Source organism: Vanellus vanellus (assembly GCF_965231255.1).
Source record: "Vanellus vanellus genome assembly, chromosome: 1".
In the NCBI taxonomy this organism is placed as follows: Eukaryota; Metazoa; Chordata; class Aves; order Charadriiformes; family Charadriidae; genus Vanellus; species Vanellus vanellus.
In genome coordinates, this window is record NC_138905.1 from 47754747 (window position 1) to 47826835 (window position 72089).

A 72089-nucleotide genomic window follows, 5' to 3' on the forward strand; every position below is an offset into this window, starting at 1 on the left:
TTAAAGTGATGGCTGAAGATCTGTTCTGGAATGCCAAAATAATGTAGCTATACAGAGTTGTATATTACCCTCTTCTACTGATTCCATCGTGATTTTTCCATTAGTGAGCCAAAGAAAAACCTTTGTTAATTAATCTAATGGGGGAGACACTCCTTCCTAAACTTAACTGTTAATTATCTTCTGTTCTGAAGTACGAGATTAGATTATATTGCTTTTAGGTTATTGCAACAAGCAATTAGACAGATCCTTGATCCCTTATATGAACACAAATTCAGTGATAGAAACGTGATAATGAAAAATTGAATGTGAGCAAGGAGTGAGATTTTAACACTATCACAGAATTTTGCAGGGCTGATAATCCATGCACACAGACACAGAGCTGGTGTTTCCCCTCATAAGAAAGAAGTACACTTTAAAACAGAGCAGAAAGATCAGACTAGCACTACAGGTACCGTAACTGATGAAAATTGATCCTCAGTTGTCATTTCACTACTTTTCCCCCACAGAAAGAAGCCTCCAACATTTAATATATAAAAGCCTGACATAAAAGACACACAGGTTGGGATCATTTTTGGATAGCTACACTTCTAAGGGTGACTAGGAGCTGATTCAAGTAGTCTTGGCTGTTGGGTACAGCTCAAACAGCGGTTTAAAGAATTGTAAACGCAGCTGTTGGTTTGGATTTGATTGAGAGGAAACAGGATGGAGAAGGTGAGTTGTTAATAGCATCTCAGTCAAACTCACGGGGGAGCTTGACTCTGTCGGTTTAAATGTTTAGTCTGTGCTCAGCAAAGAAATAGGTGCCAAGAGGATGGTAAACATAACAGTTAATTTATTGCCTGAAACAACACCAGCTTTAATTGATTGACAAATGAATAGACGCACAGAATAAGAAAAGTGAATGAAAACACTGCAACAATGGACAGCGTTGTAATTGGAAATTGTAAAGGTCACTGAACATGGCTTATTGCTATCTGTTTGAATGGAATCATTACCTTGCGGAAATCCTTAGCTGGAGCCTGGATATGAGGAACTCTCATGAAATAACCGTTTTATTATGAATACTTTAAGCATGAATGGACACAGCAAATGGGGAGTCGTGCTACTTCTGTAAAAAGCGACAAGACAATTATACACCATTATAAATGTGCCCTTTTGACCCAGTCTGAGATTATCCAATACATTGTATTTCTGGGCAACATTGTTAATCTGGGCAACGAGAGATAAAAAATATTAAAATATTTAGGACATCAAGAATCAGGCTAATGTTAATTTAATTTAAAAAATATTTTTTAAACAAATGAAATAAGCATTTATAATATAAAAATGAAAAAAATAGATGATTTGCCTAAATTCATAACCTAAATATAAACTAGAAATTAGATATATCTTTCAGTGCTTCTGATATTATTAAAATGCTGCTATAAATATCCCAAACACCACTGTTTAGAACATTATTGACCCAAAGCTGACATCAACACATGAAATTATTTCCATTAGAAATGTACACAAGTTCTTCAATCTCCCTCTTAAATGGAAATACCATTCTCCATGATATTTTCCTTTATATATATACACACATTTCCTTTTGCAACTTTCACAACAGAAAGTTGCTATGAATTACCTTTAGCTTGCCTCCTGAGGGATAATTGTTTCATATCACTTCAGCGTCAAAGATAGGAGGTTTCAAATCAATTCTGAAATTGTCTGTTCCTCCGAATGAAGTAACATTTGCAGACTTCATTGCTGTGTTATGCGTTTCCTCTAGCCCACAGTGAAGGTTTAAAAGAATAGCCCCACAAGCAATTTGCTATTGTACTACATTAAATACTTTCTGCCATTTTAATACATTGTGATGTTGTTCCCTTTGTGTGCTGTCCTACAGACAGTTTTCACTCCACTGGAGTGGAAGTGAAGTGGGCATTCTGAAAATAAGTTTTCCACAAAGAGTATTGAGAATCATTTCACCAGGCTTCTCAGTGTAGATGTTTATGTTGGACCTAGTTTTCCAGACTTGCTTTAGTGTTACCGGAGAAGATGGCACATCTGGACTATTTCCAATATCTACATGAGAATCTGATAAATCACTCTCAAGAAGCGCCTATTTCTCCCACTTACCTATAAAGGCAGTTTAGATGTTCGATATGCTGGCTCACACACAGCTGACCAATGCCACGGAGTACTCTGAATAGCCCAGCTCTTCCCCCTCCAGAAGACCACAGGCTCAGTGTCCAACCTGTCAGGCCTGTCCCAGATAACCTAGGGCATCCCAGGTACTTTTGTGCTGTCACGATTAGGCAAAGGACTTGTGATCCAACTAGCTAGCTCCAAGGTAGGTGTCTAGGTACCTGGAGTGGGATGCAGTTCAAGATTAGTATCTTTCAATGTAGATTTACTGTGTATACGTGAGCTCTTTTGTAGCCACCCATTAATAGTCAGGGGTGATCTATGGCTTCATATACCTCCGAAGCAGAGACAGCTAGTGCCTTTTGACATATCCTAAGGTATTTGAAAGCTCTGCAAAGGGCTGCCAGAGAGGATAAATGACTCTTTTATATTCCTCTGGACTGGCAGGTAAAGGCCAGCTGGCCAGAGATAGTCCAGGACATCTCAGGCATCCTTGCACACCCAACCGACTTCTACTGTTATTTAGTAAAAGCAATGCGTTCTTGCAGAGAACCTACTCAAACTACAGCAGACACCTGGTGTCTGTTCAGCTGAATGACTTCCTAAGCTTAATTGAATAAAGGCTCATTATTTTGTCTAAACATAGCTGTATACTGCCATTTGAGATGCCCTAGTAGTAATCCTTGTCCAAGGGTACCCATAATATTCCCATTCTCTACCACCCTCCAACGAACGTCAACATGAAAATTTTCCTTTTTGTGAAATATTAAAATTTCTTTTCTGAACTGTGAAGGTAAAAAGTAATTGTAAAAGTCCCTTAACAGTTCTTTGCCATTAATTTAATCTACTTTATGTATTTATTTTTCTCTAATACTTCTTTTATCATTGCACATTCATAAGAAACTTTTAGATTTATTTATAAGGCACACTTATTTATTTTCCTGTAAATGAACTGACTGCATACTCGTTAATAGCCTAGTTTTCGATTCCTGTTATATTCCCTTTCCTCTTCCCTTCAGTCTCTCAGCAGTCCTTTCTGATGTTATATTTGCCAACATTCTTCCCTACTTAAATTTCAGTATGTGAAAGTATAATATTGGTCTCAAATAGCTATTTCTGGTTTTATTTCTTAACTTCAAGTTTTACAGCTGTTTGATATATTTTCAGCTGAATCCTGTTTCAGACAATCTAACAGACTCCTTACACAATGAAGTCTTTTTTTTTTCCTTCCTTTGACACTTAATTAACATGATAAAATATTTATACTGCTGTCGCAGCCTATGTCCCTATCAAGATTGAGGTCCTATTGTGTTAACTGCTAGGTACAGTATAAACACAAAAGTCCGTCATATTAATTACTCATGAAAAATGTTGTTAGCTTTCTATGAAGAATTACTTGCTATATGAAATATTCTTCAATTTTCTGAATAGAAAATAACCTTGCTTAATATAAATGGCTTTAATTTGCAGGAAAAATTATATAGATTTTCACACTTAAGGATTAAGATGGTTGTCTGACTATGGCAGCAGTCATATATTACTTAAATTATAATTATGAATATTATTATTACGTTCAGTCAATGTGACCATCAGTATTTAACACTGCAAGGTATGCAAAATGAGAACTACAAATAGCTTTATAACAAATAGCCATTCATATGCATTGTTAGTGGCAAAATAGACCATAAAGCATAAGTTTGCATTCACAGGAAGAAAGAGTGAATGTGTTTCTAAAGGAGCTCATACATTACGTATCTTACATAATCTATCTTAGAAGCAAAAGAGCAAAAAAAAAAAAAAGTTATCTAAGAACATACCCAAGAGAAAATTCTAATCCTTATGCATATTTCACTACATATACTAAGCTTATATTATTTCTGGGTAAGTTACTGAGATAGAAAACAAAATGAACAAGTACACAGTAGGGACTGGTAGGGCAGTCTAAGCATGGCAAAATTCTCAGTTCTGCCAAATTGACAGAAACAGTAGTAATCTTGATTTAATCCAAACTTAAGGTTGCACAGCTTTGTTTTAGAATTGCAAGAGAGAAAGACAGAGTTTGATAGTTACTTACTAGTAATTACAGATCCTGTAATATTTCAGAAAATAAAAACATGGTTGCGTTCAGACAATTTAAATCCCAGTTTAGATGAGGCACCAAAGAATTATGGTTACTCTGACCGTCTCCTTCAAAGCAGCATATACTCATAAAATCACTTCATGCCACAGGTTTTGGTCACAAACCTCCTCAGATGCCTATACTCATAATTACCTCAGATTAAGGAACCTATTATGATTTGCACATAGAATCATAGGGTTGGAAGGGACCTCTGGAGATTATCTAGTCCAACCCCCCTGCCAGAGCAGGGACACCTTAGAGCAGGTTGCACAGGAACACATCCAGGTGGGTTTTGAATGTCTCCAGAGATGGAGACTCCACCACCTCTCTGGGCAGTCTGTTCCAGCGCTCTACCACCCTCAAGGTAAAGAAGTTCCTCCTCATGTTTAGGTGGAACTTCCTATACTCAAGTTTGTGCCCATTACCTCTTGTCCTGTCACTGGGAACCACCGAAAAGAGCCTGGCCCCATCCTCCTGGCACCCACCCTTTAAGCATTTATAAGCATGGATCAGGTCCCCCCTCAACTATCTTTTTTCCAGACTAAAGAGACCCAATTCCCTCAGTCTTTCTTCATAAGAGAGGTGTTCCAGTCCCCTAATCATCGTGGTAGCCCTATGCTGCACCCTCTCCAGCAGTTCCCTGTCCTTCTTGAGCTGGGGAGCCCAGAACTGGACACAGTACTCCAGGTGTGGCCTCACCAAGGCAGAGTAGAGGGGGAGGATGACCTCCCTCGAACTGCTGGCCACACTCTTCTTGATGCACCCCAGGATGCCATTGGCCTTCTTGGCCACAAGGGCACATTGCTGGCTCATGGTCATCCTGTTGTCCAGCAGGACTCCCAGGTCTCTTTCTACAGAGCTGCCCTCCAGCAGGTCAGCCCCCAACCTGTACTGCTGCATGGGGTTATTCCTCCCCAAGTGAAGCACCCTACACTTGCCCTTATTGACTTTCATAAGATTCCTCTCCGCCCAACTCTCCAGCCTGTCCAGGTCTCTCTGTATGGCGGCACAGCCTTCTGGTGTGTCAGCCACCCCTCCCAGCTTTGTACCATCAGCAAATTTGCTGAGGGTGCACTCTATCGCCTCATCCAAGTCGTTGAAGAATGTATTGAACAGGACATGTGTTCTTAAATTCTGCCTATGTACCTGGATGCACTCAACCCATAAAGCATACTCATCCTATTTTAAAACAAGCCCAGTGCACAAATATCTGAGAGAGAATGGACTCAGGAACTGTAATGGAATATGTTTAGGATTAAACCCAACTAATGTAGCCTGAGCACAATTAACAGATTGGGCTCCTGTAGGGATTAGGTGAGCATGATCAAATTCATGTATACGATCCTTTAAAGCAGAATTTGTGTAACCAGACAATACCAAGGTTAAAGCAGAGATTACAGGCATTTTCACTCAAAACCAACAAATGGATGGAAAAGGTCCTTCCCATAACGTAATTGCTGATTTTTTTAGACTGCCTCCATAAAGGAAAAAGCTTCAGAGTCAAGTGATGAGGGTCTAGAAAAGGAAAAGCTTCTGGTCAAAGATATCTGAACCTTAACATGCAAAAGCAAGATTAGAAAGATACGATTTCCCAGCTGAGTGATGTCAATGTCACCTGTTTCAGAGGAATTAGCAGCAACAGGGAACAGGGTTTACCTGATGCCTTTTTCAGTATCTACTTTGGGGGAAAAAAAGTTTAAATTTCTTACTTCAAAATTATTGGATTTAGAATCCTTAAAAGCCCTCCAGCTCAATAACTCAGCTAAAAATTTATATTTTCCAGCAGAACAATCTGCATTAGTGACATAATGGAGTATGTTTTAATTTTTAATTAATGGAGTATTGTTTACCTGAACAGCTGACATCACTTCCTTGAATATGAGCTAAAATGCCTTCTTAGAGATGATGCTATTTGATCTTCACTTAGTTGATGATATCTCATCTTAGTTTCATCAGGTACTGTACAGAAGTCCACTTTTTGCAGTGGTGTTTAGCTTTTGTTTCTAGCGAACAACTATGTTCTGTACCATTACATTTTTTCTCCCATTGAAACACCATTTCTCAATGGACAAGTGTTTAAAGACTTTTTCCTCATCAGTTAGGGAATCTGTGGATTCCATCTGACTCCACTCAACTATGGTACTAGTTCACCTTATATAGGCTTAGCTGTGTGATGCTGTGAACATTTCAACATACCCCTAAAAAAGTGTCTCATAGTGTCTACCACTGGCCAAGCAGCAAAATTACAGAAGGAAGAATTAAGTATACATTACTTTCACCTACAATTATAAATCTGGAGAATGATTTATTGCCCATCTCTGGAAATTTTTGAAATGTCAGATAATATTTCCTGTCTCTTAAAAATATTTCGAAGAAGAAAATTAGTATGTACCTAGTTTTTCTTTGGAGTTTGTCATTAACTATTTGTCATTAAGACTACAAGATTTCTGTGAAAATACAATAAAAAGAACCGTGGAAGGTGAAAAATTTTACTTAATTGAAATAATCAGGACTTAATTACTTCGAATAGCTCATTCACTGCTGCACATTTTTTACTCAGAAATTAATGTCTAAATATACGCATTCTATGTATTCATGAGTAATGAATTCATTCCTATATGCAAAGGTCTCTTCTTGCAGCCACATTTCTATGTTGAACATCCAAAGTTTCTCTAATATTTACCTTCATTAAGTCTTCCCAGGAATCACACAAGGGGAGATCTGCAGAATCTCACCCGCAACGGCACACTAACATGTCAATCTCTCTCCTTTCCTTTAGCTTTCTGCAATGTTTTCCACCCCTGTCTCCCCTTGTCCCCTTGATCAAACCTTCTTGTTCATGTAGAGTGTTTCATTAGTTGCCAGCTCTTCTCCTAATCACTATATAAGGAGTTTTCCACTACATTTAGCCCTGACCTAAAGAACTTTGCATGGTTCATCCCCACATTTGAGAATTTTCCTGCTGCATTCCAAGTGGGAAAATGTGACCTTTGCACTCAGTCTGCTTCTCCTTTGAACAGAAAACTGAGGAGTAGAAGCAGAAGGCAGAAAAGAAGGAGTAGTGACCGAAAGCCACAGTGACCACAAATGGAGTTAAAATAGCTAACTACAGAAAGCTTGCCTGCACCATCTCCTGGAGGCAGAGACAGTAACTGCATAATGAAATTTAAGTTCATGCTCACTAAGCACAATGCTGAACTCAGTCTGATGTAGAAAATAAGGGTGAATGCAGAAACCTTTCCACAACCTTTCCTTGGGATAAGCTTCAGTTTAGCACGTTTTCATTACAGGAATGAAAGATTAATGATAATCAAATTTCATGTCACAGTTAAGATATCTGACTTATCACTGTGACTCTTCACTAAGAGGATATTTATGGTTACAGGAAATACTAAAAACTTGGTGCTATGTATTGCGCGATCTTATTGGCACAGCTCATCTTCTATGTTAACACCATTGTTCAAATTTAATCATTTTTTATATTAATTCTTCTGTATACAGACATTTAACTCCTAACTGAAATTACGCTGCTTTAATGTAAAAGCAATTTAAATATTAATTGTCTTTTTAAAGGGGGAGGAGGAACCCAAAACAACAACGCTCTCTTCCTAAAATGTTCTGGAGAAGAATAATTAAAGTAATTGAACTTTATGATTTTCCATCAGTAATGCCTTTTAAGTCATTCTTCTATTAATATTTATGAGATGTATTAAAAATTTGGGGGTGGGTTTGCAGGAAAATACAGATTAAAATGCACCTGACCAACCTGTGTGCCTGATACTGTGTCAATGTAAGAACTGATTTACCCGAACATGAATCCGATTACGTAAACACTGCAGAAGTTTATGAACCTGCAATGAATAAAAACTTTAGGTTTGCTTCAATTTCAGATGCATGTGTAAGTGACATTTGAAACCCAGCATATTTAAACAAGTACCTTCAGCTCATCACAGAAATTTCATCCAAGATGAAATTAGGTAACCTATTTAACATCCATATTCCTCTTTCTTCTTCTGCATAATCTCTCAATTACGTATATTTATAAAAAGAGGTAACAAAGTAGAAGGACTTTTTTAGGTCAAATGATTTATAGGATTTAGGAAGGAATAACTAGCAGTGTTGTGCATTATGGGTATTGTGATACTCTCCTAACAAATTTTGAAATGTAGAAGTGTTCTCATTTCAGTGTCTTTAACACAACATCCAAGCTGAAAAGGAAGAAGCAGAATGATTTGAAACATAGGATGACTTTTGAAGTAATAAGAGAATTGGCTTCCTTAGAAACTAAGATGCTAAGTTCAGAGATGGTGTCACATAATAGCTGTGCTAACACCACTGGGACTTTTGCTATTGACTTCATGGAAGCATGTGAAAATTAGGCCCTTTTCCACTCACACGGGCTACTCACCTCACACCTAGTTTCAGACATTTTTCAAAATGTGAAGAACGAACAGCACAATTTAACAAAAAGAGATGAAAGAAGGTGTAAAATAAAGTATTTTAAGGTGGAATAGGTAACAAGACCTACTTCCTTTAAAGTAAGGTACGCAAATGAAAACAAAAATAGCAGTCACATAAAAGACATCAGCGTGAGCAGTGTGGGAAACCGAATGGCTTTAAACAGTGCAGAGAGAAAACCCCACAAAGTGACCTCAATCTACATATTATTTTATAACAGCTACCACAATTTATAGACTAATTTGGATTTCTCTCTGAATTAACTATCAGGGATAGATTGAGATTAGAAAAGCTGTCTCTATTACAAAAGTTTCCCAAAGCTAGGATAATCATTATTTCAACATTATCCTCACATGAAAAGAGGGTGGAAAAAAAAGAAAAAGGTGACGAAACAATAGAGCTTAAAGAGAAGAATATGTTTTATGAAGTTTTTGTGCATGTGAGTATCAAATGGTATGTAACCAGTAGTGAAACAATGGCACGCAGTATCTTGGCATCAGTCCCAAATAAGTAATATTTAGCATTCATTTAAAGGTCAAAGTTTCCAAAGTGCTGTATCCACATTAACCGATTTATCTTTACTGCACCTCTGTTTCGTAAGTAAATATCTACTGTATCTGTTGGAAAGTAGTGTGAGAGACGGAGCTATCAAGACTTCCAAGCTGTGATGCGACTATAAATAGCGCATATCCCCAATGTAGTGACAGGGTTAAATAAATGTATGTTCCCTTAGCTCTTCTGAGATCTGGATGAAATTAAACACCTCATTCAAGATGGTTAGTAAATAGAATTACTTTTGAAATTGTCTGCATTCAATGAATTCCCTGTTTAAGTAAGTTAAAACAAAACACATTTAATGATTAGAATTCAGTCTTCAAATGAAGAGCTTAAAACAGAAGGTTACTTTGGGGAGAAAAAAGTCTTGTTAGTTACAAAATACTGCTTTGCAAATATTTCTTAATGGCCTGGTTATTTTATTTTTTTTTAAGTAAAGTATTAATGATACGAAACAAATATAACTTGAGCAAAACATCACTGGTAAAATATTCGGAAGGACTTAAAGGAATAAGAGCCCAAACTCCTCTGACTGTCAATGTTGCACAGATTCTAAAGTGTCTAAGTCAAAAGATCAACCCTTCATCTTCAGATACTAGGAAAAATTCTGTTCAGTTAATATTGCTGAAGCTTGTCACTTAGGAAAGGGAGAATTCTCCATTCAGCCTCCTTTCTGAAGAGACATATGTCTTTGGGAAAACAGGGAAAGATTCTGTTTAATTTCTGAATGAGTTCGCAGTGACTGTCTACAGATAGTGATGTCTATGAGGATGACATGCCATCTGTCTTCTCACTCGACTGCTAGGCCACCAGACTATTAGCTGTTCGTACTAGATAGGAAGATAAATTTGCAGCCGGAGGACATCTTTGTAATTTGCTTGAAATTTTCTGATAGTCTTGCCCTTCTGGTACGTAGCACGACTGATCTACATTGACAGATCAGTCAGGTTACAGAAGCACACAGTCGCATTGCCGTGGACCGCGGTGAGCCGGGGCCGCGCGCTGCCGCTCCGTAACCTGCCTGCTCCCTCCCTCGCGAAGGCGGGAGTTCCCGTTGGAGTCTGCACACCGGGCTCGGCAGCTTTTGCCTTTCGGGCATAGTAGTTATTGCAGACAGACCCGTCAAATAAGAAGTGCAGACTGGTATGGGGATGCAAGCTGTGCTTTCATAGAATCATAGAATCAGTGAGGTTGGAAGGGACCTTTAAGATCATCAAGTCCAACCATTAACCTACCCTGATAAAAACACCACCACTTCTAAACCATGTCCCTAAGCACCTCATCTACCCTTTTCTTAAACACCTCCAGGGATGGTGAATCCACCACCTCTCTGGGCAGCTTATTCCAATGTTTAATAACCCTTTCAGTGAAAAAATGCTTCCTAATATCCAATCTAAACCTGCCCTGACATAACTTGAACCCGTTTCCTCTTGTCCTATCACTTGTCACCAGGGAGAAGAGGTCAGCTCCCATCTCTCTAAAACCTCCTTTCAGGTAGTTGTAGAGGGTGATAAGGTCTCCCCTCAGCCTCCTCTTCTCCAGGCTAAGCAACCCCAGATCCCTCTTTCACGTCAAACCGAAAGATAGGAAGAAACGGCACGGTAAATGGCAGCGGCCAGTGTTACCGTGCTGTGTGCAAAATTGTATGGATTTAAATTTTCCCTTGTTTTCTGAACTACAAATAAAGGAATCTCAGAATCTAAATAATGTCCTCAGTTATTTTGAAGTACTTTCTGGTCTAGTTTATATGTTAATGATGCATTTCAGTTTAATTCATTTTCAATATTGTCGCACGGTCCAGTGCAGACTGTTCCCAGCTTTTCTTACATTCTTATTCTACTCTGGCTGTTGTTACAGCTGATTTTAAAACCCTGTGCACACTAATATTTTGGTTTTATATGAAAGATGTTCTGGTATTTACTGCAGCAAATTGACACCTCTTAATTCCTAATGTGATTTTCAATTTGCAGAGATTCTCTCCGGAATGAGAAAAGAGGGTAGAGCAAATCATATCAAATCAGAAGGTCAAGTTTCTCCATCCAAAGTAGAGAAAAAAGAATGAAGAGCATTCCACATATAATAAATACAGGTATAAAACATGTTTTAAAATAGGATTTATGCTTTACAAGTGATAAACACCACAAGAAACAGCCAAGGTTAAATAAAAATTATCTTCATTTTTTATACACTTAAACTGTTACCTCTTCTGTCTATGTATCCTGCTGGCCACCAAATAGTAGTACTGAACGTTCACGATTTGATTCTGCTAACTCCAGTTCAAAGAAGGTACCACAATGATTTGTAAAATGAAAATATCTTTCCGTTGTGTAGTGATGTTTACTATTCTTGCTTCTGTTTCTCAGAAATTGACACTCTATCTCATTGTTCAAATATATTAGGTGTATTTAAGTATTTCAGAACCAGCAGACTTTCTTGTCCCCTGGCTATACAAACAAGCCCCAGAGACAAAAAATTGACTGATCTATATGTAGCTTTCAGGTCTAAACCCTTCAAGTTTTTCAACTTAAGGGACACTTCTCAGGGCTCTTTTTCTTTAATATCATAGCCCTTACGCAAATCAGAGTCTGCAGTATATAGAGTTCTGTGATATTCACAAAAGTGTGCGCAATTATATTTTTCCTAACAACCATCTCCTCCAGACAGACACAGACTTACACATTTGTAAATAAGACTCACACTCACTCGGAAAATGAATATAAATATTTAAAAATTTTGTGCTGAACCCTTCATTGTTCTAATGCACTGCTGAAACTTACACTCCTAAAAATTTCAACTGCAGGTTTCATCGGACACAGCTGAGTAACACGCCCAAATTTTTCCATGCTTAGACTGCTATGATGAAAAGAACTGGGATTTTACTCATGAGACTTCACCAAAAGACCTATATAATGGATTATGATTTCTTTTTAAGACACATAATTGTTCTGTACAAAAATTATCTTAGTTGATGTTTGTATGCAGGATCAGATTAGACAGGCCTTAGTATTTATATATTCTCCAGTGCTAAGGGAATTCATTCTTGTTAGGATCAGCAAAGTCAGACTAGACAAACAGATCCTGTGGACTGAGCCCCCAAGGAACTGTCCCCAGACAGCAGGAGAATGCTATCAGCAATTATCAAAGACACTGTCAAGAAAACATGAGCTGTGTCTTCTTATGTCTGGAGTGATCACAAGATGCATTTGGATATGGGGGAGAAATAAATAACTGTACCTTTTTTAATCATGCATTAATACATTTGAAAATTTTCTGTGCAAACTTAAATATCCATAGTATTATTTATTGGTATTTTAACAACTAGGAAGATAAATAGGCCAGAAAATAACAGTTGTGTTACATTGCAATGCTACTACTCAGGAAAATTGGAATAAAATTTCTTATCCACTACTGTTACCTTTAAAAAGCATAATTTAACAATAAAGTGTAAAATGAAAGACTCCTGTGTCTTTAACAGAAGAAATTTTAGAAAAGTAAATATATTTCAAGTTATGAAAACCTTAATTTTCACTTTTTTACAGCTAAAAAGTATTTTTCCTTAGTTTGAAATCAGAAGTAAGTATGTGTATCATAAGTTTACATGCTTTCTTCCAACATTAATGGGACAAATGATTCAAAGAAAAAGTAAGATTACATAATCCATGTAAAAACATGGACATGGAGGAAAAAACATCTCTGACTGTGACTGTCCTGCTCTTTTAGCAATGGAACGCTAATGTGCACCATTCAATCTTTTAAATGTTTCCAGCTAAAACGTGCTTCAGAAGAATCACTAATACAATATTGATTGAATATACAATTTAATAGAAAATGAATTGGAATTAATTGCTTTCATCTGTCTTAAGACTTGAAGGAACCTTTTGGTTCATCAAGCCCTGTCTGTATTATCGAAAGAAACTACAGTGTGCAACTGCTGTTATAAATTTTTCAGGCTTTGTTTTAAAAATTGGTTTGTTCAGCATTTTGCCCAAGCTAATATTAAGAAGCTGTCTCTGAATTTCTTTTCCTTGGTACCTCAGAAAACAAACATTTCTTGCAATTTTCCACTTAAACTCTTGGCCTGTTTTGTTCATTCTTTTGTGCCACCTTGCCCTTTTCTCCATTCCCGGAGCTGATACGCTAATGTCTTTAAAGAAGAGGACTATTATACAGCATCTTATTCTTTACATTTGTGGGGTATAAAGTGCTGTTTTGTAGGCACACAAATGGTTCGGACTTGTGTTTGCAGAGTTCTGCAGGTGGGGAAAATAGAGAATGGCAGACCCCATTAGTGCACCTCAGTTACTCTGCAGTCTTGGCTTGCAAAGCATCCCTGCCATGGCTTGAGCTTAAGCATGTACACGGTGTCACTGCTACGCACCACCCAGCCGCTGCACGGATCAGCTTCGTTCAGGCAGTGACCTTAAACAACCACCAATGTGGGAGATCGGTCCTTTCCGACAGGATCCCAAAGCAAAACTTACACTGAGCAACTAAAAGGAAGAAATACGGAAGAAGAAATGTTTTCTTGCCTGGCCATCTTAGGCACACTATAAACGCAGCAAATGAACCTCCTTCCTATGATCACCCTCTTAGGTTCTCTAACAATCACACTGGGTGACACAGGCTCACCAGCCCTTCATTTCGTTTTCATTCTGGTCTTACCTAGAGATTGCAATTTAAAAGCAAAAATTAACCAACCAATCAACCAACCAAACAACAAATGAAAGTATTCCTAATAAAATTTCCTTTAGATTTTTTAAAAAAATTATTATTTGTTTGTTGTTACATAGGTTTAAAGCTGGCTCTTGTCCCAAAGTCAGTTTGGTTTTGTCTATCAGTTTGACCATTTAAGAGGGACAGTCTAGTTTTAACCACACTAATAAAACATTAAACAAAATGCAACAAACTTTTTTTAATTAACTCATATGGTAAATATGAAATAAATACTTGCTAGAGAAAGCATTGTCTCAACCAGAATGTGTTAGACTACACTGGAAACTGATAATTTTTGAAAGATTCAGTGGACTCAGAATTCTTCCTACAGATGCACCATAAACCATCATATGTTCTACGGAAGATGATGGGATAACAACAGCAGCGCTGTAGACTACTCCATCATATACACCATGATTGTTCTCAATTCTTCCCAGACAGAACAAAAAATGTTCATTATAACCACACAAAAGCCAGAACTGCTGTTGAAATATCTTTTATATTATGCAGAAAAGTAGATCACAGTTTGTCTTCTACAGTTTTACACACACTGATCAAAGTCAAGGTTTACTACTTTTCACTCAGAACAAAGTGAAAATTTTTCATAAAGAATTAAAATACAACTGAATTCTTAGATTTGCAGGTATCATAAAGGCAATCAATCGCCTTCTACTTTATCATTGTCAAGTAAAATCCAGAAACTTGGGTATCACATGCTAGTCGGCAGCCTCGTACATTAACTTTTTGAGAGCATGGTAGAAAAAGGGTCTTGTCATGTTTCTAATAACTGCATTTTTAAAAAGCTTTTGAAAATATTCTGACAGATCATTGTTTCTTTCGTTTGTTCATGAAATTTTGATAAACTAAAATAATTTTTTCTTCTTAAGTTTGCATTGATTTCTTGCCAGTTGAATGGGACATGACTGAATAATTTATTTTCATCAGTTGAAATACTGCATATTTTCATAACAAAATATAATTTTAAAGTATGACCTATCAAACCAAAATATTCCAGTAAAGTCAAAAGATTTTTGATTATACTCTATTGAATTATGTTTATTGATTTATATTCCAAACAGAAAAGTTAAAAATCATTCTTTTCAGCCTTATCGTGATGAAGTTAGATTCTAATATTTCTTAGAGCTGCATTATGAGATAAGATTTCTACTATTTGATGTTATTTATGTTCAGAAGTTAATCTGAATCCCAGAATTTCCTGTAAGTTTTCCCACTAAGCAGAGCTAAGTATTAATGAAAAATTATAGGAAGCACCACTGAGTAGAAAGTTTTTATCTCAAGATTCGGGACACGGAGTCTGTGATTTGGAAATGGCAGGTCAGAAAGATAAAAACAATCCCATTTTAAGCCATAGATATGTCCAGATATCTTAGAATGCTCTGGAAAGCAGAACTTAAAATCTTTAAAGAAAAATCAATAAATTCCTCGTGGTGTCAGGGAAATGTGTCCTGTTACAAACATCTTACTTTCTTGATCAGAAATATGTATTTCTTTTTTTTACCCATAATAGAAGCACCAACCATAAATTTCCATGGCACTTTATCCACCCCTCTGACACCTTGTAGCCTTAGAATCTCCTTTAGCAGAAGCTTCGACCAAACACGCACACTCTTAGCAGGCGTGAGAGAGAGATGGAGTGAAAAGGAGCATGGTCTTCACTTTAGCTACATTTGTAGTAAAAGGCAGCCCCTCTACTCTGATTTTTCATCCTTAATTTATGTGTGAAGTAGGGAGACGGTATTAGACTATGGAAGAGATTATTTCCTCTCTTGGATATTTTTGCACAGTGAACTCAGTCATTGTGGCTAAAGGACACCAGCGCTTCTGTTACACTGAGCACCTCTAAAGAAACAAAAGCAAATCTAATAATGTAACTTAGAGCTTTCAGTGCTTTAGGTAGCCTTATTAATTAGGTCTAATATATTAGGTATCTGGGTTGCTTATAAAGCAGATCTTTCCCCCAGAAGCATTTTAATTTATTCTCTTTGTGAATAATTTGTTCAGGAACCAGGAAGGAATTATACTTCTGACATAATGGATTAATAAGGCAATTTTCAACCAACAAAGGAAACTGAATACAAAGGTTAGCAACCAAGGATGAAATGAATTTAAAAAAATACATAACCTATTTCTCTGGATTTCTAACGTCCTTAGAAAAGTGGATAAAATTTCATTGACTCCCTGTGATGAACTAGTATTTTCTTAAATACTGCAGGAGATTTTGTGTTGAACAAATATAAACTTCTCATGTAATAATATATGCATTTATTGAATATATGCATATATACATAATCACTGAAATATAAGAGTTGCTATATGGATAACTGATTCATGCTTATAAGGTTGTTTTTGCATGTGTGTACACATGCATACACTAAAGGAAGAATTTGTAGAGGAAAAATGTTCATTTAACTTTTTATGAACATCCGGGAGCTGCAATCCTTGTTCGAGATTAATGCATGTATTTTCAGTCTAGAAATGTTGTGTGATTAGTCCCTTTTAAGTGTGTCTTTTATGTAAGTTAATTTCTTGACTCACATAGTGAGTAGGAAAAAAACTTGCTATTTAGATTCTCGGGGTTTGGACAAGCTGGGAAAAGACAGAAACATAAAGGAGCTGAATTTTAAGTTGGAAAAAAAGGTTCATGTTGTTCAGTTCATTTTGAACCTGAGAGAATTCCTGGAGAACAGGGGATCCAGATTTCATGAAACAGTTTCCCAGAAAGGAAGAATGTTTTCAGCTCTGCCCCTCTGTAAATGGGTACACAAACCAACACATATATGTTCATATAAACACAATTATCTGTCCTTCTACCTATCTAGAAAGCTGCTAGATGGCACCTTGGCTGAAAGAGATGTACTGGACAGTATGGAGAAGATGAGCCACCAGGGAGTTTGACAGCAGAGAAGGCTTTTTGTTTTAGACAGACAAAAATTGTATGCAACATATATCTAAATAAATACTTATCTTTATTTTTAATAGGTAGAAAGTGTTCCAGGGATTTTAGGAATAATGCTGTAAAATTATTTATATGAGAGTAAAACTACTAGTAGGAAAACGTGGCAGAATATTTAGACGAGATTAATTCAATAAGGTCAGATATTTTTGCACTCAGACTGTTCAGTTTCAAAAGGACCATTTTCTTACAGGAGTGAATGATGGAACTCTGTTTCTTAATTTGTCATACAGACAACAACGCTGGTAACAGCTCCTGCTTCCCGTAGGTTAGCCCAGAGCCTTTAGGAAACAGCAGCTGCAGAACTGTGAACTACATGAATCTAACGTGAAGATGATTTTCTTGACCCAGGAAACCTTTTCCCACATGTGGCATGGAAAATGGTTAGAAAACGAAATAAAACAAAACAAAACACCACAGCTTTTTACAAAAGATTGTTTAGAGGGAGGTTTATGAATAGCATCCTTTTTACATGCAAAATAAATGAAAGGAACTCAAGGTAGTTGGAGATATTTGACATTCCTTTTAGCAGGGAAGGAGTGCACCTGGTTCAACTCTGCGGAAAGAAAAGTATGTGAAATGAAAATGTTGGAGTTAGTTTGCTACATTATCTGCAGCTTTGCCCCGTTTTATTGTTTTGCTTTTTCAAGTGCTGGAGTAGAGGATGAACAGTTGTGCAGTAATGAGAGCACTGACAAATCTCTCTTTTCGATTCTGTGTTAAATGAGCTAGTGACAAAAAATCAGTGGTTTATTCCGAGATTGGAGAGGAAGATTCATTTCTAATTAGTATTGAAAAATGTCTGCTGGTTTCCAGTTCCCATGAGGTTTTGCAATAGAGTGACAGTTAATTGTCATTAATTCTAACAAAATGTTTCATCCTTAACTTACCAGCATATTGTAATAATCAGAAATAATTAAAATTGCTTTTACATTAAAACTTTTATAAATATGTAGAAACCTGTTAATCGATTCATAATGAAATAAATGAGGACAGAGAGTCTCTTTTTGTTCTGTGTAATAGAGAACGGAGCTCATCTGGAGTCTATCACTGGACTCCTGGGCACTATCACAACACAAGAAATAAATTATAACAGCAGAGCAATGTGAATTCTACAGCTACAAGCCTGTGCCGTAATTTTTAATGATGTGCATGAGCCTGCTGCACTGTTCATAACAAATATTCACACATAGTCTTATGCACATGTACTCCTCCTGTTTACAATGTTTCTTTTCCTCCTGAGATTTTTTTTTTTTTTTAAATCATTGTCAGTCTACTGCAATCCCATTCCATTTTCTGAAGTTAGGACAATCGGTTTAAAGTCATTTGTTACAGATCAATGAATCAAGAGCACTTTGTATTTGGGAAAGGGAGGGTTAGCCTTGTTTGCTTGACCAGCTTGCACATTTCAATAACTCGCAACGGGTTTCTCAGTCATTAGTCTGAATGAGTGAGGTTTTCTGGTAATAATAAAATAGCAACATGGTCTGCTAGCCAAGACAGCAATCACACTGAAGCGGAGCTCTGCTGTCTTAATATTATGAAAATGCAAGAAGGCAATAATATTTTTTTCACTCTGTGGTCTCTGGAGGACTCTGGTAAGAACTCAGAGGTCACAGATGACCTTCAAAGTCACAGAAGACAAAGAAATGTTGATGAAAACAAGGACTAAAAGGGTGGGTTTCTATTTGTTCATGCAGAATCAGTGCTCCCTCCAGTGTCTCTGGCTGATCCATTTAGAATAAAGAGAAAGTCCCACTGCATCACCTCCACATTAACACGTTGGTGTGTTCCCCTCACACAAGCTCTAGCAACAAGCCAGATAAGTTCAAAACAAATAATCTCTCCAGTGTCTAACCATTTTGGAAGTACTCATTTAAAACCTGTTTTATTTTTTTTTCCAATCAGTTGATTATCAAAATCTCTTTTATTTCCACTGATTTTTTTTTTTCAGAAAGAGAAAAAAAAACAAAACACCTCATAAACCATTTCCTAACAAGTATTAGGTAAAGGTAAATCTTAAATCCACAAATGACACACAACTGAAGTCGAAGTTTGAAAATCTGGGCTTGGTGTATCCTGCTATGATTCCGGAAATTCAGGAAAAGCAAGTAACCAAAAGTAATTTAGCTAGAATTTTGGAGACAGACTTACACGCCTACCTCCCACTTTTGTGATATTAATTTGTATATGATGCTGCCAAAGAGTAATACCAATATTTACAACTTAGAACTTTCTTCTTACACCTTTCGGAACACTATTCAGACATTTATTTAGTCCTTGAAACATTCGCATAAAACAAGAATATTATCTCCAGTTTATACAAAAAGAAACTCAGTCCTGGGTAGGACACACACACAAAGTTCACACAACTACCAAATGGTCAGACTAGAGTGGAAACTCCAGCTCTCCTGAGCAAGGCCATTGCTAATGGAAGTCGATGTTGGGAACTCATGACAGACGCAATTTTAATTCAAAGAAAACAGTACGTTCCTATAATGCTTTAATTGCAAAGATAGTTCTGACATTCTGAAAACCAGTTTCCAAAATTCTCAAGTTAAATAGCTGCCATTTTTCCATCTCAAAAGACAGAATGAAGATTCCTTCTTCCTTCCTCCCCCCTACCAAAGTCTTCATTAAAGAATCTCGTACACAGGATAGTGAGGCTGTAGAATCTGGGATGTCATCTGATCCATTCAATTAACTCTTCTCTTCTGTTACGTGCTAAGATTGAGAAACACACTAGAAGAAATTTTTAAGGCAAAAGCCAATCATATTCTGATCCAAGCTGTGATTTCTTTCATAGAGTTGCAACAGTACCAGTTGTGCTTTTATTACAACAGGTCACTCACATTCATACCTTGAATTTTTTTTTTGAGACAACACAGTAAGACTTCTGAATGTGCATTTTGGACTTAATTAATTCATTAAATGCATTACTCTTGTTTTTCAAACTATTAAGGATAATTTTAAATTTTATATAGCTCTTTGCAGTATTAATTACTGTATTATTTTTATTCTTCAGCTATATATTTATGTCTTAGAAAAAGATGAGGTTACGGAAGTCATTATCATCATGTGCTGAAATGTGAGTTCTGCACAGGATTAAGCCTCCACATAGAAATTCATTCTCTGCTGTTTGTCATATACTAGATGAATATGTCCATGTTTCCAAAACAGCTGTCTATTTTTGTTACCTAGCAGCAGAACAACAAACTTATCTTGAGATTAGTTGTATCGTTGAGTTAGATGGAAGAAAAAGGTTCTTCTATATGTCTGTGCTGATGGTGAAAGAGCACAGTCTCATTAAGCATTTCCAAGGCATTCTTTTTCTCATATGCTGTACATGACAGTAAGAACACATGGAAACCGAAACAGATACTGAAGTGATGCACAGTCAGTAGAGGGAGAGAAGCTCATAAAGGATTCCTACACTCAAACTCAATTCTATATTAAATAACTTCATAGATAATACCAACTGAACAGCCCAACTTCTCCAATTTATCTTAAGTCAACAGAAATACATTAGTTAATGAGGTACTAGCTATATGAGCTGTATAGGCAATCATTTCTATATTTCTCATTCAAGGAAAACCTCTGTTATATCTGAATTTAATTTTCTTTCAAAATGACTATACTTTCAAAAGTAGACTATATTACTAAACGGAAAATTCTTTGATGCAAGAATTTCAACTTGCAGTCAATACCCTGTAAAACACATTTTATTTCACTGCATTTAATCTATGAAAAAGGTCAGAGAAAGATGTTCTTAAACTTCTTCTGCTGATTGATGAGAAGCTCAACACGAGCCAGCAGTGTGCGACTGCAGCCCAGAAGGCCAACCGTATCCTGGGCTGCATCAGAAGTGCAGCCAGCAGGTCAAAGGAGGTGATTCTGCCACTCTACTCTACTCTCGTGAGACCCCACCTGGAGTACTGCATCCAGCTCTGGAGTCCCCAACATAAGAAGGACATAGACCTGCTGGAGCATGTCCAGAGGAGAGCCAGGAGGATGATCCGAGGGCTGGAGCACCTCTCCTATGAGGAGAGGCTGAAAGAGTTGGGGCTGTTCAGCCTGGAGAAGAGAAGGCTCCGGGGAGATCTTATTGCGGCCTTCCAGTACCTAAAGGGGGCCTACAGGAGAGCTGGGGAAGGACTTTTTACTAGGGCGTGTAGCGATAGGACGAGGGGGAATAGCTTTAAACTAGAAGAGGGCAGGTTCAGATTGAACATTAGGAAGAAGTTTTTCACTTTGAGGGTGGTAAGGCACTGGAACAGGTTGCCCAGAGAGGTTGTTGAGGCCTCATCCCTGGAGGTGTTTAAGGCCAGGCTGGATGTGGCCTTGGGCAACCTGGTCTACTGGGAGGTGTCCCTGTCTATGGCAGTGGGGTTGGAACTCAATGATCTTCAAGGTCCTTTCCAACCTAAACCATTCTATGATTCATTGGTACATACAAAAAGTGCCTTCTACAGGAAAAAATAAAAGATCCTTTAATGTGTGCTGAGGTTCATTTCCAATGGAAGTAGAATTTGGCTTCAACTGCTGAATTCTATGTTTTATTTTCCTCTTGTGGTGATAAGCAGATGAAATTTTCTTGTTCAAATAAAGAGAGTTTATAGTGTCTATTATATTTTGACATTGATTGAATACATATTCTGTCTTCATTTGGCTGACATAATGAATTTAATATTCAGTAGTCAGAAAAGAACAACTCACTTTTATATTATGTTTAAAAAAATATGTGTATTCCATTTCTTTGTTTGCACATATTTTATTCATATCTCAGTTCCTAAATCTTCAAAAGAAAAAAAGTTTACAGTTCATATTCATTGGGACACTTGGACAAATTATGCTCTTGCACACAGAATATTCAGCTTCATTAATTTTAAGAGTCACTCCAGAGTGCAGGAGATCAGATTTCCTTTCACTATTTACAATGTGTTACAAACGTCTTAAAGTTCAGTCCAGTTGGGAAATGTCATAGCAATGAATTTTGAGAGGTTTGAGGTTTCCTGAAACAGGTTTTTCAATCCCTCGTGAATTAGAGATGAGCTTTAAATTCCATTATCAAATCAAGGCAGCTGTATACTACTAGCCATGATACAGAGGTTAAAGTTTAAGAAAGAAAAAAATTTCATCTTATGTATTCAATGAAGAAAATTCTTTAGCTGCAGAATGACTGTGTTTAGGATAACAACCATGCTTGATTTCATCACTGTGCCAAGACAGCAATAGCATTATCTCATATTAATGCAATATAACATTTTGTCCCTATCCTGTGGAATACACAGAAATCATTATCTCTAATTCTTGGATCTAGACAGAATTTGACACTAGCTTTAAAAGTAATTTGCTTTGCCATTGTGTAGGACTAGGATATCAAACTGGTCAGAACCTGTCTACAGTTAACTGTAATAAAAATAACAGATGACAAAAAAATAACATATGCAGATATTCTAGAACAACAAAAAAAATTATATACTTTTTCAAATTCAAGGAATTTGCCGTAAGTTGATGAGTGACTGCATATTTTACTAACGTTCAGAACAGAGTTTTATTGCCAGTAAAAGTGAGGATAAACAAAATACATATCGGGGAGACAGGGGTTCTTTGTTCCACACATTCCTGTTACAAATATTACCACATATGAATTACAGGCAGCATTCATTTAGGTAAAATGAGTGCAATGAGTCTTTGTGTCATGAAGCACCTATGACTGCCTGCAGGAGTACGCTTAGAACAGCACTGAGAAAGGGCCTGCACTGTCTTGTTCTGGCATCCCCATCAATTTTGGGTAGGTGACTGCCATAACCAAAATCTCTTAAGTTTCTTGTAGTAAGCTTAGATGCCACAACTTTGTTTAGACAATAAAGACCAGCAGTATGTACATATGTATGTGCGTATACATGTGTGAGTATGCATGAACATATATGAAGTGGCTGTAAAGCTAGAATAAAAGAATCACAGAATTACGTAGGTTGTGAGGAACTTTTAGCAACCATTTGCTTCAATACCTTGCTGAAAGGAAGGGTCAACTACAGCAAGTTGCTCACAGCCACGAGCAGCTGAGTTTTGAATATTTGTAAGGACAGAGACTCTACAGCCTCTCTGGGTAACCCTTTCAGGCATGTGATCACCTTCATGATATATTTTTTTTTTCCTTGAATCTAGTTGGTATTCCCCATCTCCCAGATTGTCCCCATTGCTGCGTCTCACCCTTTCATTGTACCCCTCTGGGAGACGCCTGGCTCCGTCACGTAGCAGACCAGGTAGCAATATGGCCTCCCTTGAGACTTCCCTTCCTTAGGCTGAGCAGAGACACCACTCAGTCTTTTATGCCAGGTGCTCCAGTCTTCTCAGCTTCTTGGTGACCTTCTGCTGGACTCACTCTGGTCTGGTACTGGGGAGCCCAAAAGTGGTCACAGTGCTCCAAATGAGGTCTCACAAGGGCCAAAGAGAGGGGAAGGTTCACCTCCCTGGACCTGCTGGCGGGATGCTTGCCTAAACAGCCCAGGTCATGGAGGAGGTACAGCACTCAAAAAGTATTCTTTTATCAAACGTGCATCTGATACTACTTATCTTCTTACCTTAAACAAAGGTAAAATATGATAATTTAACTGCCAATGTCTACCATATGCTCCCTCTGCCCACACATTCTACATTAACCTTTTATTTTTCAGTTTGTGGTAGCATTTGCAATGGGTAAAATTATCTTGGTTAGTACTGGTAAAATGGTTTAAGGAGCTGTTCTAGACTTCCAACTTTGTAACCATTACATGAAAAAATCTGTAGCCCTGAGCTTTCCTTCTTTCATGATTGTTTATAATTACTGGACTAAAACTTCAATATATAGTGAAATATTTGATATGTGGTTAAAAGGCAAATTAAGAGTACTTCTGTGGGCTCAAAACCATACTACACAAATTTCCTGGTTCCTTGAGTAGCAGCTACATGAACCTATGTTTTCTTTAGAAGATGAAAGGAGGAACCTCGTCCTTAGCTGAAGATGTGCATTGTGTATTTAAGCAGTACTCTGTCAGACCTCATGCTGAGAATTATGTTCACGGCTTTTGGTCAGGATCTTGGGTTTTCTGCTGGGGATCCGGCTTCATGCACTGATTTTATGGTGTTGTTGCATCTCCACTATCTGCCATTCCTCAGCAGGTTTTTAATCTACTAAGAAGCTGAATTTATTAATTAACAATTCATTTCATAAATTCTCATTTTCTAAGCATGATTCTGGTTACCTAGCCTTTTACCCAGTGAAAACCTGCAATCTGCCCCCCAACTGCTCATCTGCCTAAGATCCAAGGATTAGCTTAGTGCAGCACACCTGAACTACCTTAGTTCAGTTCTGCAGAGAAAATTGTTGCTAAGCTGAGAGAGAGCACAGGGAGCAGCAGCAGCCTCACCTCTCTCGGGCTGTTGGATCTGGCACAACACATTTCCTCTTAACAAATTCAAGATTTCAGCCCTTCTGTGGTGAGCTTCCCGTTCATATCACACTGCATTACATAATGTTGCACCCCACAACCTGCTCACCAGCGAAAGACCCACTCAAAAAGTATACAAATCTCTCACTTCTGTCAGTCTATTTACCACACTCGTCTCTTTCCTTTTTGCATACTTAGATTTTATCTTCTTGACAAGGACAACGTAAATGATATAATTATCTGGACACAGATAAATAATTACATCTAATTAATAGATATTAACGTGCATAGAAAAAAAACCCACATGACAATAGAATCAGTTTAAAAGCAGAGATTCCTTGCTTTCCCAGTACCTTTAACCAGGTCACAAAAAAAAGTGTGATGAGAAGTTTTTAATTGACAAAATTCTATGCCTTCTTGCACTTATGGGAAAGAAGGTATGTAATTTGAAAATAAAAAAAAATAATAATAATTTCAGAAAGAAAAAACAAACCTCAGTTCTACAAAACAATAAAACTGACTGAAAATATATACAGCTTATATGGCACTTGTCTCAATAGAATCACATTCTTTTTTTAGAGTCTGTCAATGAGGCAGAGCTTCACTCAGAACACCTGAGCATCACTGACTCAGGTTTCTTTAACCATTGTCTTTGTAGACCAAATATTTTTCTGAAATTAGATAGGTTTTTAGTTCTCTTTTTGTCTTAGAGAAATATACACGTATTTATAATATTTAAATTTTTAAATTTTCAAATAAAAATATGATTACTTTAAAGAGAATAAGAAGCTCGGCATTATTTAGCATATTTTGTATATTCTCTAAATGTAGTAATTTCTAGTTGTAAGGCACTACCATGGATCATGCAAGTATGTTTTTTTAGAACGAGTACGAATTTCACATGCAATATCACTAAATAAACTTCACAGCAATGATTTATTTTCATGAGAAACTTTCAGTAATAAAGGATTAAGCTTTGGAAATGGACAAGGTACAATTTTGAGCATATTACAGCCAAAACTTTGTCATTTCATTTTTAAGCTACACAAAGTGCATTAATCAATGTTATCAATACACAACACCTCAACACTTACAAACTACAGGGGAAAAACCACTCAAACCAGCACATGTTTACTAAATAAGAATAAAATGACCAAAAGGAATTGCCATCAAACCAGACAAATCAGGAATACAAGGAAAGGTTATACAAGAACCTGAAGAACACATGTTCTTGAAGACATCGCTCTGTTATCTACTGCTTCTACATTGAACACTGTCTCTAACAGGTTGCACTGCAAGAAGACACAAGCTCACGTTGCTTGCAGCATTGCAAGAGAGTGGGGTGAGGATCAGCTGAATCCAAAAGCCAAATGACCGTGCTGGGATGGTTATGTCTTGACTGTTACAACTACCTTATGCCAGAAATTATTACCCAGTAGTAAGAAAGCCACATGGCTTTTGCACAGCAGAAACAGTACAAAATAGACATACCTGATTTCTCTTATGCTGTGAAGACCATAATGCAACTGAAGTACTAAAATAAAATGGATCAGATGGAATAGATCTCATTGAAGAATTTCAATCCAAATATTAAAACCTGAACCTTAGGAGCTTAAAATATAGGACCAGTATCCACAGGTGAATCTGTGTTATATTACGTTTTTTGTAGATGGAACACAGAGGGAGTATTTGAAACTCACCCTGAATGCTCTAGATCGTAACAGTATGAATGCACACAATGTTTATTTAGCGCACTGAAAAACTGTGCTAGCACCTGAGATAAAAAAATAGTGTCTGTAACTGCAAGTCAAATGGGATCCGCAGTGGGAATTCTACATGGATAAAACAAAAATCAACCAATGACAGACAATGCACACCGGCAACTAGGTTTATAATATTCTCCAGTTTGTTTCTTTACTTGAATCTGTGCATGTGAATGTGTCTGATTAAAAAGCAACTCAGCATCTCATATAACACTTTCTGGCATCTGCGAACCACCTGTGGTCCAAATGCTGCAAGCCGAGAAACACTGCAATAACTTAAAGACACAATCACCGGACAGGAGAGAAGCAACAGGGGCAAATATGACTGAGAAGGGGCAAAGGGCGGAAGGGGGAAAAGATGGTATTAAAACTTTGGTCAAGAAATGCAAGTGAAAATAAATGTGCTTAGAGTAATCACGGATTAGTGGAAACCTGTCAGCACAGGGGAAAAGCTTTATTCCCACTGCAAGGCTTAGCAGGAAAAAAATTGTTCTCTACACAGAACTGATGAATAAACTTTCCTATAGATGTGTATCTTTTCTTTCCTAAGTCATCTCCACATGAAGTGGACACTTGGGACATCATTGCTAGCCATGAGACTGACTGAAGCTTCAGGCACAGCACCTCACCAGCCAGTCCGCATGTGCTAATTGGGCAGTTGGCTTCTGCCAGGCAACCTACAACGATGGAGGTGTTCCTGCCTTTCTTTCAGAGTTTCCGCCTCCTGAAATTAGTTTTCACAAAACCTGAAGTGTTCTTATCTAAACTTTGTCTTTCTCTATCGAACTAGGTAAAATGTTCAAAAATTAATAGGAGGTACTCACATTTGTCATAAAAAGCAGCCAAGTAATACCTATTCTCTTTTGAAAACAGAGGTGCTCTTCAAGGGAGAAAATGAACTATAAGCAGCTTATTTGGAATATCTTAGATATCAATTAAATGTTTTTCACTGTTCATAACTGAATACTGACTTTTGAAAGGTAAGACGGTGTAAAGGTTGAAGTATAAAGTATGTAGAAATGACTGAGGAAAATGAGATTCATGAATGAATAACTGATTAGTTTCAGAAAGGAGTATGTAAGTCTGTGCCTCTGGGCATGTTAAATTGAATTTACCTACATTTCTGCTTTACACAGTTGGAAATCCACATTAGCACAAAAATTGGCATTATATAGGCGGTATTTTCAGATGAACAAATTATTTTTGTAAACCTGAAGCTATATTGTAATGATACTTGTGATGAAATTGGAAGTCAATCATAAGATTTCATCTAATATCTCATAAATCCTATCAAATCTTGCTGCTGCAAAAGTAGACAGTGCAGTGCTACAAAAATACATATCTATATCACTAAAGTTGGTCCTTATTGGACCACTGAAGAGCTGTCACATGTGCTATCTCACACTGAACCGGAAAGCAACATCAAAAAAACCTCTTCCAAGGCTGTCTGAATTACCTCACTAATCTTTACCAAATCAAATCAGAATGGAAAACATAAGCAACAGTAACAGCATTGTCTTTATTTTTCTTTCAGAAAGTTCTTTCAAGCAAGTTCTATCAAGGTCTTGTATTCATAATATCTCTGTATTATAAAACATGCAATAATGCATTTACACTGTGTCATTAATGTTTAAATTGAGTTGCAGTTAAGAAAATAAACTATATTTTACCAGACATTGTCATTTTCTTTTTTATTGTTTTCTGCATTTTTAATGGACTACTGCTGTTACATAGTAGTGAGGTTTTAGCAAATATGAAGAAAATGAAAAAAGGGTAGGTGAACTGTAAATTTAAGAAGTGCTGGTGTGACTGATTTGCAGCCAGTCATTGTGCAAAACAAAAGTTTGGCTTACACGGTGCTGCTACGAGCACAAGTACTGAATGAAGCAGACACCTGTCAAATTTCTAGGCTCTGAGTGACTGATCATCACAAAAAGAATGTTCAGTTGTGTATCACCAAATCTAAAATTTTATTGACTGCATTAGTCAATGTACATAATAAGCAATGCTTCCAGCTCCATATGGATGTGTCCCCTGGTGAAAACCAGACACAGGAGAACCCAGGCCATGAAAGAAGCACTGGGTGTGTGGGGGTCATGTCCCTGATCTAACTGATCAGGGAAAGAGGATCCCCTCTCACAAGTTGTTGTTGATCCGTCTAATGACTCTTATTAGATCCAATAGATCAGGTTGATCAAAGCCTCATCCAACCTCGCCTTGAACACTTCCGGGATACAGGGCATCCACAGCTTCTCTGGGCGACTTGTTTCAGCGTCTCACCATCCTTAATGTAAAGAATTTCTTCTTTACGTCCAATCTAAATCTATTCTCTTTCAGTTTAAAAATGTTACCCTGTGTTCTACCAGTAAAGGCCTTGGTTTAAAAAGTCTTTCTCCATCTTTCTCATAAGCAAGCCCCCCTTCAGATACTGGAAGGCTGCAATAAGGTCTCCTTGGAGCCTTCTGTTCTCCAGGCTAAACAAACCCAACTCTCTCAGCCTGTCTTCCAGGGCGTTCCAGCCCTCTGATCATTCTTGTGGCCTTCTTCTGGACCCGCTCTAACAGGTCCATGTTTTCCTTGTTCTGGGGACCCCAGAGCTGGATGCAGAACTCCAGGCGGGGTCTCATGAGAGTGGAGGGGCAGAATCACCTCCCTCGACCTCCTGGCCATGCTTCTTTTTATGCAGCCCAGGATACAATTGGCTTCCCAGGCTGGAAATAGGCTTTTAGTCAATACAAAACCTGTACAGTAAATCAATGAGGAGTTAAAGAAGTCAATTTGAGGTCTATAATTCTCAAGAATCTGAGATTCTAAACTGACAAAATTTGACCACAAGAGTGCAGGGCCATAGATACTCAGGAAAGGTGTGCACTGACATTGGCCAGAGCAGCATGAGTCAGAAGGCAAAAGTGGTTTCATACTGCAGACACAGGGTGTTACCTTTCATAGTCTATAACTTTAAAAAAGGTGAAGTCCGGTGAAGCAAAAGGAAAGTTATTTTCTTCCTCATACACCAGGCACCAATTTGTTTGTACCCAAAAACCTGACTACAGAGAAATATGCTTTCACTTTAGAAAGAATTCCCATTAGTATGTCCCCAGCCAATTTCTCTTTCTTAAGAGACAAATATCTTTTAGGACATCTTTGCATTTAGCTAGTACTTATAGGCTTTTCTCTGACAACAGTCAGTTAAGGAAACGTACAAGAACTAATGGTCCTTCCTATGTGCCAAAGACTTGTCCCTCTCCCAGTCTGCAGGTGATTAGCGTAATCACAAATCGTTACCAAGGGAAAGACACCACACCAAATATCTTCAAACTGTCTTCATTTACTCTGTCCTTCATAGAATAACTTTATTCATTGATTTTAAGATCTAAGGAGTAGTAAAGTATACATACAGGTAAGGAAAACAGAATAGTCTAGGACAACTTGATGCCAAATATGCTATTAAAAACATCTTTTTTTTTGATTTAAGCAAAGACTTTAAAAGTGGCATCAAAGCAATACAAGAATGAAGAGGATTAATATGCTCTCTGAGTAACATTTCTCATAGTGCATAAGGTCAAGGCCAGGCTGCTTATTTTAGACAGTAAGTTTAAGTATTAGACCACATAAAATACAGGTTATTAGTGAGCAATGACGATTACCTATATTAGATGCCCCGTCCGTATCAGTTAAGTGTCTTTGAGGGATTGTCAAGCAAGTTTATATGCTGAGCACAGACCCACATCAGGCTGTCTACAAACAGCACCATGCCCACCTGTGGGGCAGATACAGTCTGTGCTTTGCATCACTGTCCTGGTTCCCAGAATAGCTGTTGGAGTGCACAGTGGCACCTGGTCTTTCTTTCAGAGGGGAATGGGGGATGCAGAGGTCTGGGGTTCTCATCCCAGAGTGAAAGGGGGACACGGTCATGATGCAGGTACAAAGCCTACGGTTGCACCAGGGAATGCATCTATCTGCATACTACATCCGCAGTACGTTCTTCGGAAAATAATTGCCCTGGTTCTGCAGCCAACTCTCCAAATTCTCTGTATATTTTTTATTAAACAGTCACTGGATAAAATTCAAAAATAATCCAGCATTTGTCATTCATCAGAGTACTACAAAGCCACACTGCTACTTCATTTCCTACGTAGCTAGCATGCCTATATTCCCGTATTCCTGTGGTTGCACAGTATCCTGGATTCAGCTGGCTGGGTGGGAAAAGCCCTGTCTCCCCCTGTGTCTGCTGATCCTGTAAAGGCAACAACATACTTTTCAACTCCTTCAGACTGAGGACTGCCTAGAACTCAAATGTGTAACATAAAATTTAATTTCAAGATTCCCGTCATCTCTTTTAATACAGGAACAGAACTGCTTAAAAGCTTTTACTTCAAACGCAGTATGGTCCCTGGAATGTACTGTAGAACACACTATATGTGACCAAAAGAAAAAAAAAAAAACTACCCCAAAAAAAACCCACTCAATCCTTTCTTGGAAATGGAATGCTTGATAAAAAGCTGCAATAAAAGTAAGCTTGCTAATGCAACCAAATAACTGACAAAGAGTAAGGCTGTCCTGAAAGGAAGTGTGATTCTAGTGCAAAACCACAGATTTTTATGCCTCCATCTGGAGGCATAGAGCAGGTGGGACCTATTCAATTATCTCCCATTATCCGTACCATTAAGTATGGTTATTCATATCAATGGCATTATAATTGTCTGTCACAGCCCTTTGTGATTCTTGAATTTCTGAAACTCTTAGCAAAGTCAGTCTAACCATTTCTTTCAGCATAGCTCTCCTGGAGCTCAGAGATCCTCCTGCAGCGCCAATGTGAAACATTGCAAGGCCCAGGGGGGAATTCACTGCAAGTGTGCAAGAAAGTGATACCTCCTCTCTCTGTCACAGGAAGGAAGTTAACAAGCCCACTGAGGATTCGGGTCTGCTTATTTTCTTGGCTACTTCTAATTTAAAACTAACCTAAAGGTCTCTGTCAGATACCAGGAAGAAACAATTACCCAACTGGGAATGAAATATTTACCTTTTAGAAATTTTTTGTTAAACCAAACAAAGAAATTAATCTTTTTAGAGAGCTACAGCCTTCAGAATTTTTACCTGTTCTGGAAAGATTTCAATGAATTACTGTTACTTCTGAGTACCCATAGAAAGTTATTTGCTAGAGAATGTCTGCAATGTCTTATTAAATCATATTCATCCAGGCTAAATTAGTACACAGGAAAAACTAACTGTAAAATTTCGTAAGATTTAGTAGAGCTATAATTGTACATGAAATGCTTAAGTGTGTTCCTGGACATGTTTTAAGACTGTGTCCTCATAACACAGTGTCCCCATGGAAGAGGACAGATCCATTCTCCGTTGAGATCCACAACTGATGAAAGTTCTCAGAGCTCCGGTGATACAATTCTAGTGCCCATACGTTTAATCACAATCCCACAGTTTGTTTTCTTGAGAAAACAGGCTTACTCTTCACCCCCACCTGATAACTTTTGAGTGTAGTTAGAATGAAGTTGAACATCCTGGGGACAATTCTCCAGTGCCAATTAGAGCAGAACAGAGTAATCCGTCTCTTCCTCCCTGGACTCTGTGTCCAAGGAAGCTGGAAGGAGAGGCAGTGAGAAAACACAGCTCACCTGGTATGCTAGTGAAGATACTTGATTCTAACTAGTTAGCACAAGCCAGTACTTGTTCATCCTGCAGGGAGAAGAATGGCTTAATTTTACAAGCATACGGAGAGATAACAAGAAATCTTAGCATAAATCACTTAAAAAGGTAATTAATTAAGGGACATAAACCCATAGGAAATCAAGCATTGTTTCCAGGGATCGTTAATATACTTAGCTGTTGCTGTTGTTTTTACCCCCATGGTTCTGTGAGAACTGTAAGATGAAATAATGAAGCAAGGTACTATAATTCCTACTGTTCTTTACACATTGATTACAGCAGCAGTCATGAACACAGTGGCATTAAATAGGCTTCTTCATAATTTTCGGGATATTGGGCATGGTGAGATCCAGATATGTTTTCAGAGAGGGAGAAAAATCAGGGAATCTTCTAAGAATTCTAATGTTACTAACTTGAGAAGAATCCTTCCCAAATATTGTTTTTCAAAGTACATAATCTTTTTTAGGTTCAAAAATTAGAAAAATCTAGACACTACACCTTTTTGGAATAGGGTTTGGAAAAAGAAATGAGGTCTTGGAAGTAAACCACTCCTTCTGAGAAGTAAGGCAGGGTTTCTAAAATATTCTGATAAACATTTAAAATTGCATTTTGCTAACCTAATAACACATGGTAACTTGAATTCCATTGTTTTAAACCCACGTCCAGCTATTTCCTCTTTAGTTCAACTTTACTTTCTTCAGATGTCACTAAAGCTCCTTTTGTTTTGCCATGTGACTGCAACTGACTTTCTAGTAACCAAATCAAAAATAATTTCCCCCCTTTTCTCAGAAAGAATAAAAAAAAAAAAATCAAACCTATTAAAATCTTTCACCAGTGGAAGTCAGGACCTCTTTGTGCTGTTTTCCGTCTAGTTACTGATATGTAGAATCCAGCTCTCTGTTCTGCCTTTACAACTGAAAACAAGGGTAACTGAGAGAACGACTTCAACACAACCTTTGTCAGTGCTACAGACCATTAGCAATACTATAAATAGCAGGATCAAATCCCAGATTGCAGATTCAGTCATAAAAGTGTCTACATTTCATGCTGATTCAGAGGGGCAGTAGCATTAACTGCAATCATCAAGGAATGTGACATCTCCACAGTATTTTCTACAGCTCACTGGTCCGATGACAGGACGATTGTTAAAAATTAATGGGGACCATCAGATGTGGATAAGTACAACTTGGCAACTATGAAAGCCATACTTTCCATTTGAGCGTGATAATGTAATATTATTCTATGATAGATTGTAATAGATTATTTAGATTAGGTTTCATTCAAGAAGCAGTAAGTCTTCTTACTCTTTGAAAATTTGACCACAATATTTTATTTAATTTTTAACTTTTTAAGCCAGGGAATAGGAGGAGGGAAGCATGTTTACATTGTTTTCTAGTTTTTCTCTGTTGGAGGTATATTTCCACTTTCTGTTTATCCATTATAATCATTCACTTCTCAATTAGGTAACGCGCTAAGAATGTTGAGATCCTAAAATCCAAAGTTTATGAAGAGATTGATTCTGATAGTTAATAAGCAAAATATCAACATGTTGTAAGCAGTAGTTTCCAGTTTCATGTCTGGATTTCTAAGGAATAGCACAACTTCGTTTGGTACATTCTTACTATCTTAACGTGTCCGTATTTTTAAACTGCAACAAATTATTTCACCAAAATTATGGGCCTCATGAAGGACTTGCTGGATTAAATTCTCTGGGCTGTTTTATGCACAGGGACAGAGTAAACTGTTCAGGAGATTGCTTAAGAACTCCTGCACGGGGGCTGATCCAAAAGGATGGACTGACAACTGGAAGGACAGGCTGGATGCCCAATGCCCCTGTTTAAAAAATCCCCTGTTTACCATTACGGACACTGACCATTTGTCCTGAAATTACAGATACTAGACACCTGATGCTGTTGTCAAAGAATGAGACTAGAGAAGTGACATTTCTTTGTCCATGCTCAATACTTTGAATGTCTAAGGAGTCCCTAATGTTAGCGCAGGGACTTGAAGACTGGCAGGAGACGTGTGCTATCTCTGTTTGCGAGAGAGAAAACTCCAATCAAGTTTAGCCAAGTCGTAATACTTTGAAAATATGCAGCGTGTATGAGCAGTAGCTAGAGTCTCCAAAGATTCTGGGAGCAGGCAAACAAATGTTCAGGGATAGGAATAAGAAGAGTTTTAAGCATGGGAGACAATGCTTGAATGAACATAAAAGATGGAGCGTGCTTTCCCCTATTGCCAGCCATAGATATACGTTTCCCAAACCTTTACATTTCCTGACTGCCAGCAAATACCAGTGGAACCTCAAAGTCTTGGGCCAAGTGCTCTGGTCAACCCCCCTGACACTGCAGAGATGAAGTCCAGAGTCCATCTACTGCAGAAATAAACAACTGTGACTCCAACATGCAGCAAATAACGGCTATAATTATTTATTTGTTTATTTTTTATTTATGTTACGGGTGGCATTAACTGCTACTCAGAAATCTTAGAGATCTTAATTAAACCATATTTAAAAGTCTGGAAGTTAGACACATACTAGAAAGTGTTCAGGTAGGTTGTCTATACGGAGTGAATTTCACCCCTCCAGAGAGCGATTCAGCTCATCTATCTGAAATAACTATCTTAAGGATGACACGAATCCTTTTTTTGGAGATGCCTCTTTCTCTCCACAGATTATAAGAGGAACCTCCCTGACTGAAATTAGTTAAAATTAATATCACCCTCACTAAACCACATATGATTGACTCTATGCACTCACAGTGTCACACTCCTATGTGGAAATATACAATTATGGAAATAAAAAGCACCATGCTATATACAGACAGAAGATCTAAACTGAGGTTGCAAAACTGCCTTAAAATCCGAGTTGTAAGTCCTTGACCATGATCTTCTTTTAGTACAATCTTTATTGTGTATCAGGGCATCTATTGGACTTAAGATTCAAAATAAAACAAAGCAAAACAAAACAGAAAACAAAAAAGCGGTCAGTGTCTGTACTGTGTGACAGATGTGTGATCTACGTTACTGGTCCTTTAATGATCCAGACAGATGTCCTATTGGAGGACATCCAAGGTGTGCTCTCCATGTCTGTACATCTGGATTTCTTTCCAAAGGAAAACAATGACTTGGAGGGACAGATGCACATCTGCATCTCACATTCCCCACATTAGAAATACTCTTCGTAATCTCTGCTCCCTTTGACCTTACTAACAGAGCAACGAAAAAGAAAAAAAAAAAAAAAAGGGAAAAAAGGAGAGAAAAGACAGGGAAACAGAATAGACTCTCGAGTCTCCGTCTCTGACACCCTTACACATAAAGAACCTCAATGATGGACAAGAAGGATGGTTGCAGCACAAGGTTTTGTGGTTGTTTTTATAGTTTGGAAGTTCCTAGAGGAGCCCCCTTGTAATCAATCCCAGATAAATCAAAAACTTGACCTTTGGACCAAAGCTTGGAGCATGAAAGAACTCCTCTGTCTCCTGTACTTACTGTAAACTCGATATAGAAGAAAATGTGCTATTACAATCCTACTTTACTTTGCATTTTCTATGGATAATTTTCCTTTGCCAGATATAGAGGAAGAAGAATTACTTTTAGTTAATGTTTTTACTACTGGTGATATGGATACTTTTTCAGCAATTGATGTAATTATCATATTTCTGCTTAGCTGACACCTTTATTTTCTTTAAGAAATATTAAATGCATTGAATTTTTATCAAAAAAACCCCAACCCTTTTTGTGACTGCTCAAAATTGTCTGACAATAGAAGTGAGTATCTTGTGTAGGAGGAATGACTCAAATCTTCATTGTAGGGGTTGTTACCTGATGTCGTTGTGAAAATATATGAGTTGACTCATTCACAGAAAATCAGACAAACAAAATAATCTGTTCTTAAAATCAAGCAACCTAATGCTATTTCTTCCTTTAATACAGTGGGCCATTGATGGAGTATGGACTTCACAGAGTATGCTCTGCGGACATAACCTGTCATTCAAGCACATGACAAGAAGGACTCTTTCCCAGACCAATGGTCAATCTGCTATGCAGTCCCTATGCTAGCATTATCACAGCTGTCTTTATTATTTTTATGAAAAAACAAAGGTTACAACACTGTTTTTATCCAAGAAATATGGTTTCTTCAATGTTTTTAAGATAAACTTAGTTTCTGATTGAAAGTAAGCAAAAAAAACCACCCATTTTTTTTCCCGTAAAATTGTCTTCCAGAAATTATTTCTCTTCCTTTTGAAAGATTAAACTAAACTAGGAAGTCTCGTTTCCTATAAGAATTTGATTACTATCTGATTTGGATTATTGTATCATTAAGTTTCCTTGGCTTGCCTAGGTCCATGATTACCATCTAATAAAGTAATGTACATTACTACTTAAAAGGACTCATATATTAAAAACAGTCTGAATGCTTTGAAACAGAACATTGTGAGCATGTAGCGAATCAGAATTAAATCTACCTTATATACATCATCCTGTATTTCAACAGAAATTAACAGATAATTTGTTCATATGTGAATTTTTGCTAAACCGAGTAGGAACAGAAGTATTGTGACATCTGACGTGAAGCCTAGTAATGAAACAATGATAAATGATGTGGACCTATGCAATGTGTACATATGCAAAACTGCAGGAGAGGTTGGCAGGCTGGCATAAGATAATTTTTAGCTATGTTTGATAATGATCTAAGCAAGAAGGGTAAAGCAGTAAAAAGTCAAATACTCCTCTCCCTTGTAGGCCATGGTCACCTCACCTTTAAACTGGAATATCTGCCTTTTGCTAGCGAAAAGGCAGCAAACCATAATGAAGGTTTCATCTTAAAAAAAATATGTTGTTTTAACCCCATCTGTATTATAGATACGGTATTTAATAAAAGCTTGGGATTGTTTGGGCACATTAACATCCAGAGCTGAATTAACAATGTTAAATACCAGGAGCTGCATAGACAGGACTGGACTAGCAAAAAGTACCAAAGTCTAATACAGCTGAGAAACCCTACTGCCTTGAGTGGTGTTTGAGCTGAAAATAACTATTATTCTTCTGATAGTGATGAGAGCAGACCTAGTCATAGCTAGATCGAATGACAATATATCTCAATTTTATAAGCACTTGTAATACTCACTGCATATGTCATTACTGAAAACTTTGTATTGTGTAATTATGGATTACTGAAATAAATGCAGAGAGTTCTTAAGTGGCCTGGGTATTTAGGGAATTCTAATCACCATAAAATAAACGTCATCGAGCCTTTAAATTAACTGGAGCCTGCTATTTATTATTTCCTATTAGGTACACTACTTGACTAGTTAAACCGGTTATTGGATTCTTCATACAGTAGCCCCTGAACTCCTTCAGTCAATTAAATCCTTTATTGCATCTGATTTGTCAATGCCAGTGTCACTTCTAATCTCTTAAATCCACACCAGTTCAGAAGCTTTAAATGTACTTACTGGGTTACAAAATTAGGAAGTTACGCAGACAGAAGCCTTTCCTTCTCCCTCCTCCCTCTGTGCAAACCACAAAGCTGCTCACAATGTAAAAGATATAAACACTTCTTCAGCCTCTCTAGGTACACTAATATAGCTACAGGGTGAGATGTTTTTTTGATATAAGCTACAGAAGGTAAAGGGGAAAAACATACATGCAAACAAACAAACAATCGTGTGGTTTGTTCCCAGCATATTGAACATTGAACACTTTTAATCTTTGAGTCAGCTTCTTATCACTTTAAATTATGGAGATTAGCAGAACAAAGTAACTATAACTAATTCCAGAACTGGAAACTTGAACACCTTGGTATGAATTGCCACGTTTTCTCATTTATATCTGCAAAAGTATTCCAGAACATTTTTTAAAGTTGGTACAACGTTAAATCCCCTCTTCTTAAATCTCCCCATTTCTTTGTTCATCAGCAAAAGCTAGATTTCAAAGGAAAAATACAGGTGTTAAAGGAAAAGGAAGGAAAAACGCAGGTATTAAATTATTGTTCTGTGCAATAGTCTTGTCAGCCTAATCACTCTGTGGCTCACCTGAGGAGCAGCGTAAACATGCAGGCTATTTATTTCCATATTGGAAAGCGGAGTTTGCCAGGCACACAGACTTGTTTTCCCTTTAAAACATTCCCTTTCTAACGGATCTCCTCCTCGCCAGGAAAAGCTACTCTTCGCATACGACCGCCGTATAAGCCTCGGAACTGTGAAAGCAATCCCCTCACAGGTTAGGCGCATCACCTTCATTCTGCAAAGAGAAGGTAAACCAGACCAGACTCTTACCAGACACGGGGAAAACAATTGCTTCAGCTCGATCCGGCAGTGCTGCCTGCGAGCGGGCGGCGTGAGCGATCCTTGGGCCTCACACAAAAGGCAGATAATTGGCTCTCAAGGAAGAGCTGTAAACATCCATCACGGCGGCGCTGGCGCGGCGGCTGGCAGCTGCCCCGGCCGGGCTGGGTGCTCCCGTGCAGGATGATGTCAGAGACATCAACCGGGCGTCCTCTCATTGGCTTCCCTCACCTGGAAGCACGCCTTAACCCTAAACTGCCAGCCACGAATTGAAATCTCTCTCCAGTCGTTCTAGAGACGCACAGTTGGGGTCTTTTTCTCCCCCCCCCCCCCCCCCCCCCCTTTTTTCTTTTTTCCTTTTTTCCCTTCTCTCCTCTCTCTTTCTCTCTCTCTTTCTCTCTCTCTTTCTCTTTCTCTCTTTCTCTCTCTCTTTCTCTTTCTCTTTCTCTTTCTCTCTCTCTTTCTCTCTCTCTCTTCTCTTTCTCTTTCTCTTTCTCTTTCTCTTTCTCTTTCTCTTTCTCTTTCTCTCTCTCTTTCTCTCTCTCTTTCTCTCTCTCTCTCTCTCTCTTTCTCTCTCTCTTTCTCTCTCTCTTTCTCTCTCTCTTTCTCTCTCTCTTTCTCTCTCTCTTTCTCTCTCTCTTTCTCTCTCTCTTTCTCTCTCTCTCTCTTTCTCTCTCTCTCTTTCTCTCTTTGTCCTTCCCTTCCTTCCTTTCTTCCTTCCTTCCCCTTCTCCTTTTCTCATTTTTTTCCTTTTCTCCCCTTCCCTCTTCCCCTTTCCCCTTGTTTCCCTTTCCTTTCTTTTTTTTTTTTTTTTTTTTTTTTGTTCCTTGAGGAAAATGAGACTGTACAAGAAGCTCCTGCTTTGGGGACCAGGAGCAGCAGGTGCTCGTTGCTTAACCAATATATGTAGCAATTAAAAACATTCTAAAAACTAATTTGCCTAAATTATTAAACAAGACCCTCAGGTAACTGCATTTCATAATTTGTTTACTAAATGACAGTAATCATCAAAATATTGTACAGAAGAGGTATTAAAGGAAAGGTTAATGCAGGCAGCACCTGGAGAATTCACTTTTTTAATGGTTTTGCATTGCCTCCTCTAAAGCCACAAGATTAATAAAGGTACACACTAGAAAAAGGGTGTGAATTCAAGAACACTGCACTGTTGCAGTGTCAGGTTGCTTATTGTCTCTTTTTAGGTATTTAAAGCTAACAGCAAAAGTAAAGATATGCACAAATGTACATGCACACTTATTCTTTGAATGCTAAGTAGCAGCCCAGACATTCTGCAGTAAATGAGGCATGAAACACACTGCCAAATATATGATGTCCTAAATATAGTTGCACTAAGTATTTTGCTATGTTACAGGCAATAACATAAATCTCATGAACTTTTAAATGAGACCAAATCAGTGCTTAAAGAATTGCTTTCTCTGTAAATGAATATATTGAACTGTCACCTTTCAGCAACAAAAAATCCTATTGCTCTATGTAAAAATGCAAAAATCTTATCTAGCATATGTTGTATTTCTATCTTTTGTTCTACAGCAACTTTTTTTTTTTTTTTTGTTCATGTATGGAAACTGATCTTTTCTTTCAATGGTTAGGAACCCGATTCAGTATTTATTTACAGTAAATTATATACCAGCCAGTTTATTTATGGTCTGCTATCCTTCATGACAAAAAGAGAGTGTTCATTTTTTTACTCAGCTTGTTCTCTAGAGAAAATAGGAAAACCAAAGAAACAACCACACCATGCCAAACAAACAGGAAAAAACGAAATGTAATCAGACACGGCTTAGCTTAATATATAAGACGTGAAACATAAGATTTCTAGAATAAACTTGATAAACAGCTCTGCCATTTCCTTGTGGTTCTTTCACAAAGTTATAGAGACTCAGGAGATTAAATTCTGGGGACTTAATAAACAGCAGTTCTGTGTGGGGATCTGGAGGCTAACCTATTAGTCAAAATGCACTTTAGGCCAAAATGAAAGACTCCGTTCATTTATTTCTGCTCAGAAAACATGGGACTTTGGATGGAAATGTATATAAAATAAGATTCATTGCCATGCAAAGTGACAAAGCTGAATTACAGATCAGGAAAGATGAATTTGGACAACGGGAATGCCAGCTTTGCTTTTGTATGATTAATGATAAAGGTAAGACATAGTAATTGCTAAGAAGATATGAGTCATGAGTAAAAGAATTATCGACGAGATAAAATATGCTTAGATGTATCATATGTACAAGTTACATTCTCCTGAAAATTCATTGCTATAAATAGTTTAGACCAGACACATTGTTGACAAAACTTGATTACGTAGGTTGGTTTGGCCTGAAAGATACACTGATTTCCCATATCTAGGTAATCTTACCATGATGAATTAAAGTTCTATACATTTTTTATTCTTACATAAACTACAGTTTCTTCCTTAAGAGCGTATCACTGGTAGATGACCTGCTAGACAGTCTTTAATAGTAGAGTGCCACACTCTTACAAGTCTCCATAAAGTATGTTATCTACGCTGATAATACAGAGCTTATGCTTTATCAACTAAGGAGTAACTTATATTAGTAGAAGATTTACTTGGAATAGGTAGCACAAATTTTAGTTTGGAATTTTAGTGGAGAACACTTCTTAGTTGTAAATTTTGACATGTTTTCTTTAGAAAAAAGTTTTTTTTCCGCAGTAAAATATGAGAAATGAACATTTTGAAATTGAAAGACTCGTGAATACTAATGATGAATTATCAATTTGTACACGCTCCTTGTTTTAAGAACAAAAATTATCTATCACTACTGTTTTTAAAAACATGGCTAACATTGGAGATTCAGGCTATAGATAACAGAGCAGTTCCATGATCCTAATCAAGTCACACAGCATTTTCCACACTTCAGTGTGCTGTCACACACGACTTATAACCAGCTTGCTTAGTATTACTTATATTGCAAACAGAAAAAAATATTATAGGATTTAAATCAAACCTTTTACGTATGCATTAGTAGCAAACCAATTCAACAAAAAAAGTCATAAGGCCATTTCTTTAAATGAAAAATAATTTAAATAAAGTAGACCTATAGAATAGGTTACAAAAGCTCAAAGACGTGTGTGTGTGACTGCGTGTGAAATCCAGGAACACACAACTCGTATATTCTTATTGTGCCATGAGTTGTTTATCTGAAGAGCTTGTTAGCTCTCACGCCTGCCACAGAAAATGGGGGTGCCGTTGCTGCTGATATTTTTTGGCATCATAGTTTCAAATACAAATCACACTGAGAAAGAAAGAAGGAAAGAACAAGAGAATGAAAGAGAAGTGACCACTGACTTTCAGTAACTAACTATCATTTCTTTCTACAACATAATTTTAATTGATATATGAATAATGCTGAAGAATCTAACGAGCAGATATCTTAGTTCTCAATCAAAACGAAACTCAGCTATATTAGTGTATATTTCCCATGAGTTGAAATCATTACTGCATTTAATTGCTTGACAATTATTTCTGTCACATCAATTTAATGGTTAAACCAATTATTTATATTACAAAACATAGCTCTGCAGCAGACACTAATTGAAAAACGCAAGCGGTTCCTCAGTGTTGCTTAACCTATACATTATTAATGTTGGAAGGGCTAGGTCTAAAGATTTTGGGGGAAATTAGAATTCAGTCAGGTGATAAGAGGTTTTAGAGATTGAATGTGCAAGCTCAAAATTACAGCTCTCATAATCCTGTATATGAGCTGAATGCCAAGTCAGGTAGAGCTGGTAACTATTATAAATATTTTTTTCTTCTGCATTCTGGCAAGGTGAGCCACCTGCTCTTAGGACGTTTTTATCCACAAGATGGCAGCTCTGTTTGCACGGTCAGTACTTCTTGCAATATTCAACTTGAAAATCATAACGTGGTCATTTGTTTTTCATTTTATACCAGATATGTTTTTCTACCTCCTGAAGAATTTAAAAAAAAATCCCCAAACAATCCAATAGTTAAGCATTAATTAACTACAATGTAGCATTAATTAACTGCAATGTTGCGGTTAATTTGGCCAAATTTTTGCTGAAGTGTTGGCAGATCATAAGAAGACTTTTTAAGTGCATACAAACTTTATTTTTAGAGTTTTGAAAGAAATCGCCATTCAGATCCATATGTTTCCCATGCTTGAACTTCTAGGCCATCGAACTCAGCATAGCCTTTAACAGATTCAATTTAAAGAGTACAAAAAGTTCTACTGACAGTAAAGGAAATGCTTCTAGGCCGAAAGGTAAGCTTAGGTTAATAGGTTTCCTCTATGGATAACTGCATCTTTTACTTTGTTTAACACTTAAACTCATCAAGAATGTTCATTTATGTTATTAAAATCTAATAGATAATTTTATGTATAAGGTAAAAAATGCTGAGATGTTTATATGTAGGGATCAACCACATATAATGAATAACTCTTTGTGCCTTGTAAAATTAATCAAGTACAAGAAACACAAATAACAGGCTCTAGTTTTTTTCAAGGGGATCATTCACAACTGAAATGATTAGCAAAAGTCTTAATTTCAGATTTGGACCAAAGGTATGTAAAATGTAAAAGCACTTTCTTTGACAATGAAACCCAGTAAATTAAAATGAAGCTTTAATAAAACAAAGCATAATTTAACAGGGAAATAGTTTGCCCATGGGATGGCCATTTCAAAGGAAACGATTGGGCCCAGGGTAACTGCATGCAGTCTTTGATGCCACTTCTGGAGTGGAATCTTTGATCCCTCAGAGAGGCGTGAGCGACACTGAGTTACCTAAAATTTACCATTGACCAAGACCCTTCGCACATAACATCACAAATCAGTGGACAGGAGCTTGTAGATTGTAGTAAATGAAAAATAGACTGATGTGACTTAACTCTTCATGAAAAAGAGATGAACTATTTCTCAAATATTGCGGGCAGGAGTGCATATATGAATGGTTATGGATCAGCTAATGGGCAGTAACTTTTTAACATGTCAGCAAGGCAGTGATTCATGACTTAAGGGCGCATACAGGCTCTCAGAGCATTTTACATAATGAGAAGCACAATTTGGGGATGTGAAATGCCAGAGGACAGGAGCGTGGTTGGTAACCTAGGTCACATCAGTATTGACTAAGTTGAGATGTGTAACAGAAAACAGATAAAAAGGGTCTAAAGAAAAAAAGTGTGTCCTGGTTTGAGAGACACAGGACTAATTTCTCTTCTAATGCTTGGGAAAAATGTACTTTTAGAAGACTCCAGTGTCTGAATTTGTGAAAATATTTACTTTACAGCCAGCTATGGTGTGTGGGCCTCAAGGTCTCAGAGTTTTTGAGCTAGCCAGGTGGAGGGATGAGGAGGAGCGAGACCCGGGCACTTGACCCAAGCTGGCCAACAGGATTATTTCATACCATCAACGTCACACTCATTATAAATTAGAAAGTTTGCTGTGAAGTTCGTTCTCTCCCTTGATGGCTGGTATCCTGAGAACTTTGAGCCCTGGTGCCGGAGCCCTGAGGCCTTCCCTTCCTTCTGAAGCCGCAGCACTCGCAGTGTCCGACATTTGCTGTCCACTGCTGGGAGTGCACAGCTTCCTACTGATAGAATTGGCTGAGCATAATCTTTGCATATTCTGTATTGGTGTCGGGATCAATATCAGTTCTTTAGTGCTGTTAATGTTAATTATCTAATCTTATTCTATTAAATCTGTTTATACTTCAGCTCTCGGGTTTTCTTGTTTTTCCCGATTTCCCTTTCCCAGGTGGGGAGGGGTCATCGGGTGATAGAACGATTGTCTAAATGACAACAAATTGTTACAGGTCTCTCAAACCATAACAAGGTGATATGATAGAAGGATAAAGGTAATTTGAGGTAGTTTAGACTTCTGTGAAGATAGGGCAAGCTGCCCAGTGCGTGACATGAGCCTGACCTCACTCAGTTCTCTCGGAGCAGACGATTCACTACAGATTACAATCCCACAGTGACTTGTTCATATAGCCACGCTGTAAGAGCACACCTCTGATCTTGTCAGAGAATTGTCATAACAGAAGTGCTGGTCTTTCGTCAGAGAATGTCAAAATACATTCATGTCATGAAGTTACATTTCCATTCCATAAAGTAAGCTGTGAAAAGGGTGTCAGGAGAAAAGGGTTTCAGGTTTTCTCTATGTGGGTGTATGTGTGGGGTTCAATGTCAGGGTTTCTTAACAATAGATGACTGTTGTATTCTGGTCTACCATGTGAGGGTCTATTTTAATACATTTTTCTTAAAAATAGGCAATTTTATATGGATTAGAATGCTGCAGTAAAGGCACCTGGACTGAGAATTTGTAACATTCTCAATAAAAACAAACAAACAAACATATGAGGATTAACTTTTTGCAACACTGAAGATAAGAACTTTCAGATAAAGTTTAAATTTAAGGTAAACTTTTTCAAAAAGTCTACATCGTTTAGGAGGCTAAATCACATTTTTCACAAGTGACTTCAGCTGTAAGTTGAACATATCTAAGACTTAGCTTTCTTACTGCCTAAGTTCAGAGATTGCTGAGCTAGCTCTGAATGCACCAGAATCTTCAGCAAGGAGTGGGACCATGAAGGTGTGCTTATTGGGCCTCAGACCTACCACAGAGAGCAAATGGAGTGCCTGTCCTGTATGCTCAGTTAAGACCAATACCAGGTTTGTTCAAAACAGAGCCTGTTTGAACTGCCGTTGCAAATCAGGAACAATGTCAGCTGACTGACCTTCATTTGAGCATGACACGGACATCATCTGGAAAGATTAAAAAAGAGGATGAAGGCAACCGAAATGTGGAAATATCTGCTGCTGCTCTGATGATCACATTACTGCGGTAGTTCAGCTAAAAAGCTCTGCTCACAAGCACCTCCATTTTGAATGGCTACAATTTTTCCAGAACTGGAACCTTCAGAGAATCATTTCACAGGTTCTGATTCCAGAGCTGGATGGTATTCATACACAAGCTCTGGAGAACTCTCATTATTGGACCTCAGGGAAAAAAATTTCAAAGGCAAAAATGATAAGAACATAGTCACACATAGTTTCTGCATAAAATAGGGACCAAATAGTCTTTTAATATTTTTTGCAAATCATCCCTCTAGCATATAGCTTCCATAACTGCTTTGGAAATTCTTTATGTATTAGTCAATTGAGTTTTGACTAATAAATTACTTCATTATTTACTCCTAAATAAGCCATCTAAAGTTTAAAAGTTAAAATGCGATTCATTAAGTACAAACATAAGAGAAAAGTCTCATAATCACTTCACACACAGGAGTCAGAACATATCCTAAATTAAGAAATATGGACTTCACAGCTTTTTTCCCTAATTTCTATTTTGGTAACACTCTCTCTCTGTGTAAGCTTTAGCCCAAACAGAAAGATCAAAAGCACTGCTGGAAGCCATGACTGCTGTGTTATATACTTTGCCCAAAGTAAGGATCACAGGGGTAAAAGAATGCACAGGACTACCTAAAAATAGGTTTTTGAATACTAAATGTTCATTTCAACATCTGTACCTGTAAGAGAGTTGACCATCCTGGAGTAGCATTTTCAGACACTACTACAGTGAAAAGAGCTCCATTAACATTCAAATCAGTAGGCAAAGAGTGATTTTTGCATGTCCAAGTCTGAAATATTGGTCTTATAGAACACCCCTCGTAATCACCAAAAAATACGGTACAAGCATCCTTCTCTCTTACTTAAGTTTTCCCTTGTTGGGCGTGTCAGATGCAAATTTACAGGGGACGCTGAAAGTACTGGATATCGATGACAACTTGTGAAGGACATATATCACATGATAAATGTATCATATGACATAGTAGTGGCCACACAGCTGTGCAACCCTTCCTCAGTCACACAGGGATTAAAATTGTTCCTGAATGACATGCTACCGAGATTACTTTTTTAGCAGTTCAGTTGAAAGTTCATCAAAGAGGAAATTATTCAGAATAAATATGTCAGTGTTTGATGTTTTACCAGGAGATTTTGAGCCAGCATAAAACGAAGAACTTGTCTCTGCAGCCAGCATGACAGAGTACAAAACCACGTCACACTAAAAAAGCAGAGGTGACTGATTGAGGTACAGCTCTGCGCTGACTGACCAAACAACCTTTCTGATGTGTTAAATGTTAAGCTAAATTTGAATTGACAAATAGCTACGCTGATGTTATTTATACACCTCAGAAAATTTTACTACCTTTTGCTGACTTACCCGAAAAGTTTACTTCCAAAAATATGTATAGCACTATTTAATACACCCATTCCATTATTAAAACAGTACACACTGAAACTATAGGAAAAAAAATCGAAAGGAAAAGATACTAAGCAAGGTAGTGATCTTCAGTGTTTATTGAATGCTCAGGGAGTAATAAAAAGAAGACAAAGACCTTGAGAAGGATAAGCTATTAAGTGACTTTTAGTCTTGAAGACACTATATTCATTCTGACATTGTGGAAAGGATTTCTGAGTAAAGCGGAAAGAACAGCTTGCTGTCAGAGGTCTCTGCTAGTGGCTGGACAGATGGATTTAAAAATGACAATGAATTACTGTTATATTTATATTAGTATACAAAGTTATACATAGAGTATGACATAAAACACAGCTACGCATATTCAAAAGTACACTTTCCAAAGGTTAATGGTTAAAAGAAAATAACAAAAACTATCATTAATACATAAAACTATATAAATTATTAATTAAAAATTTATTAAATTATACAATATATATTAATATATTATTAAGATATTATTAATGTATTAATATATAATTAATGATTATTATTTAATGAATTAAAATTTAATTAAATTAAATTATATAGAACTATAATTCAATACTGTTCAATAACATTAATTCCAGAGGACATTAACAGTGCTATGACAGGGAGAGTAATAGTTTTAAACTTGGAGACAGTAGATATAGATTGAATACGAGGAAGAAATTCTTTACTATGAGGGTGGTGAGACACTGGAACAGGTTGCCCAGAGAGGTAGTAGATGCCCCATCCCTGGAAGCATTCAAGGCCAGGTTGGATGGCACTTTGATCAACCTGATCTATTGAAAGATGTCCCTGTCCACAGCAGGGGGATTGGCTAGATGACCTTTGAACCATTCTGTGATTCTATGACAAAATGCCAGCACAGATAACATTTTGAATAGCACTAAAATGCAATTTTTGGGGGACTTGGAGCATTAACTTCTTTAGAATTAATATTCAGTAAAGTACATATACAGTTTCATGTAGATTGAAAACTATATTCAAGAAACAACACTAACCATTACTTTATTAAGCACAGTCTATTAAAATGATAACATCTTAGGTTTTAGAATGGTTGCAGTAATTAAAGGTGGTCGAACCATTCTGCACAAGATAAAGAGTCAGCTGAATTTTGGGGGGAATTTTCAATTAGCTTACTAGATTAAATCTGTCTTGGTTTAAATCTGTCTGGATGATTTAAAATGGTAATGCTCTGCTATATATGGGATTCAGCTTTAGATTAACACTCACAAATTCAAGTGTCTATGTGTGAGCTAGGTATCTTATCGCACTTTATAATCAAGGCAGAGCTAATCAATGCAATCACTGGAGCCTAGAAGTAAGTTCAGCTCGGTTTAAACTAGGTATCTATGGAGAGATACAGTTGTCTAAATACAGGAGTTTTTTAATGTTATTTGAGATGGCCAAGGGTAACTGAAACATCGACATGTCAATGTAGGTGAAGTCTCCTTTACGAGAAGTGACAGATGGACACAGGAGTTACAGGAGACCTGCACCCTCCTTGTCCAAGGTCTTCAGGCCAGGTGGGTTACCCAAAGCATCACACATAGCAGAACGCTTGTATGTTCAAACAATCAAATAATTCCTCTAGTTATTATTCAGATCAGTGGGAAAAATTCAACTGTTTGAATATAGATGCCTATATTTGATGCTTGCTATTTGAGATCCATCTGAGCCAGGCCCAGAGGACAGAGCCCTCCACCGATTTTATGACTTACCTACAATCCCCGCACAGGTGCCTCTGATATCCTAGGCCATCACCTCAAGCGCCACTGGATGTTTTGGCAATTGATTTCAATCCTCTTTACTGAGGTGAAACAGTGCCTTTTCAATGTTACCCAGGATTACTTGTTTCTCAGATGTTACTTGCTAAAATAAGCACTTACCTCCCTTACTACATCCTTACACTGTGAGGAGAAATATAATGCCCTCCACAATATATACCTCAATACACATCTTCCATGCATGATCCATTCCAAACACAGAATGAAACAATGTAATTATGTGATGAACCTCAACTGAGTAAGTGAGCCTTAACCTTATTTCTAGGGAGACTAGATTTTGTCTGACGTTCTAAAAATAAGGAACTTAAACATGGGCCATCCTTCAACAGTATCTGTATTACAGTGTTGGAAAAACAGCCCAGGGAAACCAGCTCCTAACAAACAATAGGACTGTGAACTACAGTCCCTATAAGGACTTGCACTAGGAAAGTACAGCTTCAGCATTGTTTTTTAAATTTATTGAAAATGTAGTATTATTACTCAGCTCAATAGAATGAATCATTTCATTTGGCGAACCGGCAGAGGGAATGAAGGAGGTGAACACCAGCAGACCTCTTTATATTATCTGGATCAGTTACTTGATGTGTTACTATCCTATATGCCATCCAACTAAAAAGCAGTTAAAAAAATCCTTTGTACCATTTACTTCTTTTCACTTTTAACACATACTTGAAAACTAAACTGTGAACTAAAATAATCCCAGTCATTGTAATTCTACAGAGTGTGAGCATAAATTGCATATAGATCTTGAAGTTGTACATGAAGCACAGAAAGAATGGTAATCAATAAAAAGTTTTATTGTCTTAACATCACCTAAGATACACAAAGGGAGGAAAAAAAAAATATAGCTATTTTCATTAGCAGGGTTGTAAGAGTATATGTGCTTTCTGAGGTGGGACTTCTCCATACTATTTACTTCTCAACTGCAAATGTTTGAGGCTGAGATTGTGATTCACTTTTGTGAAACAAACATTAATATATATTTTTATTTGCTGAAGCAGACATTGGGACATCTAGAGCAGAGTGTTTGTTGATTCATTCTGCATAAAATTGAAGTTCAATGTCTTCTGAAGAAAAATCTGCGACAAATACGAACATGAAAACGTAGGATTTGCATCCCATGCTAGCCCTTTGCCGTAGGTTTTTCACTTATGCTACTTATTTCTCAAAGCTACATCAAGAAGTTTTGGGTTTTTTTACATTAGTACCTATCAGCACAATATCTCACTGTAGTTGTAAATTTGTAACACTTTTTTTGGTTCTATGAAATTATCCACTATTTTAATGTTATTTCTATTGTGTTCCTCTTGCATGTAATTATTTTTATTAAATAGCTTTTTTTTGGTATGTTTAAAGCATATCCTTCTTAGACACAAAAAAATTATACAGTCCTATACACATTGCTGTGTCAGTGAATCTTCTGCTCTTCAGGGAAATTATATCTTATCTTTGTTAAGTTATTCCATGGTGACACACACTTTGTTCCTATTTAAGCAACACCATTGAGGAGATGATTGAAATAATCTGGACACAGACCACTGTGTTGTCTTTGACTGTGCTGACTTCATATGTAGATGTTCTCCTGCTCCGTATTTACTAGGCTTTTTCCCCTATGCTGCTAAAAATTAAACATAGACTCACATTTTCCTCCTTAACTCACTTTAATGTAAATTCCCAAATGGATTCTAAAGTCTACCTTATGATATAACCTTACCTTGGCTTCAGCTAATAATTAGCTTTTTTTTTTATTTTATTTTCTGCCTTACTTTAAGTTTATCCTGAGTTTCCTTATTGAAATTAATGAACCATATATTCCATTTCATCTGCTTTGGATGAAATTAATAAAGTTTGAATCCTATTTTAGCTTTTCTTTTCTGAAATTAATAACCTGTATGACCTTTGTTATCTTTTTTTGACTTAAAAAAGTAATCTTCGTGTCTATTTTCACTTTCTGTGTCCTGAATTACTGAACCCAGCTTTCTCTCCTTCAATAAAACTAAGAGTTTCCTTAAATCAGTTTATCTTCATTTTTATTTAAATGAGAGACTTCTTTATTACAATTTCCTTGCCATCATTCCTTGGTTTCAGTGAAGGTCTAAAACAGTAACCTGCTACGTAACATATTACTTTAAACAATTTATTTGCTGTCTAATACATTTGTATGTAGTTTCTTCCACCTCAGTGTCCCCTTCCTATCCCATATGTCGTTGCAATTTTTAATAATTTTATATTTTCTTTGTATTTTTGTCATTTTTTTTTCTATTTTGACTCAGTAAGGTGAACCCTGAGTCTCTAGCTATACAGCTTTCCTCCCACATGCTCTCCATGCACAATCAAATTTGCAGTGTGGCTGCATTTCATCCCTGTGGCAAAAGGTAAGAACAAAGTATATGAATCACCTAAGACCATATAAAGCCTTTAAATAGACTTTATATTATCACTGTGCATACAAATGAGTTTTGTAATGATAGAGTTTCCCCAGTATATTTGTGTGCAACTGTTAGATATGTACAGTCCAACAGAAACCCCCTGGGAAAAAAAGCAAAAAATATAAACCAACCAAAACTGTCTGACTCTTATGAACTTCCAAAGTTGATATAAATGATTTCTCTTAAAAAAAAAAAAAAAAAGTCTTCACAATACTTGGCAGTATCCTTATTGACAAGACTAATTCTTTTTTTTTCTTTTTATGTATTCATTTGGCATAGAATTATTAAGACAAACTAAATTTAACACTTGAAATAGAATGGCTTTTGTGGATATACTGAAAACTGTAGGTAAATTCTAAGTCCCTGTTCTGTGAGCTAGTGGAAATGTTTACTTACTTCATGTTTCAGACCTCTGAGATGCCATTCGGGGCCTTTGGCCAACCTCTAGCCCTAAGGTCTCTTTGCCAATCATACTGTCAGTTCCCATGTGATCCCTCTTTGTACGATATCCCTCTGAACTTGGTAGAAAGTGTCATTGCTGGCATGACAGAAATCTAAACTTTGATTAAGATTTGCATGTTTGAAATCATGTTTTTTCATAAAGTCACTTTTAGATGATATAACCTAGATAGCTCCTGACTAGAAAAGAATAGAAAATTCTACATTATAAATGGATATTGTGAAAAAGAAGTTAGAAAGAAGCCCTACCAAATGAAGACCTGGTCCTAAATCTATTGAGCTAGCGGAAAAATTCCCAATGATTTTATTGAGCTTCGCCTAAAGGTGATAGGAACACATAATCAATAACAAACTGTCAGTTATTATCTTCAAGTTACGTGGTGCTGGATCTTCAGCAGATTTAGACTGGTGCAGCTCTATTTGTTTAAATTCAGTTGTGTCTTTGCAGATTAAATGAGATAGTGTCAAATTTTAGTTTAAAGCTTTCACTGCTTACCGAAACTTCTCTTATGAGTGAAATGTCCCTGTAGGTTAATTTGAAGTCATTTAGAAGAAATATAAAAGATGGATAAAACATTTCTAAATTTCTGATCATTAAAAGTATTTTAATGAAATTATCCTGATCATTAAGAAAAGTTCTTTAGAAAGTGATCAGGGAGGAATAATTACTTTTAATTGCAACACCTATTCAGTTTGAATAATTTAACTACAGATCATTTTGCCTGCAATGTGTTACAATGGGTCATTGATGCTGCCTATGATCCCTTATTCACTCAAGCAGGTCTTTCAGTCCCATCACCCTCATTCCCTTTCTGTATGTATTATTCAACACCTTGAAGCACTGGTTAGAGACACTCATAACATGGCAATGATTGTGCTTCAAAAGTTTAAGGAGAAAGGATTCCAACATGGTATTTTCTTCCTTTCTGTTGTGAAACTCTGATTTGGACTTGGAACCGACCACGGTTCATATTCAAAGAAATGTTCATCAAGATTATACATGTTCAAGGATGATATTCTCTGGGCATACTGTCTCTCCATGATGAAATATTTTTTTTCAGCTGCCTTCAAGAACCCCACTCCCAGACACCTGGGAAAACAGCAATATACTATGATGGTCAGGACTGAACAGTGCTGACACTGACACAGGAAACATGTTTCAGTTCTGAGTATCCTATAAAATGAAAAAGTATCTTCCTTTCAGTCCCCTACTGGTTAAGCGGAATGACTGTTTTCTCAGGGATGAGTGCACATGAGGAGAGATGTTATTGCTTAGACAGAGCTCTCAGTCAAGAAATTAAAATGCCATCATTTTTTTAATAAGTAATTTGAAATAGCTAAGGGTGGGTTGTTTGGTGGTTTGGTTTTTTGGTTTGTTTTGTTTGTTGTTTTTTTTTAATTCCTTGAGCCAAATTTCAGCTTCTTTGTCACTCAGAATGAAAACAATTTGCATGACAGAAATTAGAACATTCATTTCCTTCAAAAATTCTCATGGAATATATATCCTATTTTCCCACAAATGTAATTTCATACAGTGTGTCTTTCAGATAGACAGCACTGACGGACAGCTGCTGAGAGGAAACATATTCATTTTCCATTGTAAAACTTGATTTTAGATCTATCTAGAGCATGTTTCTCTTAGTTATGTCAAGTCCTACTCAACTTGTTAGCCTTTGTGTAGCTGCAGGGAAGGCAAATGTTGAAAATTCATAGTGAATTTTCTTTAAGCACAAGCAAAACCCGAGAAAATAAGTTTTCTAATAAAAAGAGGTCGTCTCTACCTACCCAGTTAAAAAAAAAATAAAAAAAAGAAAAAAAAGAGAAAAAAATTATCTCCATCAGCCCTTTTTGTTCTCAGATGAAAAAGAGCAAAAAAAGTATGAGATGTGATTATAAAAGACTACCTAGAAATAATTAACACTAAGGTCTGTAGAAACTGTCATATGTATATATGATGCCCTTAAAATAATAGAGGTTTACATTGCCTACATTGTTTTCCACAAAGAGTGCTGTTTCATTCTATTTGACCTTAATTAGTATAATTGATAGTAGTTTTAGAGCTGCACACCATTTTAATCATGTAGTTACAGCTTTCATGACAGAAGAAAAATGAAATAGCAGCTGGGAGTTATCTATTAATAGTGAGGGAACAGAAAGGTAAAAGGAAAGACTCTTCTCTTCTAGGACTTGAGGGCTTTTATGGCGTTAGTAATGAATGACTAATGTATTTTAAGAGGAGCACACTGATCTCCAAGGATGTAATGAAGGGCAGCAGGAGGTAGGATCAATGTGAGTTAGAAATTTGATATCATTAGGAAATCATATGGCTACAAGAGTATATGGATAGGCCAGAGAAAATGTCAGAGCTTGAGAATATAAACCATGCGTATGCATGCATGTATGAATGGGATTACCTGGGCATGTATGTTAGGGGTTCAGACTCTGACATACAGAGTACTTTAAAGTTTCCTGGAAAAGCGTGCAATGCTAACACAGGTCATGAGGTTAGAGTGAGAATGGCAGAACAATCAAAATTTATTTGGAGATAGGATTATTTGGAATGGACTTGAAACAAGCCAGGGTATAATGAAAAAAGGGAATAAACAGGGGAGTTTCTAAGCTGTGAGCAAAACATCCTAAATGAGTAGATTTGTTCATTAGCTTCAGTTGGTAATTCTTTTCTTGAAGGTTTCTCCTATCATTTTTAATGACACCCAGTTTCTGAGGTTGGGAGGCTTTACAAGAAAAGAAAGCTTGTTCTACTGTCTCTTTCTCACAGATCTAGTTTAAAAAACCCAACAAAATGAAACAAAAAATACATCTATGGATGGCACTTACATCACATCATACCAGGAGAAAGAAGAATGTCAAGCTAACTGCCAATTATGTTTAAATCTGTATTCCACTACGTTCCTCTGTGGCACTACAGTTTGGCTCATTACTTTTGTAAAAATTACAGCGTAAGATAAATTCACTGATAAATACTGACTATATTTTATATTTAACAATTCTTTTCTCTTCTTTAAAATAAAAATGAAAAAATGAACAGTGTCTAATTTACTTAAAAAATATGGCAGATGACAGCATAATTGAAAGTGAAAGAATCTGGATATATAAATTAGTTTTTAACTCTGCAAGCACACAGAGAACTGTGTTTACTTAAGGAAGACTGGCTTGGTCATGAAAATAAATAACATAACAGTTCTTACAATTTACTCACAATCTATTTTGAAGATCATGCCAAAAAAAAGCTTAACTGAGGTGCTGACTGTGTGTTGTTCATAGCGATAAAACATTTTTGCAGTTCCAGACTTTGTGGATTTTACATACAAACATTGCTAGGAATATGCAACTGCCATTACATATGTGGGAACAATCAGATGTTAAGAAAGAAAAATATTTCTAAAAACTTGTAAAACAAATTCTCATCCAGCTTTTATTCTAGCTTTGCAGAATGATTGTTGGTCTTTTTCATTATTTTCTATTTTACTTATGTTTCTTGCACAAAGAAATGAACCTTGACAATGGGATTCTAAAACTTTTGCTGCCTAGGCAAAGTGAAAAATGTTCACCCTGCAATTATTTATACAATGAATAGTCACTAAATCTGTTGCTGTTCCAGTTAACAGTATATTGTGGCTACATGACAGAGACAGTTCTATTTTTTTAGGTCAATCAATGAAGAAAGGACAAACTTTTTTTTTTCTGTGTCTTTTGTTATGACATATTTTAATCTGCTCTATAGAAAAAATATTAACCATACATTGAGGTTAATACATTACTGTCAATAAAAGTGGGGAAAACAGTAAAGTTAAGGTTATACACAGAATTCTACCTCTAGATTTGAGAAAATATACACAACTATTGCAAAAACATCAGGTGACTTTTCCAACAAATTTAAGTACACACATTTGGAGTCTTGCACCACTTAATTTATTACTAAACAGATAAACATTTGCATTCAATCTCTGCCTCTGTTCTGACTTAACTCAGAGCTCCTTAGAAGTGTCCATACATTTCAGAAAGTTAAATCTTCTTCACCTCCAACGAAAGGACAATGTTCAACAAAACCCAGGGCACAGGTTTTGAAATTAGTTCACGATTCTGATGAAGCACAGTACCCTGGTTCTATTACGATTTTCCCTTCACTATTATATAAATCCTGAATAATAATTATTATTTTTGATTCCTTCTCCTTTACCTTAAAGAGCATTAACTCATTTCAAGTGAAAGTAAAAACTTCAGAGATTTACCTGAAACTTATTGTCTAAGTTTATTTTAGATACTAAACTCAACTTATTAATCAGTCAGAAAAACAGCTTTCACTCTGTGAACAGTTAGGCAAAACCTTTTTTTTTTTTTGTTCAAGGCCTGGTTTTGGTCTACAAGATGTAATACTTTACCCTCAGCTGGGGAGGAATAAAGTATTTCTTCACTGGGGAAATTAGGGAAATGTCATTAGTATCCTCAATTAAAAAAAAACACAAACCCCCAAACATTTTAATATATATACATCTATACTAATACTTAATCATCATCTGTAAATGTTCACACATCCACAATTTACTGGAAAAAAAAATAAATATAATGATAAACAAATGGGATTTGTTGTAGAAACGTGACTTTTTAAGACGTCTCAGATCTATCAAGTTGAATAGACAGATTTCAGTACAAGTCCCTAGTTTTATCAGCAGACCCGAAAGAATTTGTATTAATTTTATAGCTTGTTTGAAATTTATCCTATTTTAAAGATTGTTATTTTTATTCCTCACCTCATATTTTCTTAATCTTACACTCTTCAATAACACCATACTTTACATGATAGTGTAGCTTTCTTTAGAGGAAAGACTGTTTTTTTGCAGAATAAGACACATATGATAATGGATCTAACTTCATATATGAATCCAAACAAAAAACAACTAATTCCTGTTCCATTTTCATTTATTGATTTTAGTAGTGAATCACCACTATTTTCAATTACTACACTATCATTACGGCTCTGTATTTCTCCAAAGTTACTTCTGATCTGGATTTAAGAGCCAAACTGGCATTCGTTGCGTTCTCCAACTGTTATTGGAGAAGGATTCTTAATATAATGATATATTTTATGAAATGTAGTACAGTGTCGTGGTTTAACCCCAACCAGTAACAAGGACCATCCAGCTGCTCGCTCATCCCTCTTTTCCCCCAAAAGGGCAGGGAGAAGAGGGAGAAAGGGAGGGAAAAGGGAAAGGAAAAAAAAACGGACTGGTGGGTTGAGGTAAAGGCAATTTAACAGAACAATAAAAGAAAAGCAAAATAACAACAATAATAACAATAATAATAATGACACAAGTCATTGGACACAATTGGCATTGTCCAGAGCAGTGATCGTGAATAACCCCCCCTGGCCAACCCCCACTTATATACTGAGCATGATGTCTATGGTACAGAATATTCCATTGCCCATTCTGTTGTCCTGTCTATGCTCCTGCTCAGTTTCTATATGGTGAAAAGAGTTCTTGAAAAGCATAAACATTGCCTAGCAACAACTAAAACAATATGCATTGTTGGCATTCCTATCTTCAAAATCACTAGAAAGAGAATTAACTCTTTCCTGGCTGAAACCAGGACATACAGCTAAGTATCTAAAGCAGGGAAGGACCTAAAATGCATAACACCCTGCCGTACGGCAACTCAGGCCAATTTCTTTAGGTAAAAAGTAAAAATTCTGGTAGCTAGAGATAGAGAACTAGATTTAGAAATTAATGCTGAAGTAGAGTTAAAGTTCTGAATTTGAGTGGAGTGCAAATATCAGGAGGAATTCTGCTAGGAAAACTCAAATGATAGTTTTTCAGGAATGCTATTGAAGGAATGGAATAATTCTTTGCAATAGTTATTGATGAAGGGATAAAAAATGCCACTTTTTCAAAGAAAGTGTTCTATAACAAACAGTGAACAGTCTACTTTTTCAAATGTTAAAATCATACCAATGTCAATTAAATCATGTATCAAGTCTGCTGTCCTTCAGCTTAGATGCTGCTGTCTCGGAACGTCTCATAGTGTAATGATTTACAAAAATGTGACCTATAATAACACACTGCAGCGCAGGTCTTTGTATTGAAACACTTCTATACAAATCTTGTTCTATTGATGCATTTGTTTTTAAGTGTACTCTTAAAGTGAATTTTGGAAAAAAAAATAAAAGCTTGAAAGTTCTGAAATTTCAAGTTCTTCTGATATATGTAATTATAACTTATGTGGCCAAAAGCTGCTCTTACAGGAGTCAATGAGAAATGAGGGAATTAATGTTTTTTTGGTAAAACATATGTACCATGAAATAAAACTCCAGTTAACCAATAATTTTTATACTTGGTAAAGGTTATCATATTGTTATCATAAATTAGTATATAATATTTTCTAAGATTAGTCTCAAATTCTGACATAAAAATTATTCCATTTTGTTTATGCAACATTAATTGTAAGAATCAATCCTGTTATTAAGTTTATAAATGTTGAGGCAAATATGCCCTCTCAGAGCATCAATAGGAGTTGTTCTTGTATTATTAACATCATTGCAAACTAAAAACACGCTTTAGAATCAGCTCAATGTACGAGTCAGTTGTGTTTGAGTAAAATAACTTTTTTACTTTTCAATAAAATATGTAATTCGCATTCTTAATTTATAATCCATACATATGCCAGAAATTAATGCCAGCCACGGGTGGGACTGATTTACCAAGAATTTTTACACAGTCCTTGACCTACGGAGCTTTTAGAACAAAGTCATGTTGACTTTTTGTGTATACAAGGGATGAACATCAATTTGGGAATGGATTAAGGAGGAGAAAAATAACCTTTCCTCATACAATCTATATTTAGTAGAGGAAGGGTCAATGGTACTTGGGCAGTGCAGTTTCCAAAAGGCATTTGCCTGGAATATGTCATGAAAGTTTGAAATCCTGATCCCTTATAGTCCTTTTTACCTGCCAGCAAGGTTGGCGAGAAGCTAATCAGTGCTCCCCGACTTTGGCACAACAATTGCATTTCACTGTAAGATCTTACCGGTGGTAAAAGGGAATCTTGATCCCTAGATCACAGAAGAGCATTGTGCTTCATGTCTGTGCTACTAGGTACTACTAAATGTGAACTACAGGCTATATATCAATAGGCAGTAATGTACCACTTTTTTTTTTTCCTATAATTTATTTGGTATACTCTGAGATACTTTATTCTGCCATCACAAAAAAATGGTTTTACTGAGCTCATCCAAGCATCAAAGCATCTTTATAAACACTAAGCAAAACTATGATTCATCCCTGTATGACTAACATTTTTGTCAAGGTCTTCTAAACATTTCACCTGATAGTGGGTATGGATGTTGAAAAGGAGAAGGAATTAATCCATGTGGATTTTCATTGGAAAGCGGATCAAAGTAAACATGTAATTTCAGTTTCAATGTCAGTTGAATTTTATCAAACTTTAGACACATATATAGATACTCTTTTGCACTGCAATGTCGTGAACCAGAAGAAATACTCCAGAGGAGTCACAGAATCACAAAATCATAGAATGTTTTGGGTTGGAAGGACATTTAAAGATCTTCCAGCCCAGCCCCACTGCCATGGGCAGGGACATCTTGCATTAGATCAGGCTGACCAAAGACCTATCCAACCTGACTGAACCCTTCCACCCTCAATATAACAAAAGTCTTCCTTATATCTAGTCTAAATCTATCCTCTTTCATTTTGAAACCGTTGCCCCTTGTCCTGTCACTACAGACCCCAGTAAAAAGTCTATTTTTTCTTATAAGCCCTCTTTATATACCAAAAAGCTGCAATAAAGTCTCCCTGAAGCCTTTTCTTCTCCAAGCTAAACAACTCCAACTCTCTGCCTTTCTTCATAGAAGAGGTATTCTAGCCCTCTGATCATTTTTGTGGCCCTCCTCTGGACCTGCTTTAATAGGTCCATCTCTGTCTTGTGCTGGGGACCCCGGAGATGGATGCAATATGCCATGTGGGGTCTCACGAGAGCAGAGAATCACTTCCTTCAACCTGCTGGCCAAGCTTCTTTTTATGAGGCCCAGGATATGATTGGCTTTCTGGGCTGCAATCACACATTGCCAGCTGATATTCAATTTTTCATCCAACATTATCCCCAAGTCCTTCTCAGCAGGGCTGCTCTTAATCAATCCATCCTCCAACTTGTATTGAAATTGGGGATTGCCCCAACCCAGGTGCAGGACCTTTCTCTTGGCCTTGTTGAACTTTATGAGGTTCATACAGGCCTGCTGCTGTTAAGGTCCCTCTGGATGGCATCAGTATCAACTGCAGCACTCAGCTTGGTTTCATCTCCAAACTTGCTGAGGGTGCACTGAATCCCATTATCTATGTAACTGATGAAGATATTAAATTGTATGGGTCCCAGTACAGACCCTTGAGAGACACCACTCATTACTGATTTCCACTTGGACATTGAGCAATTGACTGTAACTCTTTGGACACGGCCATCCAACCAGTTCCTCATCCATCTAACAGTTCATCCATCAAACCAATGTCTCTCCAATTTAGAGGCAAGAATGTTGGGCGCAGGAGATTCAAAGGGCTTACAGAAATCCGGGTGACAGGTAGGAAGTAGTGAGCCTGTTTGAAGCATGCGTATTAGGCTCAGATAAATTTTGCTATGTATGTACTCGCTCCTTTTCACTTTAAGGCAGTCTACACAGCTAGGTCAGATGCAGACATCCCCATTCACGTGACCTGAATCTCACCAGGGATATATTTCCACAAGGAGGAAATGTCATGCTTCTGACATGATTTACAGCAGCTGTTCATTATGAAGAATGTCAGAAGCTAGAGAGACAGTTTCACTATTTATTCTTACATTATCCATAAGCATAGGCCAGCAGCCATCTGTCTATAATACAAAAGCTCCTTACTATTACTCCTTACTACCTGTTTGAACTAAAATGTAACAGATGGCAAAAGTTAACTTCAATTAGATTAACATTTTCTTCGTCTTTGATTAACTTCTGCCAAGGTTTCTCAGCTGTATGAAATTTGCCTCTATGTACGTTTTGGTCAGACTTGAAATATTGCACGATTTTCCTCATGGATAGTTATGCTGTTAAATTCTTGACTACTTCAGTTACGGAATTCTGAATTGAACTGTGCAACAAAACCTGCTTAGCATGAATAGGTTTGTAAAGTCATCTGCAAACCCCTCAAATGACTGTACTTCCTCTTTTTGGTCAAAGACGGTACTACCTCACAGGGTCTTATGAAAATAATGATGACAGGGTATTTGATATTTTACCCTGGAATATCCATGAACCACTTTAGATATGCAAATCTTGGACTTAAGGTACTTAAGGGTTTCCAGAACATCTTGATAATTGAATGCACTGAAGCTGAGTAATACAGGTTAATTTTTGTCTTGTGAGTATAAAATGGGATGATTTGTACTTCAGGCTTCATATATGAAGTCTTTTATTATAATAGCTGCATTGTTTTTACAGCACCTCCTGCTCCATTCAATGGCAAGCTGTAGATATCTGGGACTGACTTATCACCTTAAATAGCAACATAAACAGGAATTTAAATTGTCATTGAGAAATGTTAAGAAATATATTTCAGGAATTTGATATGCTTTTTCCCTTTGGATGATTATAGCAATCACAGAAAATATTTTCTCTGAAAGGTCACATGAAGTAGGTGTTTGCATAGCACCTTAAGTTGCTGCTGCTGAAAATATATTTCAACCTTTCCTGAGTGCAATATATTAGGGTAAAGTTTCTCAAATACGCAATACTGCATTTTCAACCCACCCTTCTTAAGCAGTAATTACATCAGAAGATTAAGGGAAACAAGAAACAGAGTATGCAAATAATCTGTTTCTAAGATAAACATTTAATAAAACTTGCCTTTTACTAACAAAAAATAAGCTAAGTTCCCTTTGAGATAGATAAAAATCAAACTTCAATTTTCAAGCTTGAATTTCAATTTACTGAATAAACTTTCTATGTTTGGACATCTTTTTTTTTTTTTTTTTCCTGGCCTGACTCCATCTCCAGCAATTGTTAAATGATTTGCAAGAGCTTCTCATATTTACACAGCACCCTACACAGAAATGGCATTTTTTCCATCCTGTGTGTAAAATATTACTAACTTTATCTTATACCCCAACCTTCACTTTATTATTGATGATATGAAATTGACAACTGCTTCACACTAAGAACCTAAAAATAAAGATCACATTTTGCCAAAGGAGAATCCAATTTCTTGTGTTCAAAGAATGTGAGAACCAGATATTTTCTGAGTTGGTAGGTCACATTTTATGATATAAGTTATTCCATCTGTTAACCAGAAATTAAGAATTTATGGTGCTTGGTCAAATATGAAAGTACTGCCTTCAAACAATAACAATCAATCACAAAACAATTATTTCATTTGGTACACACAAGATTGGCCTTATGACCAATACATTTTCTCAAAATCAGAGATTTGTGTCCATTCAATGATTCAACACTTTTAAAACCCCTTTCATTGCTGCTACATATCCTTTTCTGACTGAACATTCCACAAATGGAGTTATAGAGAATCATTTTTTGTTGAAAACCTCTGAACCTCCACTGTTTTGGAAAAATTCTACGTTTAGGACTGGACATGTTAAGAGACAGAGCTATAAACATAGACCAAAATATGAATTTTCTATACTTTTCTATGAACTTTCTTTCTACATAGTTATATCTATAGCTTTATTGCCTTTCCTTCCATGAATACTTAGCTTTCTGAACAGGCTCTTCTATATGAAATCACAAGAACAAACTTTTGTAAGTCTAAATATAGCATGTTTCCAAATTTCTTTTATTCATTACACTACTGACATCTCCAGTTCATCTCAAGAACTGAGTAAAAGATGTTTTTCTTGAAAAAGACCATACTGGATAAGTTCCATTATTTCATGATGTTGCATGTCTTTTACTATTCTATTTCTACTTATTTCCCAACAGACAGTTGTCAGGTACAGGTGTAAAGATTCTACTGGCTTAAAATTTCCCTGATAACATCTATAGCATTTATAGCTAAAATACATAGTTAGACTCATAATTAAAAGAGGTCAAGAGGCAACGAGCACAAACTGAAACACAGGAGATTCCACCCGAACATCAGATGGAATCTGATGGAAAAAAGAAACACTTTTTTTACTGTGAGGGTGACTGAGCAGCACAGGCTGCCCAGAGCAATTGTGGAGTCTCCGTCCTTGGAGGTACTCAAAAGCTGTCTGGCTGTGGTCCGGGGCAACTGCCTTTATGTGACCCTGCTGGAACAGTGGGGTTGGACCAGATGTCCTCCAGAGGTCCCTTCAGACCTCAACCGTTCTGTGTGATTCTGTGAAAACAATGCATAGCTAAAATTTCTGCTTTCCAAACGTATGAGACAACGAGCTGCTTAAAATAGGAGACTGGATCTTTTTGTTGTTGGCTCAGCCACTTCATAGTTAAGTTGTTTTAGACTCTTGGGTATATACCATCTGGAGTGGTGACTCTCTGCTTTTGAAGTTGTTGGTTTACTCCGAAAATGTTGTTTCTGACAAGTCAGTCTCTGAGGATTCTTCATGTTAATTATTAAACGAGCCTGGCCCAAAATGCTGCATTTTTATTGATGGTGATAAGACATGATCCACTTCTCAGTATTGTCTGTGCCTTGTTTAGCTGTTTCTTTTAACCCTTTGATATAGCAGACCAGTATTCCACTTCATAAAGATCAATGTTTTTTTTTTTACAAACCATTGATTCAATTTTGGCACTTCTGATTTCCTCTAATTTTAATCATTAATCACAAAACATTCCTCTCTATTCTATAGTAAACATGTTTCTGGAGGAAATGTGATAGGGCAAGGCAAGAGACCAAGGGAGTCCATCTCATGAAAACGACATGGTATATGCACGTACATTGGTAACATCATTTTTCCCAGTGACCAAATAGGATGGTCAGCTCCCATGGATTTCCTTAATTTATGGCTATCTTTGTCATTAGCTGGGCAGGCAGTGACTTCTCCTCATGGGACAGGAATAATTCGATTTATTCAGCAATTTCTTAAATATCTTCATACATATTGAATCTAGTGTCAAACCTAGCTCCTGATGGGGAAAAATGTAAATCCTAAGGATTTCTGTATTTTGTGTTTGTGCAAAGAATAGTTTATATTTTAATGGGATATTAGTGTTGGTGTTATGTTTGTTTTGAAGTGCTTCCTAGGCAGGAGCATCAGACAAGGTACCTCCTTGATTCCAGAGACTTTCCATAACTAGTAGTAAGAGCTATTCTGGGTAGCAGTACATGGTCTAGTAAGTATCAAAATCAGAGCTCTTTGAAAGATGAAAAGTGCTTTTGTCTTCCTTTGTATAAGTCTAGTCCAGCTGGGGGTTTTACAAGGGTGGTGTGTTTGTTTTTTGTTTTTTTTTTTTTTTTTTTTTTTTTCTTCTTTTATTTCCTTTTTGGTTTTCTCTCTTTCTTCTATCCACTTTTAGCTTCTCTCGGGAAATAGAATTTGCTCAATCCAGATTATCAGAGCTTGAACTACATTGCCACATAAATCTTCTAAAGCACTCTTTGGCTTCTTTTTACATCACTATTATGACAGCTAGCCATCACTCTAAGGAACCTACATATTTTTTATGCTCTAGATCTCCCTGTCTAAATATGTTAGGGAGAGATGGATGCTTTTCCCTAACTTTGCTTCAGTTTGAACCCATTCGGTTTTCCCTTATGGAATTGAAAAGGTAGCATAATTTGTCAGATCCTCCATGCTTTGTTTTGACCAGATGTTAGAAGAAAATAAATTAAGTCAGAATGCACTCTGGAATTCATGGAACAGATTTTACTTTTGGGACCAAGTAGGCAAAAGGCATATCATAAACCATAACAGAAACATAGATTTCACTTTTTGGAAGTTCAAACAAGTCAGAGACGCTGGTACAGCCTTATTTCAGCAGTCTTTCATATTTGTATTGTAATACAACCCTTGACTACATGATTACATACTACTTTTCTATGAATGTCTGTTTCCAGTTGTCTTCGACCCTTGACTACGTGATTACATACTACTTTTCTATGAATGTCTGTTTCCAGTTGTCTTAGTACATCTTTGGCATCTTCAGACTCAATGTCTTAGTTCTAGCCTTCTCAGCTGAAGTTTTTGATCCAGTTAAACTACTCGACTTGCTCTGTCCTAGCTACTGTTGCATACTTGTCCATCTCCCATCATCTCTATGGTCAACCCCATTCTCCCGGTTGCTCCTGAACTTCACAGATTTATGTTCACTTTCTAAATACTAATTTCTTCCTTTAATTTAAAGACACAGCAAAAGTGGCCCCCTCTAAAAAGCATGCAAAAGGAGGACAAATATTCCCATACCCACAGTTAAAGGAAGAAGAGTTCACACAACTAATCATAGAATCAGGGAATGGTTTGGGTTGGAAAGGACCTTGAAGATCATCTAGTTCCAACCCTGCTGCCATGGGAAGGGACACCTTCCACTAGACCAGGTTGCTCAAAGCCCCATCCAACCTGGCCTTGAACAATTCCAGAGATGGGGAATCCACAGCTTCTCTGGGCAACCTGTTCCAATGTCTTACCACCCTCACAGTAAAGAATTTCTTCCTAATATGTAATCTAAATCTACCCTCTTCCAGTTTAAAATTATTACCCCTCATTCTATTGCTGCAGTCACTGAAATAGAGTCCCTCCCCACCTTTCCTGTAGACCCCCTTTAAGTACAGGAAGGCGGCTATAAGGTCATCCCCTTTATTCATTGTGGGAAGTTTGTTAAAATGTTGTCAATGATAGGAAGAAAAACAGTAATTAAGAGGAATAAAGAGGAGAGAGAGAAAAAGACAGAACTATTTACAGTGGGACAAAATAGGACATTTCATTTCTCACCCCTTTCCTTCCATGGCCAGAAGTTCTCTAACATTGCTCAGAAACTTGACGATCTATGGGACGACTATGTTATTTCTTTTGCATAAGAAAAGTTGTCTCCTGCCACCTGGCCTATTAACTAGTCCCTGTTGCATCAAGCAGAAACAGCTTTCTCTTTTCTATGCTATGAAGCATCCAAAGTTAGTTGAGATTGCTGGAAACTTGGGAGAGTTTCACATGATCTACTAAATCGCTACAGAATATGAAAATTTTTAGGAGATCAGAGTTTAAGAACTGATGGATTAATATCTATAAATATTATATTAAATGTAAAAAGCTATGTTAATTCTACATTAACTATGCACCGTTAAAATCTCAGTCAGCTAAATTCAAAGGTTAAGAGTTTTATACTTCAACAGCAACTCCTGAAAAGAGTATGAAATACAGAAAAAAATGAAACATGCAGAATGGAATTTTTAAGACACATTATATAGAACACATAGGACAATAAACCAAAGAAAACAAATAAAAAAAGTAATTATGTGACAAAATCCTTTATAGAAACAGCAAAATAAAATTTTGAAAAATGGACTAAACAGTTAAATTTACAAAAGAAAAAAATCAAACAACAAATCATGCTAGTAATTTCCTCTTATTCATTCTCTAGTAACATGAATATGTGACCACATATAAATCATTCTTATAAAGTCTTCAGAAACATTTCACTTAAAAGAATGGCTTCAGGATATAAACATAATTATCCTAACATCTGAAACGTTAAGTTTTCAGTGTCTACCATAAACTTAAAGAAAAGCAGCGATCTCAAACCTTAAACATTCTTCTTTTTATTTTCCTCTCTATGACAAAATTCATACCATTTAAATGCACTCCTAGTTTATACATAACTATGCTTATATATCAGGTTTTAGTATTGTGGCACTGTGACTGAAAAGCTTTTATAATAGAGAACATATGTCTGATTTTTCTCTGGTAGGCAGTAGAATTGCAATAAACTCTCTGATGCTCCAATTCGTTTAAGTTTTGAAGTATGTTTAGATTAAGTAATTAATCCTGACACTTGGTTACTGATAAGTTTTTTTATGGAGTCAGGCCATTTTGGCATTATATGTTTGACATATATTGTATGTTGAAGTGGCAACATTTAATGAGACTATAATGTGAACATGAATGAAGCACTACTGAACAAATACAAAAAAGAATTGTGACCCTCACACTTGTTTGTAGTATCACAGATGCCATAAATAGAGTCTTATTCTATATGTAAATTAGATTATTTCATACTATGAAACAACATTACACAACTGTTGGAATGACTTCTTTAAAACAGCATTTAGGTGCCTGTATAAAATATGGCTTTTGTACATGATCTGTGAACCAAAAGACAAAACTTTCTTGTTCCGCTTAGTGTACTTAAAATTTCTCATGGTATTTATATTGGGGGATAACTATAGATCTGGGGGCCTCTGAATCTTCCTAATGAACCAATGCTTGCCTTTCTATTTCAAGACTCACAGATCTGAAATTTCTGCTGTCATGCCTAAACATGACTTTTAGAAACCTTAACCTTTAGAAACTCATGAGCTCTTTTGCAACATCAATGTCACCACTACTATATTTCATTGATATTTCAGAAACTGTTTTCAAGGTAAGGAACAGACTTTTATCCTTGTAGAAGCACATTATAAGGAATAAATTATAATCAATCCTTGCTATTCTAAAGAGAACTGTTCCTTGCTACTGCATACATTTCTTCCAGCCTGCTTTTCAAGCTAGCAGTATCAGCTTTGGTAAGTCATTGTAACAACCAGGCCAACCTCTTTGACTTTCCCCACATATAAAGCCAGTTAGCATTTGTTTTCTAGTGACTATCTCCTATCTCTAGTGAAGGTGTGACTATCTGCTTCTAGCCTCCTGCCCCAATGTTGCTAAAAGGAAGAAAAGCCATTAACTGTTCATCAGTCCTCCTGTGGTTTCCCAGTGCTTATCGGAGTCATCTCATCACTTAGAGCTGATGAAAAATAAAGGCTGCATTACATCATTTGCATTACAAAGTTCACCTGTTTGTTCTTTGTTTTTCAGCACATAAAATAGGATAAATTTAGTCAGTTATAACCGGGCAGATATAAGCTAGTCCTCGCCTATCTGAGTGGTAATTCCAGGTAGACTTTGACCTTTGACAGACATTTCTGTCACTCATAGACAAATCTAATGTACTAAGTAGCAGTTTCTGAAAACTGAGTATTTTCCTTCCCACTATGGGAGCTTCTGTGGGCACGCAGAAACTCCAGGGGTCACATCCAAGCATATTTTGTGTTTGCCCTTCAAGAGTTTGGACAATACCCCCATACTGTCCATCCTGTCAGTTTTAGGCTGGAGGTTCAGGCTAATATTTTGAGAGAAAAAAATTCTTATATATTAGTTGCATTGAGTCTTTCACCATGAAACATTAACAATAATGAACTATGTTTGTTAGAACTATAAACCAAATCTCATAGATAAAAGAGAGCTACAGGAAGACTACAATAACAAAAAAAAAAAAAAAGTTACAGTAGTGTTTTTTGCATATTTCCAAAGGTAACTAGGGCTGGATTTTTAAGTACAGTTGGCTAAACATAATCCATGGACAGGACATCTACTTACATTCCAGAGGAATACTTACTACTAAGTACTGGGAAAAAAAAACACAACAAAAACAATAAACAAGCAAACAAACAAAAACCAAATAACCCCCCCAAAACAACCAAAGCGGTAAGTTAAGGGGTTTTAGCTGTAAGATTGCGAGCTTTAAGAAATGATAATATCCCAAATTCTCCGATATTTGAAAGAGGACTGTAAAAAAAAATAATAAAAATAATCCAACCCTTATCATCTGGAACAACTGAAATATAAATCTTAATTTGAAATGTGTTTTTCTGTTTCTATGCATACATTTGTAAGAATGTATCTGAGGTAACAGCCATACCTGTATGAGATATAATTAATCTGCCAGCTACTTCTATTCATAACTTTCTTGGTAGGTAAAAATTGTCAGTGAGAACTTGAATGTGTACCATTAACTGATTGTTGGTAGGCACTTAAAGTTTAGCTGCACAAAAGCAGTCTGAAGATGACCTGTATTACTCTGCAACACCATCAACAAGCCACACTTCCAGAAACTCTTCTATTTTAGACAGTAATATTTCAGAAGACAGGAATACAGACAGAAACTACAAAGATTAAAATTAGAACTGCTCACTTAACTTCACATGTAAATATTTTAATAACATTTTTATTTAATCACTGTGAAGTTTTCCATATGTAGATTAATGCTTCAGTATTTTATTTTAACTTCTCACAGAGAAGGTAATTAAGAGATCATCATGCACCTCTACGGAACACCACTATTCTTGGATGTCACGTGAGGCCAAGCAAAGAAATAAAACTGATAGATGAGTCTGTCAACACTAGCTTACCTTATTGAAAAAACATATCTGAACACAAATATAACACAGAAATAGAGTGGTGGTGAAAAATAAGAAACTTTTACAAGAAATATTTTCCATAAATGGTGCATTTTTGAAGCCATACATTTCCATTCCACATTTCATTAGAAAGTTTTTCTCCAATTCATCTTCAAGCCGCCTTACTTAAAAGTATATTTTACGTTACTCTTTCTTCCTCCAAACATAAAGCTACGTAGAATATAAAATGCATAGGATATCAAGAATACAAAGCTTTCAAGCTTTCAGCTTCCTTTATAAATTACAAAGGTGAAAAAACACAGATGAAGTTTGATTTCTATGGAGGTGAGAGAAATATTTTATCTTTTGAATAACCACTGTCCCCTTTTGGACAAGAATATAGAAGATTTAGATGTACAGTATTTATTCGTTATAGATTAAAGAAATAAACAAGCAAACATTCTGGTATCCATGTTAAATTACTAATGACATGATGTCATTTAAAATATGACATGCAATGAGTTAAAGTGGCCTTTAGTGTAAATGGAAATCATCTTACATGTATTTAAAGCACCCTTTACACACATTTTTTAACAGAAAAGACTTAGAAAGAAACATCTACACATACATAGTGGTATAGCAGCAGAAGAGCAGGGAAGCACTGAAGATGCAAAATGTTGCTATCTTTACCCCAAAAGTAGCATAGTATATGTATCAAAGCCAAGCTTAACCCCTCTCTTTTCCTATCATATCTTAGTTTAAAAATAATTCTAGCCTACACTGTTACATTGATAGCTGTTTTCAGTCACTAGCCATAGAGCCTGTGTACATATTCCATATTGGGGAACCAGGAAAATAAGTGACATCTATTCACTTTCACTTTTAAATGTCTAAGGCCTTTTCACTGTGTTGTCCTTTATCTTCAGAATGTTTTATTTAGTTAGTTAATATAAAATGTCATCATTGACTTGTATTAAAGTTTTCCACTAAGCCACACTTTTGCTATAAAGGATATGAGAAAAAACAGTAACTGAGTCTTACACCTGAATGACATCTTCAATTACTATTAAATTTTTGATTAAAAAGTAGTGGTAGAGATTGTAGACGCATTCCAAGTTAAATTTGCTTTCATTATGTGCAAATAGTAGTACAAAAATGAAATGGTCAAAGAGCATGAAAGGCAAGTTTTCAATTGCTTTTCAAGGCAAGCAACGTCAATGTAATATCAGTATCTGCTTTCCACAGAACAATTATGTCTTTAAAAACTGCTGGGGAAAAAAAAAATCACAACAGATGAGAGAAGTTCAGCACACTAGCAACTACCTCAAGGGAACAGATATTAAATAGAAGCTTGAGTCATGTTATTAATTACTTTATAATTTCAGTGAGTGATTCATAGTATGATTCGATCTTGATAAATTCCTTGGAGCAAAAATTATGGCTTTGTTCAGTTTCAGGAAGTGAATGTTTTTTCTAAAGGTGTTATTGAAAAGGTGCACTTCCAATTTCTGCACAATTTTCAACGCTGAGTTCCTCAGCACAGATTTGCAATTGTTCTTATTTAGTTCCTTTTTCTCTCATACCTGACTTAATATATTGACCTAAAGATTCAGATTTATTCCTTCATTTGAAAGGAATTCCTTCTACTTTTTATAACAGGAGAACATTGTCTCCTACTCTTTACAATAACTTGAACTGTATCTCTGTCATGCTGAGGTCTGTGGCAGATGCAGGTGCCCTGACAAAGACCCAACAAAAGCCCGTGAAAGCTTCCTGCCTAGTCACACCCACAGGGTGGTGGCCAGCACATAAGCATTTCAGTCAAAAGGTGAGGAAGTCACAGATCAGATTCAACTAGGGTACAAATGGAGCCCTGCTCAAGAGACATTTTGAGTTGGTCCTCCTCAGAGCAGAGGTTCTGCAGTCGGGGACTCCCCCCTTGGGTCAGGATGCTGCCCAAGGAAACTCTTTGAGGTTTAGAGCCTTCCCTTATTGGGTGAGTCATTGTGCATTTTGGGTCATCGGCCATAAATCTTAAGAATTCCTAAGTCAGTTGGGTAGTATTAACTCTCAAGCGACATTCTGAACCTGTGGATTGTTAATGTTTGTCAGAGTCTCAAAGCCGTTTCAGTTAGGGTAAAACTTAGTTTGATTTTGTTACCATCTTGTAAAAATAAATCCTGTTTTTAGTTTGTTAGTCGGTCCAGCTTGGTTTTGTGAGGTTCCGCAACAAGGTCTTTGACAGCAGAATTCCTTGAGTAACTACTTAGCTTCGTAAAACAGGAGGAAAGTATTTATGAGGAGCAGCAGTCGCAGGCTAGACTGTGGCTGAAGTGACTAGTGAAGAAGACAAGCCAGAAGTGAATCATATAAGAGAAGAACAGAAAAGAAAAGCTAGTGAGACCGAGATGATACTAAAGAAATAACAGAAGTGATAGCCCAGGATGACAAAGATGGATTGTAGGCTACGTATATGGAAAAGACAGTGAAATGTGTGAAAACTTGGGACAGATTTCAAATTTTAATTTGACCATCATTTCCACCCCATCACACTCAGGCTTTCATTGTTGCGAAATGAATGTTTTCCAGTTTGGTGAAAAAATCAAGAAATTATCAGCTATCATAATTTCCCAGTTTTAAAATTCAGAGCAAAACTGAATTTTATCTTCATCAACTGATGTCATCCTTATTAAGTCACAATGAAGGACTCAAAAGGAAAAAAAGACCTAACTTGCAGATGAGACAGAAATGTTTGCTGCAAGTGAATATATCTAGCAAGACCTTTTCAATTACTACAAAATATTTCAAGATGGAAAAAAAAAAAATTCCAGTGGGGGATTTTTTTTTTTCTCTGTCCCAGTACATGGAATTCTTTATAATATATTGAAATTAAGAATTTAGGATTTTGTATTTAAAGGATAACAGTGGTTTCCAAATACTGAGTGTTAAACTTCAAAGTGTTTTCTTGGTGTAAAAAAGCAAGGAGGAAAAAAGTTCCTAAAAGAAAACAAACAAACAAACAAACAAACAAACCCAGACAATTTATTTTTAAATTACAAAAACTCAGCATGCAATCCTGGAACATTCTGTTAAATATATTACATAAAACTAACCATGTCTTTCTATAACAACTTCTAAATTCGATGGCTCCGTGAAAGTAATCTACATTCCATCCATAACTTTTTATTTAAGCCAACTTTGACATTGGGCTTCTAACAAGTAAGTGATGTGAATAAGGAAAAAAAAAAGAAAAAAGAAATGGAATGGAATGGAAATATCTCTCAGATTAAAACTGATTCAACAACCACAGTGATAGTAAACATTAACTCACCATTTATAAAAAATATGCCATTCTTTAACGTTTTGATTTTGTGAAGACTACTGAGAGTTCTTTCGTTTTAACATGCAAACACCCTGAGATCTTAAAATTGGTTACTAGATCAACCAGCTTGTATGAGAAATATAGAAATACATCACTGAATAGAGGTTCTCATTATCAGTACCTAATGCAACATGTGTGTAAATACTTTCTGTATTTAGAATGTTATTGGAGCTGTCTGTGGATAACTTGTCTTTAGGGAAAATGCATGCTAATTTATAATATAGTTATTGCTATACACAGAAATTTCTTACAGCTCTTTTGTCATGGGTTAAATGAGAGATTTCTCATAAAAA